Genomic DNA, 72,089 nt, shown 5'->3' on the forward strand with positions numbered 1-72,089 from the left:
CTGTTTTATGGCTGCAAGATCTAAGTTCTGATAGCAACAGGGATAGAGCATTAATGCATTTGAACAAAAAACAACAAATGGCCAAAGGTCTTGATTAGTACCTATTCATATGGAGACAATACATCGTCAAGGCAAAGCAGATTAAAGCAAAACTCCTCTACATAAATCAGATGTGTGGGCATACATACAGCTCAGAACTGCGACTCGAGGTTACTGAGTTGGAAACATGACTGACATCATCACATAAACAATGTTTATCTGAAAGGACAAGCTGTATATCAAAGTCTTTGAATAGGAGTGGCGATCACCTCCAGACGCAAGGTTAATGAGTTTGGTGACAATGAGAGAATAGATGATGAAAGAATTCACTTATTCTGTCATCTGCATGTTTTACTTGCAATCTCAATTTATGATACTTGACAGATCTTGTTTGAAAGATCTGAATCTGAGAAAAGACATTAAAAGGAAAACAAGAGAAAAGATGGTATTTGCAACATATCTATATTCAGATAAAGGTGCATGTAACTTTTTACTTTGGTCATATGTGGTGTGCAATAAATCTTTTATGTCTTCATCAGATTTTACAGGTGTTTTTTTTTACATTTTTTAGTTTCTTAATTATATTAATATGTACAGTAAACGTATTCACGATCCAGAGGACCAGAACTATTTCTGAAAGTTGCAAAGAAAATGCGGTAAAACTTTACTTAAAGGGGTGTCACATAGGACTGACATGACACCTTCATAATTATGACATGACACGTGCCATGAACATGATGGAGATTTTATGCACGTTAATTACAACATTCATTAAGTGTCATTCTTTCATTATGTCATTTTTAATGCAAAGATTACATTGTTTGAGATGTCTTTGTTATTTACATTAACCAATACATCATAACTTGCAATGACAACTTGAGACTATCAAGACAACATAACTGACAACTTTTTACCATTATACAAATTTAATTTGTCATTAAAATGTAATTAAGTGTTCATACTCTGTCATATAGTTTTATAACACTGTTATGAATATTTTTCTTGACCTCAACTACAGTGGTACAAATATAATTTGTCATTCAAATGTTATTAAGTGTTAATACTTATAACAACATCATGAATATTCAGTTCATAATGTTTTTTCAACAGTAACTAAACCCTAAACCAACTTTTTTCAGTTAATGATCTGTAAAAATGGGGGTTTATTAGTGCTGTTCATTGATTTGAGTTACTTTTTTGACATATGGGTATAAAGTGTTTCAATGCTACAATGTATGGTGTAGAAACGTTTGAGGTCTACCCTCTTAAGGTTAACGGTGGCTCCTGCAGTTGAATTTTTCTATTGGATGTTGCGGTACGATCCTACGTAAGGAGGTTCAAGCTCACCACGCCCTTGTTACAATCTCACCCATAGACTGTAGGGTTTTCTCCAACAACGGTTTCTCAATGTCAACGATACTTCATTGGCAGGACTGGTCCTTACAATTCACTTCCTTCAGAGGCTAGGCGAGGTAAATGGAACAGGCTAGCAAGTGCACTTCATTGTGTCATTACGTCAGTGAAAAGTTGTGCTTTCAGCGCTGCATGAATAAGATTGTGGGTGATTTCAGAGCACGAATGCTACACATATGCATCCTTTCCTGTATATGGGATATTTCTCGAACGAAGGACTCAGTCCTTAGTTAAAACTCCGAGGATCCTTGACATTGGAACTGTCCTTTGACGATGTCGATGACGTAGCATCCTTGAAATTTTGGCTTCCAAGGATCCCTCCCTGACATTGAGAAACACCTTGTAAAAAAAGATGGACGAGGTCCATTCGCTCTTTTTCATTGGTGAAAGTGAAGCCACCAGTGCCCCGATACGACGCTGACATCTTGGGTATTGAGTCTGCGCAGTAACGATTTCGGGACCAGTCCTGCACAGTAGTGAGCAGGAAGTAAAGCCGTGAAATCAAGGCCCCGCCCTCGCTCTCGCAGAATGCGCATATTACAGCTGTCAATCATGACATCACACCACCGTTTTTATAGCATTAAATAAATAACTAAAAACAAACTTATTTTAAAAACAAACACTTGAATTTACACCAGCCTGATAAAAACTACAGCAAATGACAGAAACCAGCTTCAGAAAAAAGATAATTGAAGTGTAATTAAATTGTTTAGTTGGTCTCAAGTCCCATTGAATAACATGGGGGAGGCGGGGTTTATGACCTATACTGGGACCAGTCACTAGGGGGCGATCGAGACGTTTCGGCCTTAATTTTCAAGGCTTGTGCGGCACACTTGATCTCACCACACACTTTGTACGAGCTTAGTTCATCCCCTCTATCTCTGTTGGGGTCTGCCCACTTTTCTTGCATTTTTAAAATATTGCCAGTGAGTGGAGTCAGGCTATGACCAAGGGTTTATTTACTCTTTAAGTTTCCATGTGTTTAACAAATTAAATCAAGCATTAAATAATAATAATTATAATAATAATAATAATTAAAATTGATAAAATTATATTTAATTTCAATTTGAGACCGATTCACATAAAATTACATGAAAACAGTACAATAATAGGTTAAACTATGCAGACTTAGGTCCATTTCGCTGCAAAGTTAATTAAATTAAATTAAATTAATTAAATGTTTGTTGCTGTGTCAGAAAATTTCAGAACCCTCTGTGTGAGGAAAAACAAGTTCTGTTAGTTGTCAGTTTTATATTGTGCACATATAAAGTTAAGTATAATATTTGGTAATGCTTTAGATTACAGCTCGGAAAGTACTGCGTAAGTATAGCGAATTTACAGTGTATGTTTCTGTAATTATACTTATGAAGTACGTACGTGTAATTATAAGGGAACAATTTATAATATTTGGGGAACAAAGGGGTAACAACCAGGAAAAATACAAATAATATATGCAGTAAGTATTTTATAACTAAGGGCTAACTATTTTAATATTACATGGTATGTATGACTTATATGCTAAAAATGTGGTAAATTACAAATTATTTATACAGTAAGTAATTCATAACTTCGGACTAACGATTCAAATATTAGGCCTACGTGATATGGTGTATGCTTACATGCAAAACAATCTTATGTTTGAGAGTAATTTAGCGAGAACACACACATTCACTGAATTGGCTCGATCACACTCCTCTCCACATATAGATGGTGATCGCACTGGCGTCATACCATGGCTGCTTTCACATGGATTCTGCAAAAAAGTCTTCATTCAATCATAGTCATACACCACACATATATATATATATATATATATATATATATATATATATATATATATATATATATATATATATATATATATATACATACATATATATTTTGGAATAATATAGGTAGGCTATTAAAACATATTTAGGCATAGGCTAAGAATTTTTTTAACCACGGGGGTACGTCTTTTATCATTTCATGATGCATGATGATGGAGATTACTAAACAACAAAACTTGAAATTCAGTTAATGTGTTTAGGCTATTTATTATGATATATAAATTACTATTTATTTACAGTCTAAGTCAAAAAAATTTACCCCCTTGTTTCACGTAGTTACAGAGTAAGTAGCATCTGCGGGCTGTAAATTAAAGTGGCACTTGTTACCCCCTTGTTTCACTTAGTTACAGAGTAAATACAACATCTGCGGGCTGTAAATTAAAGTGGCACTTGTTACCCCCTTGTTTCCCTTAGTTACATAGTAAATACAACATCTGCGGGCTGCAAATTAAAGTGGCACTTGTTACCCCTTTGTTCCCAAAATATTATAAATTGTTCCCTTAAAATTACACGTATGTACTTTATAAGTACACTATAATTACAGAAATGTATGCTGTAAATTCGCTGTACTTACACAGTACTTTACTGCATATATTATTTGTATTTTTCCTGGTTGTTACCCCTTTATTCCCCAAATATTATAAATTGTTCCCTTATAAAATTACACTTACATACTTCATAATTAAACTATAATTACAGAAACATACGCTGTAAATTCGCTGTACTTACCCAGTACTTTCCGGGCTGTAATCTAAAGCGTTACCTAATATTTTAAAGTGTCTGTTGCATTTTGTTAAGGTATTTAAAATACTTTGACAGCATTCACACTTAAGTTCCTTAATTGACACCTAAATGAAAGTTTAATGTAATGTTAACTCATAAAGCTAGGTAGCTTCTTAAGTTTGATAATTATTCTGCTATGCCAAGTTATGATGTATTGGTTAATGTCAAGTTGTTATAACAAAGACAATTCAAACAATGTCATCTTTGCATTAAAAATGACAGTATTGAACAAATGACACTTAATGACAGTTATCATAAATGTGCATAAATCTTTTTCATGTTCATGAAGTGTGTCATGTAGGTCTTATGAACACCCCTTCAAGTAAAGTGTTACTGAAAGTGCAAACTGCACAATAAAGAAATTGCTCTGTAGTGCTTTCTTTGTATGGGTGACCATGTCGCCTTTGCGCCTATTTCTAAACGAGAGGGCCGGTTCACTGGGACAACAGGGCTTATAGAGTGCAGCCAAACCCACAGCATCAGGGAAAGCAGCAGGAGTCACAATGGGACCCAGCATGGAGACTTTATTTATTTAGGCCACTCTTCCTCCATCTGGAGCTCCAGCTAAAGGTGTTACAGACACAGCATATCTGCCTAGCACAACAACACCAATCTCACCGGTGAGCAAAAGCACACCCTAAACAAAAGCTCGGCATGAAAGAAGATATAATAATACATTTTTAAGGTGTTCTGCTGATAATAGGTTATGTACGAAAACTTACGAAGATCATATTATAAAATTGGTGACATTTTCCTTTTGTCTTGTAATAGAGCAGACATATTCATGAAGCTATTATTCAGGAGTGTTATTCTTCAGACAATTTCCATTAATCTACAAAAATATTACTAAACGTTGCTAAACGTTACCATTAAAGGAACAACTCAAAACGCAAAATGAAAATCCAGTCATTATTTTCTCACCCTTCACATATTATTTCATATTACACCCTTATTATGCTGTTTTTTTTTAAACACAAAAAGATACAGTTTTGAAAAACTATTGCACAGCTCTTGGTATACAATAACACATGGGCGTCGGAACCATTATACGTGGGTGGGACAGGACCCACCCACTTTTTAAGACCAATGATAATGGACCCACCCACTTTTTCTCTAATTTAGCGCATTTGTCTGTTCACTTATCAAAGCGCTGTTAGTCCAAATCCATTCCACTGGAGCAGGGATCCCTAACCTTTGCTTTTTTTACACCGCGGACCCGTTTCAGCTTTTAAACATAATTGCGGGGGTGAGTGGACGCTGAGTTGCTGTTCGAACATAGTGCTGAAAAACCTCCTTTGCCAAATGTTTTAAACAGAAGTAAATGTCAAACAACCATGCATTAGGAAAATTAATAACTGCTTTATTTATAGTATATTTTCTATAGACGTGTAAAACCATATTAAAGCGGATTATTTTACTTTCATTGTTTCACGAGTTTGCCTGCCCATTTAGTCTTAATAATTAACGGTAAACGAACTTAGCTTGGTGTTCTTAAAGGCAGCTCGAACCTTAGGTCGGACTCGAGCCCCAAGTTCAAGACACAGAAGAAAAAAGGAGGAGATGATGAGGAGAGATGCCAGAAGAATTGCGTCTGTCGCGGAGGCACAGAGATCCCGTTTTGCTTTTAATGATAATTAACACAGCACTAAATGGGGTTCCTTTCAAACGTTAAAAGTGTAGGCTACTCGTTAAAATATTACTACTGCTGTAAAATAGTTATTTTGATTATGGCACGATCGCTGGATAATTTTCAAGTTTTTTTTACAGAAGCCAATTACTTTTCATTTGCGATATGAACGTCTTCACGTATTGTTATTATTTGCGAGGTACATTTGCAAATAATTCATAAAGTCATACCTCTGTTTAATCGATTATGACAGCATTGTTTCCCGACGGATACCATAAAATAAAGTGATCTCATTTCCAGAATCTCATATTTATATGAGATTGGGTATAACAAATAAAAAAGGTATACAAAAGTTGTATCAGTTTACCTTCATTCGTTTTTCTTACCTTTTATTTCCTCAAAATAAAAAATAAACATTGTAGCCTACTGTCAGCAGAGTAGAGAAAAAAAAATGACACAGAGAAAGATAAATGAAACATGACATCTGTCTTTATTTGCAAAATATTTAAAGGGCTATTCCCAGAATTTCGACCGCAATAGGCTACTGTCTTTAATTTAATAAACGCAAATGTTCAGGCTAATTAAAAGGAAACATGAAAATGTCATCCATTGCAGTAAATGTATTTTTCGGGGGGGGACCCACCCACTTTTCATTTGCTTCCGACGCCCATGCAATAACATGGGGATATCGAGCTTCCAAGAAGTCCATAAAACACTATGCTATTTTCTAAAGTCTTCTGAAGCCATACGTGTGTGAAAATGTGTTTTGTGTGTGAATTGAACAGTTATTCGAATTACAACATACATGACTGAAATGACTCGTGGTTGGGAAAATAATGATCTGAGTGGATGATTTTTTTTTGTTCATACACTGCTGATTTTCCAGGTATATTACGTTAACAGAAGCAATATTTCCAGGTACGCTTTGTACGCCGTTGCCGTGCCAAACAGATTATGATTATTCTTGGAACAAATTGTTTGTTTGTATTGTGTTTTTCTCTTCTCTCCAAGCAGCTTTTATAGAACTGGTGCAAGAACTGGAAGAGTTTTTCAAAACAAAATCATCATACTGAGGGATTCAGAGGCACACAAAACACAACAACCTGCCATGACCTCCTCCAGCATTAACCTGGTTTTCCCAAAAGGCTTCCATTCCATGCACAAACTAGGCCTATACTTGCTTTGTTTCAGCTCACCGCACTACTCATTATGTTCTATTATACTAATTGTCATTACAGAGATGACACGTAAATCCCTCTGCTTGGGTGCAAAACACCCGCTATTGCTTGTGGCCAAACTCATAAAGATGTGGCATTTGCAGAATGGATTTGCGTAAATACCTTTATTGTGGATCTTGTTTAGATATCACAGATTTGGCTTTAAACTTCAGACTTTTGAAGCATCAGTGTTATAAGCCATCACTCAAATCATGCACTGAAAAGGTCAACATTTTATTTTTTTAAGTATTTTTTTGCCTTTATTTGATAGTACAGGGTGGAGAGAGGGGTACAGGATCGTCAAAGGACCTTGGGCTAGAATTCAGACTCGGATCGCCGAAAGTGCATCTGGAACATACACTGTAAAAATAACATGCTGGATTTACTTTAAAAAATAGTGCATCATTTTTGCATCCACTTTTTTAAGTAAGTTTTACTTGAAATTTTAAACAATTGCATAAATTGCATAAACAACTTTTTTTGAAAATATACTCTTTTTTAGCTCCCCTAGAGATAAACATTTGATTTTTACCGTTTTGGACTCCATTCATCTGATCTCCAGGTCTGGCACTACCACTTTTAACATAGCTTAGCATAAGCCATTGAATCTGATTAGTCCATTAGCAAAAAAAATAACCAAAGAGTTTTGATATTTTTCCTATTTAAAACTTTTCTGTAATAACATTGTATACTAAGACGGATGGAAAATTAAAAGTTGCAATTTTCTAGACAGATATGGCTAGGAACTATACTCTCATTCTGGCATAATAATCAAGGACTTTGCTGCTGTAACATGGCAGCAGAAGGCGTAGTGATATTACGCACTGCCCGAAAGTAGTCCCCTTCCATTGAAATTTACTAAGAGAACTATTTTCGGCTGCTGTGTTATATCATTGCGCCTCCTGCAGCCATGTTACAGCAGCAAAGTCCTTGGTTATTACGCCAGAATGAGAGTATAGTTCCTAAAGTAGCCAAATCTGCCTAGAAAATCGCAACTTTTAACTTTACGTCGGTCTTATTACACAATGTAACTACAGAAGAGTCAAGTTTTAAATAGGAAAAATATCGAAACTCTTTAGTTATTTTTTAGCACGATGCTAATGGTCTGATCAGATTCAATGTATAATGCTAAGCTATGCTTAAAGATGTTGCGCCAGACCCGGAGATCGGCTGAATGGATTCCAAAACTGTAAAAATCTAATGTTTAACTCTAGGGGTGCTGGAAAATGAGCATATTTTCAAAAAAGTGGAGTGTCCCTTTAAAATTCCATATAATACTTACTTAAAAAAATTGATGCACTATATTTATACGTAAATCCACCCTTTATTTTTTTCAGTGTACTGTATGTCAGATCACTGCCTACTACACCATTGGCTCCGACGGTCTGCATCTTTTTTAACGTGTTAGCAATTGCAGAGGCCGAAAAAATATAAAATCCTGAACATCCAAATGACTGCTGCAATAAAACATAAATGGAGACGTTTATTTAAATTGTGACCACGTCCATACTGCCTGCTCAGTTGTACACCTTGTAAAGCGTCTGAATAATCATGAATTAATTTCTTCAGCATTAATATTCATAGAGTTCATCCTTTAGTTAAGAGTTGAGAGGTAGTTGATGAGGTCATTGCAGTGCGTGTGTGTGCAAGTGTGACGTCCCCGCCTGTCAGGTGCAGTCATTCTATGTAATTAGATCTCAGGTAGACTTGGAGACAGACGCATAACTCCAAGGAAAAGCCTGATGACATGCCAGAAATAGCACCCTTCACTTATGACAAAGGAGGTTGAATAGACATCCACTGTCCATGCGCTCCTACCATTCACTCTTTAATATTTCACATCTCTTTCTTCACTCTAAAATATGTTGGGTTATTTTTCAACCCAGCTTTGGGTCAAGAAGGAACAGTCATAGAAAGAAAACTGTTATATTTGACCCAGCATTTTGAGTTGAAACAACCCAGCATAAGTGAAATTTCAATGACCTATTTTTTCACATGCTTGCAGAGAATGGTTTACCAAAACTAAGTTACTGGGTTGATCTTTTTCGTATTTTCTACATTGGTTGAAGCACTGTGGACCCAATCATAGCACTTAAACATGAAAAAGTCAGATTTTCATGATATGTCCCCTTTAAAGTTGGAAATATTTGCACAACCGAGCTCTTGAAAGTAAATAAGCTTCGGGATAAAGCATGTAGATTGGCCAAAAAAAATCTTTCGATCCAAATAATCAATCTTTTTCAATCTCATGGGAAATATTTCTGACCTTATGTAAGATTTAACCAATGCTGGGTGAAAATTGGACAGAACAAACAGGTGGGTTAAAATTGACCCACATAGTAAAAAACATGTGTTGGTTCAACTTAAAAAAGTAAGTGCTTGTGCTGCCTTAAGATTTTACAGAGCCCCTAAGGTGACATGGAGCAAAAATTAAATAAAGTTTAGTTTCATGTATCGCGTGCGCATGTGAAACTATCGCGTTCAGTTTCGCGTGTGCACGTGAAATTTTCGCAAGCACACGTGAAACTATCGCGTGCGCATGTGAAAGCGAAACTAAACTTTACAAAAAAATCTGCACATGAAGGTTTCGGTGAGCACATAAAACTAAACTTTTGATTTTTTTTACTCCAATTAGGGGCTCGGTAATATTTTAAGTAAGGGATAATGTAGAGGCAGCCGGTAGTTATTGGGAAATAAGCCCCGACAGTGTGATCAGGACCCGACGCGAAGCGGACGGCTACTTGCCACAGAAGAAAAAAAACTGGACATGAATATGAATTTGAAACATTTTATTGCCATATTTGTTTTAAATTAACATTTTTATCCTTCCGCGAAACTTTGCACAGATGCATAAAATGATCGTAATACCTTATTAAGATCCTCTGCTTCATACTTGTCTGTCTCCATTTTTTTCTCTTTAACCAGTCGAAGTTTTAATGCCCATTCTGTATTTTTTTTTGAGTAGGCTTCGTAGCTGTCATGCTCTATTTTGTCAAGTTCAGTCTCAGTAAGCTCTCTGTGTCTTGTCGTGGTTGTCGAGTGTTTGTCACAAGATGGCGCCAAACAGACAGTAATCTTTATTGATCGTTATTGGCGCGGAGCGATTTTACTCGTGCAAGTAGTACCGGCTATGCGTTATTATTTTGGAGCGGTTATTATTTGAAAAGAACGAACCTGCAAATGTCTCAACTGACCAATCAGAATCAAGCATTCCAGAGAGCCGTGTAATAAGTTAATTTAACCTTTTTAAGTTAAATAAAATGTTTAAGTTGAATTAGCTTACAATTTTATGGCAGCACAAACACTTTTGAACCAACAACTTTTTTACAGTGCAATGCTGGGTTGTTTTAACCCAACTGCTGTGTTATTATAACTCATGGTTGCATAAAAACAACCCAACATTGAGTCATTTTTAACACAGCATTGGATAATTTTCTACTCAGCATGTGTTCTGTCCAATATTTACCCAGCATGGGTTAAAAATAACCCAGCCATATTTAGAGTGAGGCCTCAATGCAAACAAAGCTGCATATCTCCAGAAGGGTCCTTATGAAACATATCACCGTATGAGCCATTAACCATGTACTCGTAGTGATTAGGTCTTCTTCAGAAAAGTGTATTTAACCTATTTGTAAGAGGCTGAGGGGAAATGTCCATTTTCGTACTGCCTCTCCAGTGCCCCTTGCAAGTTCTTAAGGGTGCATGAGAATGGAAATCAGAATCTTGAAATCTAATTACTGCGTTCGTCTTGTATCTTATTGTGTCGGATGTGTTTACACGCTCCTTTCAGCTTAACAATGTACCATCTGTATTATTAGCACTGAAATCGCGCTCTTGGAATGAATCCACATCCATCTGTTGTACTCGCACTGGAACACAAATGACTGCAAATGTAAAAATGTTTCTGTGTCAGGTGCCAGGCATAAAGTAACATGATGCATTTTAGAGAAATGTGTCGCTTACGAGCCCGCTTCTGCAGTTCATGTTGACATTGCATGTGTTTGGTAATGGCCACAGCATGGTTGCTTTGCACAATATGCTTAAATTATGCAGGTCTGTTTCTGTATCACACAAAACAAAGTTTGTAAGGGCACAGATAAAAGAAAGGGAAGCATGTCATTATACTTCTTCGTTATGTTTGTTTGTGTGTCTGCGTATGGATCAAGCTTGTATTGAGATGGATATTATAATACAGATGACTCATTCTTTTGTGATATTGTGATTGCTGTATGCACAGTGTTGCGTAGTTGTGTTTGTACCATACACACATGGTTTTTCTTCTAACAATATGTTTCTTTCTCTATGGGTACACACTTAAAGGAGAATGTGTGATATCATGTTGGTGCTGCTGCCTTTGTTTGCCTTTTCTCACCTATACCCTATTAAAAGCAAAAGTCTGGGTGGAGCATATCAACAGGTTCAGTCCATTTATTATAGTAGCCAGAAAAATTTTAAAATCAGCCATAAACTATAGATGCCTCAAAGCTGCAAAATACTCTTATTTAAAATGAATGACAATGGTCATTAAAAATGCATGCAATTACGTTCCAAACAGACAGACATTTATTGCATGAGAAAGACAAAACGGGCGACATCTATATAAGATGGTGTTGAGTTATTTGACCTGATCGGATGAAAATCGGACACGAGTAGAGCTGAATGCGTCAAACCCCTGTCAGCGCTCTCATGCTGCTATCTCTGATAGCAGACCTGCTTATTCCTGCTGGGCATGTCGGCAGGTGAGAATACAGCCAAATCGAATGGTGGTCCTGAGCCTTGTGAATTAACAAAGAGAAAACCGTGCTTATATAGGCAACATTTCTGCTTCTATAAAATAGTCCTTTAGATATCTAGGTCGGACGGATTCATAAGCAGGTAAAAAGCTTTTGAAAACAAACATCCACGCTAGCACCGAACTCTCTTTGTAAGCATATCAGGGGGTCTTTTAGAATCACTAAAGCCTAGACGCATTCATCGTTACACACACATACGCAAATGCACCTCTGACACAGAACAAAACGTAGTCTAAAAGGAGCGTGGGCACCAGGAGAAGTGAACAGGCTTCTTTATGGAGTTTGGGTCTAATGGCTCATATTGTGTGGCCTACACAGCACCTCGCAGCACAGGGCAACAATTACTGACTTTTATTTGACTCTCAGATGAACAAGCTATACCTGTCAGATCTTTCCACCCCTCCACTGATAAGTTGCCTCCTATGCTTCTATCCACAACATGCCTTTTATCTCCTCAATGTGAAGCATTATGCTTCAGATTCGTATTATCTAACAATGGCACTATTCGACTGCATTTCGGGGATTAAACTACGATTTCAAAAAGTTTGAAAAGCACCTTGAAAATGGCTTCATCTTACCTGTTCTACAGGAGCCTATTTACAGTATGTGTTCATACCTTACAAGGGCTAAGACTGTCGAGAAGATGCAAATGAGCTCTCTGACATCATCAAAGCTATGTACAGACTGTCTGCTGCAACATCAAACATGTGAAACCGAAAAAATCCAACACTACTCACTTTCTCGCTCTTATCAGCAGCAGAAGTGCGTTTTAGTCAGCGAGCACTTGCGCTGCCTAAGACGTCATAGCAACAGCTAAGGGTGCAAACGAAAGGCAGTGTGATGCTCTCTAACAAGCTGTCACACACACACACACACACACACACACACACACACACACACACACACACACACACACACACACACACACACACACACACACACACATGTGCAACACACACACATGCACAAACACATTAAACAACATCATCTTCCCTTTACCAAGAAAATATATAACCATAGATAGCACCTGTTCTTAAAGCATTTAAAAACGATGAGTTTGTGACCTTATTGAAGTGGAATTTGAAGAAAAGAAATCTGACTGTAATATTTACAGTTAGGTCTACAGCTTTGGGCATTATGCAGACTGCTTTACAATAAGTTTTTTTAACATTAAAGGGGACAGAGAATGAAAAAACATTTTTACCTTGTCTTTGTTGAATAATGGTAGTCTACCCGCATTCACAAACATACAAAAAGTGCAAAACATGCTAAACATCTCAGTCTCATAGAAATTCCTCTTTTAGAAATGTCAGCCAGAAAACAACCCAATCTGAAAAACTGATGCTTATGACATCACAGGCATCTCCCTGCCCCTCCACTTTAAAATAATTGGCTACATTTTTTGAGTGGCAGCAAAGTCAGCCAATCAGTAATGAGATTGCAAGTTAAGCCAGTAGGGGGAGCCAAATAGGTGCAAAACCACTTGTTAAAAATCCCCCACCCTAATAGAGCTATCTGAGAGAGGTTTTTAGGAAGCTTCTAAGGCATTACAAACCCAAACAAAATATTTTTTGTCTACATGTCACATCACAGAAGAAGGATAAATACCCCTTTCAATCATTCTATGTCACCTTTAAAACCTTGCATGCATAAGCTGACATGAACTAACAATAAGCAATACTTCTATAAAGAATGAATTAATATTAGTTTGTGTTAGCATTTACTAATACATTTTCAATTTTAAAAGTGGAAACTGTTCACATAAGTAAATGCACAATGAACTAACATTAACATTAAGACTAATAAATGATGATAAATGAAGTTTGTTTATGTTAGCTAATGTATTTACTAATGTTAACAAATACAATCTTATTGTAAAGTGTTACTGTTTTTTACATTTTAAGACGTAAGTCAACAATAATTTATTCAGCAAGCAAAACTGTGAGAAGAAAATGAGGTAAAGTGAAATAAAGTGGTATGATCCTAACATTCTAGTCCTCATGCAACCCTGTATCACAAAATTATGTACCTGTAGTCACGTAAATTTGTAAGTCTTTTCCATGACACTGGCACGTTTTTCTGCCTTTTTACGTGAACGTGTCATGTATTTCTGTTTACGTGTCATTTTCACGTATTTGTTACTCAACTGTTTTGTCCTATTTTCAAACCATTTATGCTTCGGTTAAGGGTTAGATTGGGTGTTTGCGTTAGTATGTCACTTTTAGCATTGGTTTATAAATTTTTTCATGATTAATTTTTTTTTTTTTTATGATTGTTAAACCATCGTCGCCTGGCATTAGGGTTAGATTTAGGTTTGGGGAAGGATGCATTTTATGTAAATCTAACCCTTAACCGAAACGACAATGGTAAGACAATAGGACAAAACAGTAAGAAATACGTGAAAATGACATGTAAACAGAAATAAAAAAGTTGTTTTATGGCACTTATATTACTGTAGTTTGTTATGAACACCTTTGTTGATATAATGTATAGCTTGAATGCACTGTGAGACACTTTGGATTTAAGTTTTGTTAATGTAAATCTTTTGGAGTTTTCACCTTATGTGAGCATACATCATTTTAAACATGTTTTCACAAACTTTTACTACGATTCGTACCATTATTAGTAGTACTGTTTGTTTTTTTATGTGTAAACTTTTTAATGAAAAAGAAACTATTCTTAACAAATGTAATGAGTACAAACTGATAACGTAATAAATAAGCTGTTTCTCCAGTATTTAAAATCTCAGATCATTTATAATAACAGATTAAAGTCACATAATATTAGTGTTTTAGTTTGACACAAAAGAGGAACTTGTCCTCAGGTTGTAGCATCATATTGTACGTTTCCAATCAAAAGACATTGATGTTTTTCAATGGCCGGAAATGTCTTATAATCTTCACCCCTCAGGTGTCCGGCTTCATTAGTTAGGAAATTGACGTGAATCTGAAAATGCAACTGAAAGACATCAAAGCACCCACTCTGCAAAATAAGCAGCAAACTCCTCATTAGATATTCACAAATCTCCTAGGATACGGCCCACCGCACAATAACCACCAAGCAAGATTGTTGCCTGTACAGTAAACGCATGGAACAGTGGCCATTGGTCTGCTAGCTTTAGGAAAGAATTAATAGGTGATAAGATCATTTGAAGAGCATCCTTCTGTAATTCAAGTGCATGTGGAAATATTTCATGTATGTCTTGGTAGTAACCAATGGGTCAATGACAGAAAACAATATTTAAAAAATTATTTTTAAAATAGATGTAATGCATATTTTGAGTCAGGGATAATGTGTTTTGAAAAGTTGTATTAATTAAATAACATTTCAATGCATTTAAATGCATTTTTTTACAGTATTTTTGATAGAATGTCAGATGGTACAAGCAATCATTTGGCAGATCCCTGTATTGTGTTGATTGTTTGTTTGCTACAAAGTGGCATTTAAAATTAAATGGTTTGAAAGTATAAAACAACTTTAACATAAAAGTAACACAAAATTATGTGCTAATTATTTTTTTATTATAGGACATTTATTGCAGTGGCACCTTTACATTGAACAGGCTTCTGCTTGGATGCTGGTATAAAGTTAAACAATATAATTTTAATTACAATCAATAGAAGTTTAACAAAATAGCATTTTCCTAGTTTTATATTGGTTCCTAGTTTTATACCACCTGATACAAAAAGTGTACCAGTCTACCTATTACATTAAATTGCTATTTTTCAGTATTTTAGAGGAATCGAAAATCTTTTCATTATGCCATAAGGATCACTTTGGGTCCTCTGGAGTCTGGATGATGTTATATCATGTTTACTGTTTATACTTGTCTTAATATGTCTTAATAAAAGGTACCACCCTGCATTTGAAAACATCCAAATTGTTGGACAGAATCAATTTTCAATTATCCTATCCCAACAACTACTGATACTTGTAAAATGTGATACGTAGGAAAGGTTTTGAACATTAAACAATGCCAAAGTATTTCCATTTTAAATTTTTAGAATTTAGATACCATTTTTAGTAGTTGTCTTAAACTGTTAATTTGTACGGACAGTTGCCCCCGTCTGCCGTTTGAGATACTAAATTACAGTTTTTCGCTTTGGAACATTTCTCCAATTAATTTTTCTAAACACTTTATGTTTATGCACAACATAAAAGCAAATTCTCTTTGTTTTGGACAAATCATACAATCATGCAGTTGATAATATACAAGTGTCTGCTGTTTGCTACATTTTCAATTGCTTTTGTAATTTTCATCAAAATACATTATACTGGTTTCTGTCTTACACCTTAAAACATTCAGAAATTAGTTAATCGAATAAGTCATGAAATGGTTGATTGTTTTATCATAATCTGATTTTCCTTTTTTTATAGACTTTTGTAAATGTGAACTGAATTGATATTGCTGAAGGGAATGAATAAGTGTTAGATGACTGTATAAGACATTATGAGTGATTATTTGCTAAATTGTGAGGAAAGATGTCGTAATGTGGATGAGAATCTGCCTGACTGGCATCAGGATGTCCATCAGGAGAAAATTTTGAATTGAGATTTGAATTTTTTTACATTATACAGTGAATCTTACTAGTTTTGTTATTTTCTATTTGTTCTGTAAAATATGATTTATTTAATACCACAATGTGTGTAATGTTTTTACAGAAAAAAGTTAAGGTGTAAATATTCAAATTCTATCCACTGTTGAATCAATATTTCACATACACAAATGAGTTTCACACTGTTGAAATTGAAAAAGTGCAGCCATGTGCATTTACAATCATCATTTTCAAAACTGTAGCCATAAAGACACCTATAATTGTTAACTCTTGTTATATTGCCAAAATGACTAAACATTTTGACTGTCTTGTTCACAAACAATGACACAAGGACCATTTACTGAGGATTTTGAACAAGTTACACATGCACTTTTGCAGGACATCCATGATGTTGTGCAGTTTGTCCAAATTGTTCTGAGAAATGCACTTATTATTTTGCAAATGTTAAGAATGATTTGAGAAATATTAGGAAAACTAATATTTATTATAAAAAAAATACAGAAAATGTGTTTAAACTATATAGGTTTTTATAAAGTGACACATTACATAAGAAATGTATCAAGTCGTTTTTAAAGTAAACAATGCATCTGGAACCAAAAATCTGCATGTCATGTCATTAACCCAGATACATTAGCATGATCTCAGTAAATCGTCTACATGTGGGAGAAGGGACATGAGAGAAGGGCGAGAGAAGGCGACACAGCGCTGTTGTGAGGTTTGTGCCAGTTCATTGCTGTCACAGCCCACACATTCGGCTGATACAATCGTTGAGACACCAAATGCCATGAGAATGTCAGGCTCGCTTTTTAAAGAGACGCTAAGCTCAGAAGCACGCAATCAAAAGCAACAACCAATATTCTGCACAACAGCAAGAAGGAAAAGAACGGCATGCTTCAAGCGCAAGCATGTTTATTTGATTATTTTGATCTGAAGATGAGTAGAAATTAGTCACGGTGAGTGAGCCAGGGGTAAAGATGATTAAAAACTGTTCTATACAACAAAGGCACAGCCTTCACTTGACAGGAAACAATGTGTACAACAGAAAAAGTCAAGTCACATTTATTTGTGTAGCGCTTTTTTACAATGTTTCATTGCTTCAGAGCAGCTTTAGCCTACAACAAAGATATATATATAAATGTATATATATATTTGCTATATATAGATAGATATATATCATTTTATTGTTGTTGATAGATTATAATCTTATGAAATTAGATACTTTTTCAATGACTATCAAACAGTATACTATTATGCTAAAAAACAAGCATCATATTAAAATAGACATGCCTTTTATTCTTAGAAATGACCCATTTCTTTATGGAAATTACCCTTAAAAGGAAAAAATAAGAGCAGGAGATTGGCATAAGAAATGTGCAATAATACCACAAACAGCTGTAAAAGAATAGAGAAATTTTATAGCAACCTTTATAGCACCCCAGCCCCACACATCTAAAAAATTGAAACAGCCGGACCATTACAATAAATATAGGTTATAATATAATTTATATTAACAGAATATACAAAACGCTAAGCTAAGCTGATGTCAGTAGTCTCCCAGTTATTTTTTAGTGTCTTATTAATAGTCTTGTATTACGCACACTAAGTAGAAGTGCATAACTAATATACTGTATGTTAAGGGTCCCACAAAGAATTTAGCTCTTAAACTGTTATCTACTGCAATTATAGAGGTATGTAGATTTTAAATATAAATCAAAGGAATATTTTCTACCGCTGTATTTGATGTAAAAATAATCTAAAACAAACACTTTGGCAAAACCAATTAAAGAACAAAGGATGTGCAAAGTATCATCACATATTCATGGGGACACCAAGCACAACTGATGTTAGACTAAAATATATTGTACGTTGCTGATTCATAGATCAAACATTCTCTGGATAACGTATCACTGAATACCTTATTTAATCTTTGCGATATTTGTCTTTTTCTCTATTCACGCTAGATTTACATGTTGCCACTGGAGACCAAAATGATCTTTGATTTCCATAATTATATCTGTGGGTCCCTTTGATCATGTTCCACCCATTGCCATTGTTCACATCACTGTGGTGAAATCAAAAGCGACAGAATAGGCCAACATCTGCTATCTACACTATTCTACCAGAATGATGTCTGGAAAAAAAGGATCAATCCAGGATCATTTTGCTATTAAAAATCTGGTAATTCATTCATTAGATAAATGCTTTTCGGTTCTCATATAGGATCAACCATCATATCTGCATAACAATGCAGGTGCGTTTGTATACATTGTCAGAAAATGGTCCATATAGCTGTCTTTGGGACAGTACTCTTTATTAAAAGTACACCTTTGCACCTAAAGAGTTGACATACTGGTACCAAAAAGTTGCATATTAGTACCGCAAATGTACATGTTGGACATGGTATTTTACAAACCAACTGATAAGAGCATGTTAAGTGCACAAACCTTTAGTGCATTTCTTTACTTTACAATAAACTGTGAAGCACGACAATCAAGTTGCTGCTTTAAAATCAAGATCTATTTTAGGCACCAGACATGCTTTTTCTCCACTCCTCTAGTTGCTCTCTGCCATTGAGTGGTCGCCAATCAATGTTTGTTTCTTTCATTTTTGTTCGGCTCCATATATATAGGCTCCATGTTTTCTTAATCGCTAAGATTTTTGCCACTCAGGAATATGTGCAAGGAACTGAAAATTGGCAGAGACTAATTGGGCTTAGCCTCAGAAAGGTCATCCAGTGAGCAGACACTCCAGCTGAAACCAGAATCATGGAATGATTAATTACCTGCAGTGACAAAACATTTCAACAGTGACAGAGGGACAGAAATGTTGAATCTGAAGAATCAGACAAGTACACAGAAACTAATGAAACCTAGATCTAGATCGGCAGGGTGTGTACCTAAAGTCAGTCAGTCATTTATTGTTTTTTACATAAAATCATCCTACATAATGTTTAGACAACCTGATATCTTTAATATTGACTGAATTAGATTGTGAGACTTCAGCCTGAATTTCACAGACAGCGTCACATATTATCAGATGAGATGATGTAGATTTTGGTAAACACGTTTTTTTTTTAAATGTTAAAAAATACATCTTCTAGGCCTTATCTTGCAGGCCATAATGTCTAAAAATCTTACAAAAATAAAAGGATAAAAACCTTGAATGTATATCATGTTCCACACATATATACATTTAAAAAGCATTGTTACACACTTTGAGGGCTATTGTAAAACTTCAAGGTGTCTGAGACAAATCCAGATTTAGAAACTGCAATGCTTTTTCCCGAGAAGCAAAATCACACCATGTTAAGGAACAAGTGAAAGTGAGAAAGAGTTGGAAAGAGAGAGAGAGAGACTGAGGAGAGAGAGAGAAAGAGAAAAGAAAGAGAGAGAGAGAGAGAGAGAGAGAGAGCGGTTATATTTAGATAGAGGCAGTGCATCAGGTGCAATGTAAGATTTCTGAAAATGGAAACAGCTCCCAGGGGTGAGTTGAATCCCGAGTTAAATCTCGGGCGCCTTCATTATTTATTCTGTATCTACAATGTTGCGCTGGGAAAAATCAGAGAATGAGTGCTGGCATCTCTGTAGTTCCCAGATTAACAAAATATAATACACCCCCAAAGATTTTACATTTTTTGTGTCATGCTCATTTGCAAGAAATGACATGTCAGTGGACTGCCATTGCGTTGCACTGAAAGCATGTTTAATAGCGATTGAAAGAGTAACAGAACAACAGTGGGGATTCTGTTGCACTTTTCCTCCACACCACCACCCACCATTAGTTTGGTTGCTTAACAACCCACATCACATGAGAGCTGCTATATGTAATATACATATATTTTTCCAGTTTTCTTCATCATTTAGTGCGACATCAAAAAGTGACCCCACATTAGACACAGAACCGTGGGTTACGCTCTACCTTTCCTCACTATGGAAACTTTTATTAGTATAAGTGAAGCATGTTCAGACTGTACGGCTGGAGAGCTTTCAAATAACAGCATTAGCCACCAGAATGCACATAAACATGGCTCTGCAGTTCCATTTCTCTCAGACATGATTGTTGGGTAAATAATAATATTCTCCTGAGTGATCAGACGTGCCATCAACAGCTGATAAAAGTAGGGACAGTGTGGGAAAAGTAATTCGAGAACCGTTGTTTTGCTTCAGTGGAATATTTGGTTCATGACATTTAAAACTTGACTAATATTAAAGTCTGTAGAGTCAGATTATTTAGCATCAGATTATTACTTATACAGTAATTGTAATATGTATTTTTATATATATTTTATTATTTATTCATATTCTGGGTTCATGTACGCAATAGAACCTCAAATTCTATTGGTCTCAGTCAGAATATGATTCTGTGCTGTCTCATAGCAACCTAAAAATAGATGTGTCCCTATTATGTTATATGGCTGAAATGGCTGGAACAAGTTATGGATGTTTAATTGCAGTGTTAACTTCATTCTAAACAGTGGCATGCATAGATAGATAGATAGATAGATAGATAGATAGATAGATAGATAGATAGATAGATAGATAGATAGATAGATAGATAGATAGATAGATAGATAGATAGATAGTCCACATGCAATTTACAGCTATTAAGAGGAAAATTAGAAAATAAGAAAGAAATTAAGTGGAAACTAAATCAAAAATACATTTAATGTGCATCAAATCCACCACATTAATACTCATTTAATATAACTTTAAATATAACATTATTTAATCTCTTTTCTGTTTATCAGTTTACTTTTCAAAAACAATATTTTTAAAATGATACTTTAAACTAAACCTGCACTTATCTGTCCATCAAAAACTATGTTTACAATCTAGAAAAAAATTGTTTGTTTGTGCTCATCATGACAACATATGACAGGTTCACACCAGACCAGATTTATTTTTGTAGACTTCTGACGTCAATCAGATTCACGTTTCATTCACGAAGTGAAAAATAGGGGGGAAGTAATTTATAACCTCAACGTCTTAGAGTGATTCTTGGTTGCGCAAATAGGACTATTGCGATTGGACTGGTCTCTTGCGTTTCACTAACAAAATCGCTGGAGCGTCGTTGCGCCCGCACGGTAGACCTGAACCTAAAATAGGACAGTTGTGTTGGGTCTGAACTGAATAACCACGCGCACTGTGCTGAAAAACCATGGCTCTCAATAGCTTATAGGGTATACAGGAGAGCGTTACCGCGGACTTATTCTACAATGATAAACATGTGCGTCAACCAGGTAAGAACATTTCATAACTTAACCCATTTGGGTGCCTGGATTTACATTTGACAACGAAACAACTGAGTTATTTGTTACAAATGTATTTAGGCATTAATAATGCTGCGTTAATGTTTACCAATAATTATAGCCTATTAGCAACGTTTGCAACGAAATTGTTTTGGTGACCATACACAGAAGACTTTAGATAAACAGAAGATGCAAGTAGATAAGGACAACTAAGTTTTGATTTACATAGTATTAAATGTAACTGATGTTGAATTATTACTTTAACGTGAAATCCACATCTTCAGCATAGTGAGGAATATGTACAGAGATGATTTTTCCCAGGCTATCAGGACCATGGACAGTGCATCTTCGCGCGCCGCGCAAAACGCAAGCGAATGCAAACATGTGGATTAAAACTATGTAATAGATTTTTTAAAACAATAAGTTAAAGAGGCAATATGCTATTAAACCTTTTCATTCAGCCAGCCTACATATTCGTATCGCACTGGAGCCATTAACCCCTATTAAAATCGGTCAAAATAAATGAATCTTTATCAAACGTCTACCAAGTTGTTACAAGTAGACAACTGATCTAAATATATTGTGTTGGTCGAAAACTAGAACAAGAAAACGAGGGCGACATTTCAGTCGTAAATATTGCGTGCACAAAAGAGACACTTTATATATCATACAATGCGTTATTAATATAACCTCTTTTAATCAAAAACGTACTACCGGCTAACTGTTATCATCACCCTTACACTGATTTAAATGTATAGGCAGATTAAACGCTGATTTTCTCCAGAAGGATTTCTATCAATACCCATTCTTCTATTCTCATACAAGGATATATTAGACATTTGGAAACGCCACACGTGAGCTTAACATTTCTGTCACATTCAAACAAACCGAAGCGCGTGAATTAAGTTTCATTCGCACCTGATCCACCTGTCAGTTCAGTGTCTCGTCTCATAACTCAATCCTGCGCTTTTAGGCTGCCACCTGGTGGCTCTTCAAAATGACAGTCTAGCTATTTGCCACGTGAGAGCATCATTGTTGACCAAAGGACAAAATTCCAATCAACCAATCACATTTGATTTAAATGTGACGTTTAGGCTTGCATCCAGAATTATACAGGTAGGTGCTTCTACACCATTGTTACAGTATTCAGTATTATTTCCCACTGATTTTATGGATAAGTTTTATATTTACATTTTGGCATTTAGTAGACGCTTTACAAGGACAAGGAAAAACAAGTTTTAGTTAAAGCTTAACTATTTAGAGTTTTTTTTTTACAGAAATGTTGTTTCAGGAACATACCTGTAGTGTCATATTGAGTCATATAAAGCAATTAATTGAGGGTTTTTAAACCTAACTAGGCTATCACTTTTCCATATCTACAACATTTTTGTTTGTTTATAAAATGGAAATGCCCCTGCATGATTACTTTAGCATCTGTATTTATTACCTTGCAGGACTGAGACTGGTTTAAGGTCAGTCTGGGTGATGGCTAACATGCTGGAAATCAGGACGGATGGAAACTCTCTGCTAAAGGCTGTGTGGCTTCGGCGATTGCGCCTTACGAGGCTTTTGCTGGAGGGTGGAGCTTACATCAACGAAAGCAATGACCGCGGAGAGACGCCACTCATGGTGGCATGCATGTCCAAACACTCTGACCCGCAGAGTGTCAGCAAGGCTAAGTTGGTCAAGTATCTACTGGACAACAAAGCTGACCCTAATATTCAAGACAAAGCTGGAAGGACGGCCCTCATGCATGCTTGCAGCCAGAGGGCTGGGCATGAAGTGGTGTCTCTTCTACTTTCCAATGGAGCTGATCCAAGCCTGGAAGATCGTCATGGATCCTCTGCTCTAGTCTACGCTGTCAATGGTGATGATAAAGAATCACTAAAAGTTCTCCTTGATGCTTGCAAAGCTAAAGGCAAGGAGGTCATTATCATTACCACGGACAAATCCCCATCTGGAACCAAAACCACTAAACAGTACCTGAATGTTCCTCCCTCGCCCGAGCTGGACGAGAGAAACTCCCCAGCGCCGTGTGCCTCACCTTCGGAGATAGATCTCCATGCGTCACCGTCTCCCAGCAAAGAGGAAGAGAAAGATACTGTATTTAATTTTCAAACAAAGTTCAAGTCGACCTCAAACACAGCAGCAAAACTTTCCAATGGACTTACCTCCCCCAGTAAGAAGCCAGTTAACCCCAAAAGGGCTCGACTACCCCAGCTGAAGCGATTACAGTCGGAGCCCTGGGGTCTGATCGCCCCGTCTGTGTTGGCAGCAGCGAATGAAGAGAACAAGAGAGCAAACTCTGATGAAAACGTTGTTGCGGGTGTCAACGGCTTGAGTCTGTCCAAAAGAGGCTTTTTGTACAGGCATAATAGCGTAGATGGAAAAGATATCCTGTTTCCAATGATGGGAGATCAGGCAACGAAAATCTCTCCCACTTCAACATCATCCAAAGCTTCATACGAGAGATCTCTAGCACAGCACCAGCCTCTGGGACGACGTAGCACTCTCCCCTCGGAGCAGGAGGTCTCCGGAGCAAACTTTGGACCAGCTAGCCTTAGAGATACAGTGCACCGGAGAAGACTGGGTAATGAGCACTATGACTCAGACTCCCAGCTATACACAGATTCCAGCTTGCTAGACTCTCCTAAGGCACCTATGGAGAGAAGAAAGCTCAATACATCCCCTCTTGCAATGCTTACAGGTTCGCGAGAGTCCTTGGACAGCAATCCTAGTACCTCCTCCCCTGGCACAGGAAGATGCAGAGCACCTGGTCTGTTGGAGCGGCGTGGCTCCGGAACGCTCTTGCTGGACTACATATCTCACACGCGTCCGGGTCACCTGCCTCCACTGAATGTCAACCCTAACCCTCCTATTCCTGATATAGGAGCCAGCAGCAAGCCCTCGTCCCCACTTGCAGCAGGAATCCGATCGATAGCTCCAGTAGCACCAAACTCACCAAAGAGAGGCAACCTCAGGACGAAGAAAAAGCTTGTAAGAAGGCACTCTATGCAAGTGGAACAGATGAAGCAGCTTTCAAGTTTCGAAGAGCTCAACCACCAATCATGAAACTCAATCTATGAAGATGTAGCAAATTTAAGTTTTTAGATTATGTTGATGCATAGACAGGTGAAAACAAGTACCCAATAATATTTAAAGGTAGTTAGCACTGAATGTAGCCATTTAGGGCAAAGGGATATTCTCTCAATTAATGTGGTACCTTGGAAAAACAGCAATGCCTACACACTTTAAAAATGAATTTTTGCACTTACATTTTTTTTTTTTTTAAGTTTAATCAATTTAAAAATACTTTATTGACTAGTGATGATGAGTTTTTATATCATTTTATTTATTGTTTGGTTACAGCAAGAAAAGAATATTAAGTGAAAATAAATTGTAAATTCAAGTTAATTAAACTTATAAATTTAAGTGCAACAAGGATTTTTTTTACTGTGTAACATAGATAGAAATGCGATTTACAACACAGTCGCAAAAACCCAACAAAAGGATGTGCAATTTTCCGTTCCACAACAAACGCAGGGTTTGTCATGTTAAAGAGCAGGTGAGAGAGCGTGCTTTTATTCTCTTGTGTACAAAGATTGAATTTGACAGCTCCTGTACAGCTAGTTCCAGGAGCAGATCTTCTGTTGCAAACAAATACAGAGATAGAACTAACTGTAATGTCTTCAAAGTCTAGACATCTCTCTATGAGATTCATTAAGGCGGACAGGAGAGTGAATGTAAAACCAGACTGTCAAAGTGGAGCACAGAGGTCAGCAGATCATAGCCATTAAAAGAGTAAATTCCATTGGCTCCTGATTAAAAAACCTGGCGGTCTGCAGGCACAAGAAGTGTTGCTGGCACAGATTAATAACATTTAAAAGCTAACATCTATTTGTGTAATGTTAATAATGGCTGTGTGCTAATGATAGAAAAATCTGTCTCTAGTAACTTATTACATCCTTTATTGGTTGCAATAACACATGCAACGTTGCAAATGTAATTATGACTTACTCTTTAATGCAAAGATGATTCAGTACTCCTCATATAGAGTCTTTAGTTAACCTTGCTAGGGTGGTTGTCTTCAGAGATTTAAATTGTCAGTTATTTCCACGATGAGTTTAAGAGATTGAATGTTTGTAGCTAATTATAAATATATAGATAGTATATGTATAGTGCCTTTGCAGGATAATAAAGGGTGTTCTGCATCACAGATTACATTAATATATACTACTACAGTGCACAGCATTTGAATTACAATATTAGAACCGGTTTGCAAGTGAAAAATCACATGTACAATTAGGTAAAAATTGTGATAAAAGCATCCTTAAAAAAGGTTAAAGTCTGTAGCGGAACATGCCTTGTAATAAACCAATGACTATTGTACAGAATAATGTGAAAGTAGGTTTATCCCTTTGTCAGCCAATGTTATGTGGTAGAACAAATGTACACGTGCAAATGCAAAGTGCTTCAGATTCATTGCTGCTATAATGTTAATAGCCACTTGACTGAATAAGGCTGTCAAATAATAAATGTTCTGTAGTAGTAGAGTTAGCTGGCTAACTCCTCACTAATTTCCCTTGGATTAAGACGTTAACAAAAGCAATCAGCAGATGGATTTAGGCTTTTGGTTTGTAATTATAAAATACACATGGAATGTGTCAAAACTAATATTAAGTAATTACTTTATAATTTATTATTGCAGGAATTGCTATTCATTTAAGAGTGGCAAAGCACCAACACATATTTATTAATGAACCCCAGCTGAATCAGATATTGTATCACAACTGTCTTATATTAAAACTGTGAGACATACTATAGGTTGTGCTCATGTTTACATTGTTTATTGCATAGTATTTTTGTATGTAGTATATTGTATATTTTGAATAAATGTCTGTAAAATTATAGTGTTTTTAATCTTTCAGTTGACTATGATGAATATGCATGTTGTGGTGAAATCAGTACTTATTATCTACCAGGTTCAGTGTGAGCAGAGCCACCAATGCAGCATCCAAGTCCCATATCTGTGTTATTTTCTTCCCCAGAGCAGCCACTGGTTTGGGTTTAGCAGTCACTGTGGACATAAAAGTAGAGATAGGTATAAGTTGAATTTATTATACATTTCAAAGGAGTAACAACACAAATATCTCCTGAGGTTAGAACCTGACCTGTATAGGCCAGTGTATTACATTAACAGATTACAGAGGATCCTCTTATAAAGGTGTAGTTAAAATTGATGATTTCAAGATGAAAACTGCCCACGGTAATGATAGTGCCTAAGAATAGAAGTAAAATTAAAACCTGTGGGATGGTGATGAATCTAAAAACCAAAGCATTTTTTTCCAGCAGAGGGTAGGATCATGTTAGATATATGAATCAGACTTATTTGAAAGAGTTTTATGTGTTGTGCCTTAGACTGCAATAATTAAAGACAAGTAAATGTCTTAAAGAATTATTAATGAACATTATTCTGTTAAAAATTACACAATTGTTACAGATTTAACAAAGTACATAAAACATTTTAAAAAGATTAATGTCAATGTAACTTGTAGTCACACTTATCAATTTAAAGTAGACTAATAGGTGAGATGTAATCAACTAGAAACCACTTCGGTTGTCAGCATTTGACATTGTTATACTTCAATACTGTTGTTCACAAATCAGCTTTTGAAAGCTGTTATGGATAAATTATTGAATTCAATACCAACAAACAATTGTATACAGCCCAAAATGCTTAATAGGGAAAGTTAATTGATGTTAAGAATATCATTGCTGGTTCTTGTGTTAAAAGTATTCAGAGAAACAGTATTTATATACAAAATGAGAGTTTAAATGATTTATTGCTGACCCCTGGTGGACACAATAATACTCAACGATGAAGATAACATCCTATATTTGTGGATTAATACATACATTTTGGATATAATATATAATAATAATATACAAAATTGTATGATGGATATTATAATAGAATTAATATATTATAATATATACATACATTTTGATCTAATGGGACTTACATAAGTCATTTTATAGGAGTCTTAAACCTTTGAAACTTTTTAGTCAAGTGTTATTTTTGGCCAGCTATGTGGGTTGGTATATTGGTATGTTAAGCAAACACAAGGTTAAACATGTGTTACTTCAATAAATGCAATTAAAACTTCCATTAATGCAATTAAGGTGCAATACCACTTCAACGTCATTCTATCTTTATGATATTTTAAGCATTATTACAATTATTACTGCTATTACATTTTTAATTTGATATGCACTATATTATTTCAGCCCTAAATTGCATTTAAAACTGATAAATGTATTACTAAGATCAGTAGGCTACTTCATGATCAGTACACAAAATAAAAGAATGACTATTATTGCTGTCTGTGTTATTGTTGTCTATGAATGACTATTAACTATACCCTGACATCCTTTTATTCTTACACTAAACTGTATCAAAGTACATGACAAAATATTTCAATAGTAACCTTGTTTATAACTGTATGTGTACACTACAGTAGTTGAATGCTGGTGAATGTGCTGTAAAATGTATAGGACTTTTTTTGCTTTGACTAGTGCTGAGTGACTACAGTAAGCAAATCTGCACTGTAAAGTAAACAGCTTGCTTTGAATTACACACATTTCAAACCTGTGACTGATAACAGAGGTCATATTGACATACAGTGTGGTGGAGCAATGTTTACATGTTGAATTTCACACGGGCATCATGGCTTAGACTTAAATGACGACAATGCAATCATAAAACAGAAGATTTTTTTAAGGCTTTGCTCTTTAAAGATTTTGGATATAAATAATTTTAAACAGCCATTTATCCTTCTATATTGTATTTGGGGGGTTAATCAGTTGTCAAACTTTTAAGAAAAATACGTAATTTTACTGTGCATATTTTCTGTTTTTATTGTATGATTTCCAGTGTAACATTTCAATTACCTAAAACACAATTGTATGCTGTGACCTGTGAGACACAACATTAAGTGGTCATAAAATGTGTATTAGTGTTTTTCAGCATCAACATATACTGTATTTCTTTTAGAAATCATTTTTGATGGATAGAAGCCAAATGCATGGCCTCGACATGATCTCCACCCAACCTTCAAATGGCCCAGACACTTCACCTATTTGGCACCTTGACGTGACATGCAGCACATCTGCGCATGTCCAGCATGTTGGCACCTCCCATTTCTTCTCCAAGTATGGAAACCCACCCCGGTTAAAATTAGCGGGGCTGCACAGCAACCAGGCAACGGAATGTTAAGAGGTTATTTGCCTGCCCTGCGTCACTTAGACAGTGTGGTTAATGGTTAATGTCCTTGACTGATTTGTACATACAACTATTATTAACAACAAAAAAAAACATTTTACATGTAAGAATAATTATATTTCAAGTACATGGGACAGAAGCACTACACTGAAAGTTCGGTGAAGGGTTAACTGAAAACGAAAGAAAACGTGCAACGCTGACACATGTAGCTCCGCCCCCACACTAGTTGTGACGTCTGCATTGAGAAGGAGGCGGAGAATGTTGAGCTTATTGCTGTTTGCACCGATTCATTCGATCCTTCCTTCGATCGGAGAGAAGTCGGGAGCAACCTCGAGTAAATTTGGCGACAAAAAAACATGGCTGGCTACTTGAAAGTCCTCAGCTCTCTCTCTAGGTCCGCCGCCACTCTATCAAAAAACCCCGCCGTTCTTGCTCCAGCTTCTTGCCAGAGTTTGCAACAAAGGAACTGTGAGTTTTACACATCAGTTTTTTTTCCTTTGACCTGTCAATAAAGCCTCACCGGCACTGTACCGTTGAATGCTGAGGCGATAGACCTTTATCTTTTAAATGCCACATACCTCAAGCTTGGTGTAAAAGACGCCGGTTGCGGACTATCCTGTCTTTTTAAAAAGCCGGCTCGCACATTCCGCTCTTGTTTCATTTTTGTCTCAGCAGTTTTGTTGTCTCTTCGCGCTTTTCGGTTGTGCTAGCATAACGTTATTTTCTCGATGACGTCCCACATGAAGCGGGAGCCGCACGGCCGCGGTGGCAGAGATGGGGGTTTGCGGGCTCGCGCTTTCTTTGTTCCCCTGCAGAAAACGATTTAAAACGCAGACAAGACACGATATTTATCTCGTTCAATACATTGTGTTTAATACAATGCATATGAAACGCAAAAGCTTCCTTTATCACACCATTGGTAGTTGAACGCTATGTATATGTTGCAAGGAAGAGCGCCGAGTGTATTTTTAGCGTGTGAATTGCACAAATGGACGATGAGCTCCACCGAGACCGCTAAATGATGACTTGTGCAGCGTTTTGCGATTTAAACGCTTGTTATTTGATGTAACGAGTCTAACCTAATGACAAAATGATTTGGTAAACGGTTATCATATGTGTTCAGGCGTGGTTTTATTTGTGTTTTGATTTTGCAGCGTTGTAAATATTTCAAGGTCAGCCGGCCCGGCCAGGACGCACTGATATGTGATAAGTGCAGATCATAACAGAATTATCATTTTAATTGCAAATGCCAATTATTTATTTTGCCATAGGTATTTAGTTAGGATACCCAACTACGAAACAAGAGCAATAGCGCATCTTTTCACCTTAGCATTTTGATATGTGGCCTATTTGATATGGAGGCTGGTCATAAAGGTGGTATAAACGTTTTGTTAATGAAGAAGCAAATGACAGCACTAACATTATGTCTTGCATGATAAAGTTTGGTCATGTCATAAACCATGTTGCTTAGACTGACTTTGTAACCACACATAGGACAGCTGAAGGGCAGAACTTTTGACTTCACCCACAGCTGTGAATGAATTATTGTTAGGCCCAGTTAGGTTGTCCTCTACTGTTTTGCTGTCACGGTAGCTTATTTAAATGAAGGCGGTTTACCTGGCTTACAACAAAGACCATTATGTCCTCCAGGTCACCTTTACACTAAAGTGGTTGATCCTAAGGAGCACCAGTGCTTGTACAGTAATGAAGTAATGATACAATATCAGTATAACCTCTTATGGCATGTCACATTTTAACTTTTGTAATGCCAATCATTTTTGGGATTAAACTTCACACAGTGTCAGTAAATGGTTATTTTGTATTGTTCAAACTCTTAAGCATATCCCATGCACCCTAAATTACTGTTACCTTTAATTTCAGCTTAATTTACATAACCTAACCCACATACATGTATGGAAGGTTTTTTTGGTCTTTTTTAAATTAATTAATTAAATTATAAAATAATTAATTAAATTATAAAATAATTAATTAAATTATAAAATAAAAATAAAATTGCAAAATATGTCCCAAATTTGAAAATTAAATGCTAAAATAAAAATTAAAACATTATTTCATTTTCATTTTTAACGTGATGAAGCATCATTCCGGCCAAATTAAAAAATAAAATTAAATTGATGATTTGACATTTCATTTTCAATATAATCTTGAGTCAAGACTGACAATATTAAAATGAAAAGGCAAGCTTGAAAAGGAATCTGTAAATAAATTTTTTTAAAGGCTTTTTTTTCATGCCCAAGCAATAATAGGGACAAAATTAAAATGTAAAGTTCAGTTTTAATTTTATTTTCTGTTTAAATTATTTGTTTTCATTTTCTTTTTCATTTTCATTTTCATTTTCAACTTGTATGCAAATTCAATGTTAATCAATGGGTGGCGTTTACTTGCTTAAAAAAGGGGGATTGGCTGAAGCAGCGTTGCCAACTAAGCGACTGTGTTGCTAAAATAGCGACTTTATTGCTACATCTAGCGACTTTTAGGCCCATTTAGACAAACTTAGCGAATGTTTGGATGAATGTTAGCTTCACATCTGTACAGATAGGCTACTGTGTCGCTTGTACTGGCCCACGAGTGCCGGGTGGCGCTGTCCCGGTGAAATGTGCGTCTGGTGTCTCTGTGCATGAAGCTGGGCAGTGTAGGAGCTGACGCGTGGATGGGATTCGCGTACATTGTTTACATTTCAAAGGAGGAACAAACAATAAAAAGTGGCTGGTCCGCTGTTATATATGTGCGTATTTTCACACATCTGGTCCGGTGAGGCGTCAGTTTAACGAGCTGATACACCGACCAGTCACTTACTTTTAAATGAACATTATCTGTTTATTTAGCCTATGTGTTGTCTGTACAAGTATCAGAACTTGCGTCCTCTGTGAAATGCGAGTCTCTCGGAGTCTTCTGTGTACACTGCACTGGACACAACATACAGTTCTTCTGACCATAGCTGAAGCGTGGAAGACGAGCTACGCACATAAGGCCTGTGACGATATCACAGTAATACTGCATCACTGCTGTAATAAGATGCCAGCTGCGGTGATGTCACGGCCGCAACCTTATAAAGCGCGTCATGCCCAAGTGCTCTGATTTCTTGAACTGTACCAACTCACTCCCTGGTTTTAAACCCCTGCGCGAATAACAACATCTCTGCAAGGAAATGTCAGAGCCATGCCCACGAAAATTCATGTGCAAGGAGTCCGAGCCACTCGCATATTAAGCTTTCTCATTCAAGGAGAAGCAGGCACTGTGCTGGTGATGATAATGATAGCATAATAATAATTTAAAACTATAATGGGCAAACATGACAACTATCGTTATGAAGGCAGGAGCGCGTATACTGACAGCACAACTCGTTATTTGGTTGAATGCTGTGCTTATATCTGGAGCTACTGTAAGCGAATTTCTGAAAGCAATGATTGGAGTATCCATAAGTTTTGCGCAGTTATTTACGTAATGATGCAATTGTCGATTTCGTTTTGTATCCACTTTGAGAAAATCTAATTAAACATACTACCAATAATAACATTAAATAATATTTATTTTCGATATCTTTTGAGTTTAATATCAATTATGGAACAGTTTTTGTCATTGTTTGTAACCCATTGTTTGTACAATAAATTATTAAGAGTTTCAACATGTTTGGAGAAGTGTGTTTCTATTCACGGAGAGTTTACCGAAAATGAATGTCTAAAGAAATAGGAATCAGGTTTTGCACAACTCATCAGAAACAATCTTAAACTCTGCATGTTCTTTCTGCAGGTTTTCAGGTTGTTATTCTATGAAATGTATTGTATAAAATGGGTTATAAACGATGACATAAAAGGTCTATAAATCATAGTATATTCAAAAGATATAAAAAAACAAAAGTTAACATATAGAAATACATATTATTTCACATTGTTATTGCTAATATAATTTGTTGTTTTACTAATATGGGGTGGGTTGTTGTGCTAACAGTCTAACCGCGTGATTCTGTTGCTTCTTCACCACGGTAAAATAAAATCCCGTACGGTCACAGCCCTACTCACAAATCAGCGTTACAAATGAGGACCACTTACAAATATGCCAGAAAGGCTGAAGGTCTGCTCTGCCAGTGTGCCCGCTGCAAAAGTAAGTGACTGGTCACTGGATGTCCATTTTCATGAAATGCATACAAATAACACGCAGTGTGATTATAGTGCTTTATACGCCAATTTTGCGAGCATATGATACTCAAGTCCATCACGGATTTTGGCATAATTATGTATTGCACGATAATCACACTGTGCTATGTGTATGCATTTGATGAGAATGGCTGACGCCTCACCGGATCAAATGTGTGAAAATACGCACATAACAGCGGACCAGCCACTTTTTATTGTTTGTTCCTCCTTTCAAATGTAAACAATGAACGCGAATCTCATCCACGCGTCATCAGCTCCTACACTGCCCAGCTTCATGCATCGAGACACCAGACGCACATTTCACCGGGACAGCACCACCCGGCACTCGTGGGCCAGTACAAGCGCACAGTAGCCTATCTGTACAGATGTGAAGCTAAGATTCAGCCAAACATTCGCTAAGTTTGTCTAAATGGGCCTAGATGTAGCAATAAAGTCGCTATTTCAGCAACACAGTCGCTGAGTTAGCAACGCAGCGTTAGCCAATCCCCTTATTTGAGCAAGTAAATAAACGCCACCCACTGATTAACATTAAATTTGCATACAAGTTGAAAATGAAAATGAAAACGAAAAAGAAAATGAAAACAAATAATTTAAAGAGAACATAAAATTAAAACTGAACTTTACATTTTAATTTTGTCCCTATTATTGCTTGGGTATGAATAAAAACCCTTTTAAAAATGTATTTACAGATTCCTTTTCAAGCTTGACTTTTTATTTTAATATTGTCAGTCTTGACTCAAGATTATATTGAAAATGAAATGTCAAATCATCAATTTAATTTTCTTTTTTAAATTGGCCGGAATGATGCTTCCTCACGTTAAAAATGAAAATGAAATAATTTAATATAATGTTTTAATTTTTATTTTAGCATTTAATTTTCAAATTTGGGACATATTTTGCGATTTTATTTTTTATTTTATAATTTAATTAATTATTTTATAATTTAATTAATTATTTTATAATTTAATTAATTAATTTAAAAAAGACCAAAAAAACCTTCCATATTACATGTACCTTGTCATTAAAGTCACAAGGTTTGCCAAGATATTTTATGGGATGTGATGAAAGCTTAGAATATGCTTTATAAAAACTTCTGTGTGCTTTTTATTGTTAACCTATACCGTAAAATGTTTTATCTTAGTTTTATATGCCTGTTCTGTAGTTTAAAATGACTAATACTGGGTAAAATAATCTGTTTAAATAAGCATTTGTACCACTGTTGTAAAAACCCAGATGGTTGTTAGCCTCTATTTTATTTTTGGTATAGTGCAGCATGTTGGTGAAATGTATAACTCAGGAGACTTCTTCTCTGGGTCACCCTTCAACTCTTTTCATTGGTTGTCAGTAAAGAAGATGGTTAAAGATTGAAATTAAACTTTGATGCTCCTACCTTAAAATTAGATTATAAGATAATGAGTCTTTACCCTGGATTTCACAGGCAGTCACAAATGATCTTTAAAGATTTAGCTTTAACCACTGACCTTCACGTATGGAGCACAAGTGGACACTTCTGTTTACGAATGTCCTTGACAACTGAAAATCAGAGGGTCGCATGAGAATGATTGCTTGTTATTTGATATGCTGACCACACGCTCCGTGTACACATGGGGTGACTTGGCCTTTTCCTCTGGAGTTATAAAGTAATAGTTCATCCAGAAATGAAAATAGTATGAACTCATGCTTTGGAAATGAGGTGCATTCTTAAAACCGTACATAAAAAGCTGTCATTTTCAGCAGCAATTTCATTTATTATTCAAAATCAATGATGGTTACACACACTACCACAAGCTACTACTGACTTATTACGTGACCTATAAAGAGTAAAATGATCAAGTTCTTGGAAAATCTGAAGTTTGATGGGCATGTTAGTTCATGCCTTTATACTGTACTTGGCATGAATATGCCCTTAATTAAAGGATTAATTCCCTCTGCAGATTATGGGATGGACTTCACTGTTGTTAGTAACAGGGTATTGAAGCATGCTTACATAATCTACCACCTCCCCCTTTAGCCTGCTGTCCCCAGCGCTTATGACTACTGAGAGCATTCCTTTCCCCGGGAATCCTTATGTTTATGTCATTTGTATTCATGATCCCAGCTAAGTTTTGTGCGAAAGGCCCTTACCCAGCATTCGGCTTTGTTGACACAGCTGCTAAGATTTTATGTGGGGGTCAGGTGATGCCTTGGATGTTACCGAAAAACAGGCAGTTAAATACTATGCATTCAAATCAATATGAGGCATTTTACTTTGTATACATTAAAAAAGTTTCTTGAGGACTTGTATCATTACTTTATTACTGTACAAGCACTGGTGCTCCTTAGCATCAACCACTTTAGTGTAAAGGTGACCTGGAGGACATAATGGCCTTTGTTGTAGATCTGCAAACATTCATATTTTAATTTAAACATTTAAATTGAAATGTTCACATCATGTCAAGGTCAGTTTTATGTATTTGCATAGACTTTGGTCAATGTACTACACTTTTTAAGGTTGTTATATCAGCTTTATTGACGGCATTTTGTCTTTTATAAAGTATTTAATTGTTCTGACTGCAGTCTTTCCGACATTGCAGACTATAGATGGAGCGGTTCTCTAAAAAGAGGAACTTGGCAAGTGCAACAGAAAGTCACCTGATTCTCCTCAGTGGCTCCCCCTCCTTTTTATATTTTGTCCCTGCTAAGAAAATGGGGTGATTTTGCACTATTTGCTGGAGTTCAGTTAATTTGCTTAAAAAAGTTGCCTCATGAAATGCCACAAATCAATCCATATAACAGGAAGTACAGAAACTCAAGCTTCAGCAGTATGGCTTCGGTGTACATTTCTGGCAGAGATTCAGTTGCAAAGAACGAGGGTCATATCAGACCATACAGTAGATGGTTTTGTCTCATCCCATATCCTGCTGGTGAAAAATATATAACCTAAACTCGATATACTGGCGCCCGGCTTTCCTTGTAGTAAATAGTATCTTGGTGTCTCATAAGTTAGTTAAATGATATTCGAAGAAGCAATTTCTTACTCTGGGTCCAAACCTGAATGGCTTGTGCAATGATTAATTTATACGCAGTTAGTTAACCAGTTATTTTTGTGTTTTGATTGACAGATGCCGATAAGCGCATCAAGGTGGCACAGCCGGTGGTGGAGATGGACGGTGATGAAATGACCAGGATCATCTGGGAGTTTATCAAAGAAAAGGTGCTTAAACAGTGTGTTAGAGAACAAGGGGAAAGCAAATAATCTCTGGTCTATTTTTAAGTCTGACACACACTCACCAAGAGGCAACTGAATGCAGGAGGACGGGGTGTAGAGGGGATAAACAGACTCCGGAAATCTAGACAGACAAAGACAGAATGAAAATTGGGTTAGACAAGAGTAGAGTGACAGGGTCTCTTGGGAATATTAAATAGACAAGGAGAGACTGGCATGTTATGCAGATCTCCTAATAGAGCAAACAAATAAGCTTACAGGAAGAACGTTTACATCACGTAGGGGGTGAGGCAAAGTCCGAGGTCACTCTCATTGACTGGCCCGATAAACAACAGATGCTTGTGGTGACGTTTCGTGAGCTAAATCAGAATGGACTCATTTGTAGCCAACAAAATGATGCAATAATCTAGTGATTATTATAACAGTAACACCATTTAAATCCTTACTGAACCTAAATACAGTCATTTACAGACCAGCTATGCTGTTAAGATCGTCTAAGTTGAGTTTTTTGTTTTTTTTAATGACACTCAAAACTTTTCTGCACAGCTCATTCTGAACAATGTGGATGTGGAGCTGAAGTACTTTGACCTGGGTCTTCCTTACCGTGACCAGACAAATGACCAAGTCACAATTGACTCTGCATTAGCTACCCAGAAATACCATGTTGCTGTGAAATGCGCCACCATTACACCTGACGAAGCTAGGGTCGAAGGTAAGACATCTCTGCAAACACCGCTTTTTAAGATGCAATACACATATAATGGAAAAGTTCACTCAAAAGTGAAAATTATGCCATCCTAGGTGTATATGTATTTTTTAGCAAACACAGTTGGAGTTTTATTAAATAATTTCCTGACTCCAAAAATGTGCATCCATCCATAACAAATGAATCCACACATTTATTGAACGTCTTCTGAGGTGAAGCGATGGTTTTTTCCTAACGTTTAATTACAGTATTGTATGGATTAGTTTTGAAAGAATTTATGCACTTTTTGAAGATTTAAAAATGGGGCATTAGCCAATGCCCCACTGTGGGGAAAATAGGGTTTTTATTATTGTTAATATGCCTATGTGGTGTTGATTTAAGACAAGCCATGTGCAAATTCATCATTCAACACCATTGCTAAGTATTTTCTCCATAATATTGTCTCATAAATGACAGTGTGTCTGATTTACAGAAATTGTAGTTCTCTATTGTGTCTGTTTAAAAACAACCAGTAGTCTTGTCAACAAACATTAAAGTATTTTATTGAACTTCCTAGTGCAGCCATTAAAATGTTACAAATCAAGTTGTTCTACTTAAGAAACCATATTTTAAAGAGTTTTGAAGTTACAAGCTAGAGCCATTAATTATGTGTGTATGATTTATATGTTTAACATTTACAATTGTCAGAATTCAAATTGAAGAAAATGTGGAAGAGTCCCAACGGCACTATCAGGAACATCCTGGGTGGCACTGTCTTCCGTGAGCCAATCATATGCAAAAACATTCCCAGACTTGTTCCTGGCTGGACACAGCCCATCACCATTGGCAGACATGCTTTTGGTGACCAGGTCTGCTTTTCATTGTTTTCATTGATCGGTTTTCAAGAGGAATTTTCTGTTTTTTAATTCATGCTGATCGCAGTCATCTTATTTTACAGTACAAAGCAACAGACTTCGTTGTGAACCAACCAGGCAAATTCACGATGGTCTTCACTCCAACTGATGGAAGCAAAAGCAAGGAGTGGGAGGTGTTTGATTTCCCTGGTGGCGGCTGTGGAATGGGCATGTACAACACCGATGAGGTCAGTGGATACTTACATTTGATGCATTAATGCACTTTAGGCTCTGGATGAGAATACTTGCTTTTCAAGTGTACTTGTTACTTTGAATATTACATTTTAGGCTTGCCATGGTTATGAAAACCCTGGAAATGTCAAATTATTGTTAAAAGAAATCTCTATTGTAAATTGATATAGTCTAAATAAATGTTTTTGAGTTAAGCTCAGAACTAAACAATTTCATCAGCTAGAAATTACTCATTGTAAATGCATTAAAGTTATTTTTATAAAACAAAAAGTTAAAAAGCTCTGGAAATGCTCTGAAATTCATAATCCAAGCAATATACTGTTAAAATATAATTAAAATACATCACCAGCCCAATCAGAATATTCATTTCCACAAAGAAATAGGCAAACAGATGTGAGGGTTATAATTTAAAATGGATCTTTTTGTTAATGAAATTATTCTCTGGTGATCTATCTTAAAGGTTTAAAATAAAACCTTAATTTAGAGACATTTTTAGATTTTTTGATTATAGGTGACCTCCACCTGCTGTTGTACCCTGGTGACCCAGTGTTTGCAGTCATAAGAATAGCGTATTTAAAATAAACAGTGCAAGTGCCTTTCTCCGGGCCTCTCAAGAGATACTGTGCTGGTGGTGGGCTATTTTCCTTTCAGAGATTGACTGAATGAAGTGTCTGTTCATTTTAGGCTGCCAATTGACGATGCAGAATTTCATTTTTTACACCATTTCCACTTCACATTTGAAGTGAGTGATTTTTCGGTCACCTTTTAGAACTAAACAGCCAGTTTTTGAATCACAGCTCAATTCCCCATTGTGAAAGTGGAACATGTATTTTTCCTGTTTATTTGACAGTGTGTCTGTCTTTGTTCAATAGTCCATCACTGGCTTCGCTCACAGCTGCTTCCAGTACGCTATCCAGAAGAAATGGCCTCTCTACATGAGCACCAAGAATACCATCCTGAAAGCTTATGATGGCAGATTCAAGGATATTTTCCAGGAAATTTTCGAGAAGTGAGTATTATCATTGTCTTTGTGATGCTTATTATAAGATTGATTATGTTTCAGTGTGCATGTATATTGCTGTGTAATTGTGAAACTGTTGCTTGCTATGTATTTCTTAAAATGAAGGTTCAATACAGTATACTAAACTGTTACTATATTTTTCACGGATAGAAACTACAAGCCAGAGTTCGACAAGCTGAAGATCTGGTATGAGCACAGGCTTATTGATGACATGGTAGCTCAGGTCCTGAAATCATCGGGTGCCTTTGTCTGGGCCTGCAAGAACTACGATGGAGATGTGCAGTCTGACATCCTTGCTCAGGGTAAAAATACCTATTTTTTTTTATTTCGATCAAAGTAGACACCATATGCATTCAATAACTAAATGTTATATCGTTTGGGATAAACCGTTCTTATGTCAAGTACTATAGCTGTACAATAATGTACATGAATATAGTAATGTACAGTTTACGGTTATGATTGGAATTCTGTTTTTTAATTGATTTTAAAACCTGTAATTATGGCACATCCCATGTACCCGAATAAAGGATGTTAAATTATATCTGTAGGTTTCGGTTCCCTGGGCCTGATGACATCAGTGTTGGTGTGTCCCGATGGAAAGACCATTGAAGCTGAGGCTGCTCACGGCACAGTAACCAGGCATTACCGCGAGCACCAGAAGGTGTGCATGTTAATATATTTGGTCTTGATACAAACAGGAGACTTTTTAATATAATCAACCAAAAAGTAAACATTTCAAAAAGTACAAATAAGAAGTTCAGATGTAAAAGCTGCTTAAAGCCACCTCAATCAAAATTAGACTATGATATTAACTTAATGCTCTTGACACATTATGTGTCGAGACACATTATGTGTCGGTTATCAGATACATTTGCTTCAAAATCCGCTTTATGGCCTCAGGCCATTCAGAAAAACTGGTTGGTTGGCAGAATCCATTAATAGTCTGAACAAAAATGCTCATTTACAAGAAAACATGCCAGATGCACTTTGAGGGTTTTGCATTTGACCTCATCATTAGCAATGTTTGTAACTAAACCGTTTTTGAGCACCTTTGACCTATGTAGTATTTTTTCCTACTATGGAAGTCAGTGGTGCTCTTGCTTTCTGCTTGATTTTAAATATCCTCCTTAGTGAAATATATGCGTATTTGAAACAACTTAAGGGTGTGTAAAATATTACTATTTTTATTTTTGGGTGAACTGTCCCTTTAAGTATGGTACTGTATATTTGGACAGTGTCGCCATCTTGTGTTGATACAAAAAATGACAGCTTTTCTTATAAAACGTATCATGTTGTCACTTATAAGATAATCTTATGTAATTGAGATGCTCAGATTCGGCCTCAAACCATTCAGAAACAGCTTGATTAAAAAAACGCTTATTTACAAGACAACATATCAGACACATGCTGAGGGTTTTGCATCTGAGTTCAATTATTTTATTTTTTTTGAGGTGCATCTCAAATTGTATTAATAATGATTTCTTTTTATACAGGGAAGGCCAACTAGCACTAACCCCATTGCCAGCATCTTCGCTTGGACCAGGGGTCTGGAGCACCGTGGCAAACTCGATGGAAATCCAGATTTGATTAGGTAAGCTACTTCATTACAGACTTTGTACCTTTGCTGTCATCTGTACGGCAGTATTTTCATAGGATCAGGGGAGTTTTTTTCTAGATTAAAGTAACATTTCTGTCATACTGGTTGTGTTCATAGTATAATTTGTTATTCATTATCCCATATTGCTTTGCAGGTTCTCTCAGACTCTTGAAAGGGTGTGTGTGGAGACTGTGGAGAGCGGAGTGATGACCAAGGATCTGGCAGGCTGCATTCACGGTCTCCCCAAGTAAGACAGCTAATTATTTCGAAAATAAAAAACAATGATTCAGGCATAACGTCTTTGACCTCCATTAAGGGATTAGTCGTAAAGATAAATCTGCTGACGTGCACTGTTATGTTTTCTTTATCTAATGTTTTTGATGTCATTAACCTTTGTCTTGCTGTGACCACAGCTGCAAGCTGAACGAGCATTACGTCAACACCACAGACTTCTTGGATGCCATTAAAAACAATCTGGACAAAGCTCTGGGCAAATGAAGGACAACTGGCATGGACGCCACCATGAGTGTGTCTTTTTGTACCTCATTTTTAACTTAAAAAAGGTCATGACTACAAATGTTATGAGTTCTAAAAACATAGTGATGTTCATAGCTGTGCTGTTAGCTAATCCTGCTAATGGGGTCCTCCATCTCTCCCCACCTTCAGGGTTCTATTTTTGTAAGATGAAGTACTGTATGTCCGAAACTGTACAATACCACAGGAAGAAAAGAACATTCGAGGGCCATTTGAGAAACCCTCTAATAAATCTCTTTTGTCACCCGAATACCTGGTCATGTGCTTGTTTATCAAAGAAAAAAATCCACCATTTTAAAGGTAAATAAATGTATTCATTTATATGTCCATAGCACAACATTCAACATTTATCAGCATTATATTCACATCTGTGTGCAGCAAAAAATCAAAGCTTATACAAAACTAAACTCCTGCCTATCTCAGCCCAAAATGCAAGGACAAAACCACTCAGAAACAGCAAATTCACCCAATCTTCTGTGTTACACATTAACATTTTGCATTGTCTAGCTAGTCGGTACTGTCAGCGTGAAGCTAAGCAGAGAGAGAAAAATAGAGAATACACAGTGAATTTCCCCAATCATTCTCTGCTGGGGCTCGAGCCCTGTCACATGTCGGCAGAGTGTCGTTCATCACTTCTGAGCTCTCTGCTGGAATGATGGATGAGACGCTCTCTTGCACACATAAGGGCAGTTAATATTTTTGGCCAGTGTCTTTTCGCACATTCTCTTCAAAATTCAGCTAGTACTAGTGACTTTGGGAAAGATACAGTAGATGTTACAAAGGTTTTATGTCGGTGGGATTAAAATGGATGTCACACCAAGAGAAACCGAGGTACCCACATTGTGAAATTTAAATGGATTTTACACACAAAGTTAACAAGTATAGTCGAACAAGAACATGGTTAAAAGCTGTAAAACGCAGACTACAAATTAATGTGATGTCTGAAATAACCAGATGATATTTTAATGAAATGTATAACACGGTTGGTGATGTATGGCTCTGAAATAGTGAATTTTTAATGGGAAATATCTTGAGTTTGTATTATTAAATTAAAGATGAAAACGAAATATTATTTAGAGATTTTAGCATTTTAAAGAATAACCAAACAATGCACTTAGGAAAATAATGCAGTTATGCCCCCCCAAAAAACACGCTGCAGTAATTTTTCACATCTGCCCACCTGGAACACTGGGTCTTAGATGTATTTACATTTGTGAATACCATTGAACAATAAATACGATTTGTAAAAAAATAAAAAAGTGATGTCATGGACTGGCCCATGTTCAACATAAAAAATAAAAGTAACCCCAGGCACTGAAAAAAAAACTCACTGTGAGTTACTACCAACACATACATCGAAAACCACAACTTGCAGAGGAGGAACATAGTCACAGTGTGTTTTAAAAATAAATGTTGTAATGATGTTAAAATGTAATGAGAACTACTGTATTTGCACTTTGTCAGCTTTGGTTAAACCCTATACAATGGTTTCTAACTGGCTGCACAGTAAAATCACCAACAAGATCAATGTCCTAAAACGGCAAAGGTCACGTCATCATGTATAAAGCAGTGGATTGTCTGTATGGATTAAGTGCCTATATCATTTCACCTTTGCACTGGTTCAGAAATGATATTCATCTGCACTCTGTGACGGCAGTAAAAGAACATCTGTCTCAAAATGAACAGTACCCATCACTGTCCTATATTCTTCACAATGAGCCTTAATGTCAAATTACACCTGTTAAAGTCAAGCTTTAGTCCATCACTTTTGTTTCAGAGCCAAGATGGCTTCCAGTGCACGTCCACATGATGGCTATTTCCCCATGACTCATGAACCAGAAATGACTATTAGGGTTTTTTCTTTAAACCACAGTCGGCCCGTTAAGTCGTATTGTAGCGAGCAGCAACCTTTGTGTAGTTGTAGTAACCCATTTTGGCGAGTTTGGCCATGTCTTGTGTCGTTGTGCTGTTGTTGCTGGCTAGATTTTCCCTTTCGCTGTAATCGAAGCTCTCCTCTTCATAATCTTCGTGACCCTCTGTGTCAGGAAGAGCTTCTGAGGAACAAAATGGAGGAATGAAGATGAGTCGACCAGACCATTGACATTGATTTTTAGACACGGGACAGTTTCCTGTTTTACAAACATACCATACAAAAAACAATACTGGTGTGCATATGAGACAAAACAATGGCACTGATATATGTTAAGAAATTACAGTGCAATATGTTTTTAAAATAAGGCAGCTCAAACTTGCATTTTAGTCTGGGACCAGGATAAGCCCTGTTCGGGAAACAGCCCCAATATGTTTTTTCTCAATTAGTATGGCTAAAAGCTGAGCAGTAGAGCATTGCATTCACCATGTAGTCATAATGGTTTCAAACCCAAGGTACATATACTGATTAAAGGGACACTCCACTTTTCTCCACGCTCAAAAATAAAAAGAGTTGCAATATTTTTCCTATTTAAAACTTGACTCTTCTGTAGTTACATTGTGTACTAAGACCGCCGGAAATTAAAAGTTGCGATTAGGCCCATATGGATAGGAACTATACTCCAGTGTTATAATCACTACACGACTAATGATATTATGATATTATGCAGTGCCCGAAAATTGTCCTCTGCTATTGAAAGTTAGCAAGGGGGCTATTTTTTGGGTGCTTTACGATGTTACTACAGAAGTCAAGTTTAAATAGGAAAAATATCTAAACTCTGGTCATTTTTGAGCGCGATGCTAATGCTCTAATCAGATTCAATGGATTATGCTAAGCTATGCTAAAAGTGGTACCGCCAGACCCGGAGATCAGCTGAATTGATTACAAAACTGTAAAAATCAAATGTTTAATCTCAAGGAGCTGGAAAATGAGCATATTTTCAAAAAAAGTGGAGTGTCCCTTTAAAAAAAAATGTATACCTTGTAATGCACTATGGGGCGGTTTCACGGACAGGGCTTATCCAAGTCCCAGGATAAAAAAAAAGCCTTGCATTAACATATCAATGCCATTGTTTTATCCCAAAATGCACACTAGTATTGTTTTTTGTAAGGTATATTTGTAAAAACTACTTAAATATACTAATATAACTAAAGTCTAGTCCTGGATTAATCTAAACCCTATCTGGGAAACTGCCCCATTAAGTCACTTTTGAAAAAAGCGTCTGCCTAATGCATAAAAGTAAACATATCAGAGCTCTCAATATAGTAAAATGATTCAAAAGGAATAAAGCAAGTTTGTTACAGTATTGATAGATTTTGTTTAAAAGAAAATCTTTGTTTTAATGATCACCATAATTATAATATTTTATCTAATAAACCAGACCTAAACCAAAGAACATTACTGGTTTGGTCTCCAAGCATTACTGACCGCTGTAGATGTCTTATAATCTGATCACTGATCGTATTGGGCTCCAGACTGCCACCAAAATTTGAGAATGTGCCACTGAATTTTACATCCAGTCGCCCATGTGCAACCAGTAAATTTGACTTTTTTTGTGATGTGACACTGAATTTGAAACAGCACATTGTACTTTCTGCATCTAGCATTAAAGTATTTATTAGTATAACTTTGGAAATTAGTAGAAATGTGAACATTTTGCTAGAATGTTGATTTACGGCGTGTGCCCCTAAATTTTCTGGTTGCGCCCCTAAAATTTTCAGTTGGGGCCACTGTGCTCCTAGTGAAAAAAGTTAGTCTGGAGCCCTGTATTCTGACTTAAAGTTTACGATCCCTAATGTTTTAGTTTTCTCTAGAAGTCCATGTGGTGGCACATATGTGAAAAATTGGAGGAAAAATCACAATGTGTCTTCGCATTTTTGTGCCAGGTTCAGTTTCCCTGACAGACGGATGCTCACTCATAACTGTCATAAACATAGAAGGAAAATAAAAATGCAATGCCAAATAATCCCATAACAACAGGGTCAAAATATTCGCAATTCACTTGCAAATATGTAACAAAAAGTTAATGTAGGACCATGCCTCTAGGCTACACCTGACCTGTCCTTTTATACCGGGATGAAATGCACAAACTATTGAACCAATTTTCCACAACACAAAGAATTTAAATAGTTAAGTGTGATTCTGTTAGCATCTCACCTTGTCCTTCAGATGATGTGTCCAGGATCCCATGTTTCACCTTCATGTGCCGACTGAGGTTGCCCTTCAAATTGAACTTGCTGGTGCAGTAAGGACACTTGAAGGGTTTGCTGCCGGCGTGAAGGTGCATGTGTCCCAGCAGGTTATACATTCTGTTGAAGGACTTCCCGCACACCTACGAAAATTGTAATTATTATGTTTATTGCGCATCCATATTAAAGCCAACACCAAGAAGACTTTTACTAAAATGACTCTCACCCACCTTGCACTTAAACGGTTTGACGGGCAGGTGTACGATCATGTGGGTTTTGAGCGTCTGTTTCTGGACGAAGGTTTTGAAGCAGACGTGGCACTGGAAGGGCCGCACGCTGGTGTGGATCAGCATGTGCCGCTTCAGGTTGGCGGATAGGGTGAATTCACGGGAACACACGTCGCATTTGTATTCCTTCATACCCTGAGAGACAGAGAGAGAGATAATGGCAATATATTTAAAGACGATTCTATTTGGGCCATCAGTTACGAAAATGACAGAAAATAACTTTTGTAATTAGCGGTAGACTTTTGTATGCTTTTCTGTAAGCGGGAGGAAAATGATTTATCACTGGCATCAGCTGAATGAGAAAAAGTGGTTAGTTGTCATAAGCGCAGCTGAATCCATCAGTAGGGTGCCTGTCTTGCCTGCTCACTAGAATTCATAATACAGAGCAAGAAATTCACAAACGCACTTACTCACTGTTGTTGTCGCAATGCTGCAGGGTGAATAGAGATGCATATATATATTGCAATAAGCTCAACTGGGATAAAAAACATTCCCAATAGATTATTTTGCTTGAACAGTTTAATGTACACTTTCAGTGTATCAAGGGATTATTGCCGTCCTTAAATACATGGGAACAATTTTTGATCCATTTCAAAATGTGCCACATAGAACTTTATATCTCCTTTACCGTAATTCACTCGAATCATCTACTGCTTCATTTGATAAAACATTCTAAATTAATTAAATCACATTTAAATTACAATCACGGTTACAGTTTTGAAGTCCACCTGAAAAACCTAAAAAGTGTAGTGCTATACACTCTAAATCAGTGCTCTCCAACATGGCACCAGGTTGCCCACACGGAGTCTGTGAGTTGCCCGCCAAAGCACATTCTATTAATAGTCTTAATTATAATATTTATTTGTTGCATATTTTTTATATTCATATTTATGTTAACATTTTAAACAATGATAAATCATATCAACAAGTGAAATAAAATTGAATCAAGAAATAAAACAAAATTGTTAGTAGATAAATATCAAAATGTAGCCGTCCATTTTGGTAGCCCTAGCTCACAAAAAGGTTGGAGACCCCTGCTCTAAATAATAATTTCCACATTGTTTGCGTCATGCTATTTAACACATTATATGTAATTTTGTGTTGATCTTGTGGTAAAATAAATACAAAAACGAGTGTTTAAAAATAACACAAAATGTGTTGTTCCAATAATTAAAACACAGAGCTGTGTCTAGTTAAATACAACACATTAAGTGCATTGTCCCTAAATAAATAACACAGATTGTGCTGTTTTTAACACAAAGTGTAAAAAAATAATTGCCCTTTAAAAGTTAATTTCTTGAAAGAATGATGCCTATGACTTTTATGATGTATTTGGGTGATTCTCACGAAATCCAGATTTAGAAGGTGTCCAGCATCAGAATTTTTAAAAAGCCCTTGAAACCATTTTTTTTTTTTTTTTGCACATATAAGATTAAGGTCTGAACTTACTATAACCATTATTTTTAAAGGATTTAAAAAATATTTCCTATAGAATTATTTAAATTTTTTAGATTATCATTACCAAATATTATCATTACCGCAACATGATATTACATTAAATATATGCATTTACAAACTCATGTTTCAGTAATGAGAACTAAAAAGTCGTCTAGGTACTATGACAAACAAAGTTTCTACTTTTATCTGGAGAGAAAAAATAAGAACTGCTTACCTGGTAGCCATCTTGAGTGTCACAGTCAATTATGTCCCTTCCAACTAATTTTTTTTTAAAATGTTAGATCCTTGAGGGCTTAAACAATGATTAAAAATTGTTGCGGAGGATGAGAAAATTGGTCTTGGACCAGTGGCGGCGTTTCACGAAAACCTAGAGTATGGCAAAAATTATTCGTACAAGAAGGCCATTCAAATAACGAATCTATGAAACCGCATTATATCCATATGTGTACATACTCCACCAACCTGTATAAAATCATACTATGATTGCACGGATGTACACTTACTAACAACAATACGGAAGCAATACAAATGAAAAACAAAAATAGAAATCATGGTTGTTTAAAATGCTTTTCAAATGTTAACATTCTTAACTAAGTTCAACTCCAGCAACATATAAACTAAAACAAGATAATATCAAAACATACTGTAACATCCCTTCACAAATCTTGTCATGACAGCCGCCAATAAACACTTATAAAAACACAATAAAGACTAATGATGTGATAGAGCACACGTAGTTAACCCAGCCAGCTAAACAACTAAGACTAAAACACTACATAAAACTTTTAGTAAAACAGGGCTAAATGCAAAAACAAGTCTTACCTTTTGTCGTCGTGCAGTTTTTATTCCACAAGTAGCCATATTCAAAAACGCGCGCAAATAATTAATACAATTCACTTCGACTGCGCTACAATTTCCCAGTGTAAGAGAACATTTTTATTTATCCACAGAGAACAAAAATTACTTCTGGAATAATGTATGCAATATGCATTGCGCGAGTGTGGGGGAGAACCACGAGTCTGTTTGAATGTTAAAACAAAAAAAGGAGTTTACTTGCGAAAATAAAGATTATAACAACAGCGGTCATCATGAAACCTCCTGCACAATTCAAGCTGCGCTGCAAGAACGACAGGTTGATGACATCAAAGTACCGCGAGGGTGAGGCGAGAAATCATCGGAAGAGTTTGCTTTCAAACCGCTCTCGCGGCACGTTGACGTCATCCACATGTCGGTTCCTGTATTATAGCATGAAGTCGAGCACACGCGTAAATTATCCATATTAGTGATGTACCAATGTTCAGATATGTTCTACTGAAAATATTTACAATTATTTTTAAGGAGCTTCATTATAGCCTGTTGATTTCTGGTGTTTTGTCTGAATGCTAGGGTATGGCAACTGCCATACCCTGCCATACGCAAACGCCGCCCCTGTCTTGGACCCATTTATATTCCTTATTATTGTCTCTACATTTACCAATGATCACCAAACACCACATGTTTCTTTACTGTAAATGTTTATAGTATAACATGCACTGAAACTTTTTATTTTTTAGATTTTTTAATTATAAATATTTCCATGTCAAAGAACCCAAATCCAGTCATGGACACATTGCGGTAATGAAAATTTTCCTCTTAAATGTGGAAAAAACAACAAAATTGGTTTGTATGATGTCATTTAAAATCATGTGCAAAATAGTACATGAAGAGATGTTTGTAACTGTATGCTTCTTATTTTGATACTCTTACTTTGCATTTACTTTTTTATCCAAATGTTTCATGACACCTCATGAGTCTATTTTCGTGAGAATCACCCATTTACTTCCTTTGATTGAAAAATATGATTGTAACAGGGTTGTATTATAACCTAGTGATAAGCTGATTTTGAACAAAAGTGAAACCCGTTTTTGGAATGACCCGGGTGTTTTCATACAAGAATGAAAATCTTTATCCATTAATAATGAACAGATAACTGGAATCTGTGTAAACGTACACTGAAGTTTAAAAAATGACTAACTGCCCATGTAGTTTTTGGTTATACCCTTCTGACCTGTAACAGATTCTGTTGACAGACACTGCAGTCATGGTGAGATGAATCATAGTCATGGAGAGTGAGAAATGAAAGGAGGAAGGATTAGCTTGTAAGACACACTTCACTGCACAAAGCACACACAAAACAGACGCACTCTCTACCTATGCAAGAAAAAGAGAGGTGGGCGGGTCAACGGCAGATTAGGAGGATTGGATTGCTGGGGGAGTTGGGAGGGCCTGATTTGTTTACACTGAAAGTTGTTATGGAAAATCTTAGATTAGTATTTAACAAAAATGTGAATTTAAAAAAATTATGTATTTTTCCACTAGGGAAATTAATTTAAACACACTAATTTTTATGCAAGTGATACTTATAAAAAGCTAAAAAAATAACCATAATGCATTTTCGAGTTCATTCCATAGAATAGGTAAGAGATAGCAAATGTGGGTGTAGTCTGGACCTGATCAATGGGATGTAATCTATAACACAATGACTACAGGACAATTACGAACCTTGTGTTCGAGGGCCTGCGGTGTCAGTACCTTGTGTGTTAGCATGTGCTGCTTCAGGTGGTGGATCTGCACGAACTCCATGCCACACTCGGAGCAGACGTATGGCCTGACGTTCTGGTGCTTCATCAGGTGGTTCTGAAGTTGGCTACGGTAGGCGAAGGACTTGTGGCATTCGCTGCACTGGAAGGTGGTCGGGCCCTGATGGCTGACCTGGTGCCGTTTGAGGTGTGCATGAGTGGGAAACTCCAAACCGCACTGCGTACAGACGTGACAGTGACCGTTCTCGTGCTTGGTCTCGTGGGTTCGCAGTTCGCTGGGGTAGGCGAAGCCCCGGCCGCAGAAGCGGCAACTGTAGGGCTTGACGTCGCTGTGTTGCAGCATGTGCCGCTTGAGATGGCTGGTCTGCGTAAAGGCCTTTTTGCAGACTGTGCACTTGTGTGGCCGCGTGCCCTGGTGCGTCAGCAGATGCGTCTGCAGGTGGCTGGGCTGCTTGAAGAGCTTTCCACAGTGCACACACTCGTGGGGTTTGATGCCGTTGTGGCCGAGGATGTGCGTGACCAGGTTGTATTTAGAGGTGTAGGACTTCTCGCACATGCGGCACTTCCAGCGCTTTAGGCCTTCTCCCACATCCACACAGTACGACTCGTCGATCTGCACGTTGATATCCAGCCGATCGATTTGCATTCGTCTACCCAAAGAGTTCTCGCCATCCGCCCATGCCATGGGCTGGCTCCCCTCTTCATAATCCCCAGCCAGGTTCATCTCAGCAGCATCGTATCCGATAACACTGGACTCGTAGTAGCGTCTCATTACTGGTGTCACATCTTCTTCTGATGTTTTTAGATTTAGCGCTCGTTCTTCCACATCGTCATGTTCCTCCTCTTTTCCTCGCTCTTCCTCAGAGGACACCGCCGGTGCCTTTGCAGGCCCAACAGCACTTGGCTGGGCCTTAGTGTTAGCTTCAGAGTTGGCGTCAACATTTTGGCTGCTTGATTCCCTTGAGGAATCCGGGTAGCCTTTGTTGCAGTTCTCCTCTTTCATCGCCACTCTGTTAGGTGCTAGGTCCAATACCTCTGGCTCGTCTGTTTGCTGTGAATTTGAGAGATAACAGGTGCTTGAAAACTCAGGTCTCTCTCCTTTCACCTGATTTAGTGTGTCCAGAGACCCCACTGTGGACTCTTCTAGTTCTCCTTCGTTCAGCGGCCTCTTGGTTCTCCCACGGGGACCCGGGCGCCTACGTTCTGCCCCGCGAAGTCCTTCTGACCTCCTGTGCTCCCCGTGAGAGTCGGACAAATAGTCTCCGTTGGCTCCAATTAGCTGATCTGCATATTCATACTCCATGGCTTCCCCAGGGGGAGGGGGGCCATCACGCCCTTCTCCCGAGTAGAAACCGTTCGGGGCGATGGTGGCTCCAAAGATTTCATTCTGAGATATGAGACCAAGCACAGCAGCCTGGGCCAAAGACAGGACCACCACGGGGTCGGTCTGTGTGCCGGCATTCACTGCATGCTCCATCACTTTAGAATAGCAGCGGACCAGAGGAACCTCCTGCTCTTCCTGTAAATAGAGGGAACAACAGGTCAGAGCAATACTTTGTGAAATCTAAATCAGTGAAGAAGTCTGCCACTGCAGTCAATACAATACAGTCTTGGCAACAAAGTCTGGCTAAGGGTGTCATGGCAACAGTGTCACTACAGTAGAACTAGCAAGTGTGTCAGTGCAACAGCATCATAGCAACAACACAGCATCAAGCTTGAGTGTCAAAACAACCAAGGAAGTGCCATTTAGATGGACTGAGCATTTACTTTAAAACTATGATCGGGGCTGCCCATCCAAATTCTGTAGACATTTCATTCCCTCTAAATTGTGAACAAGCTAATAAAAAAACACTCATAATAACCTTCATAGGAGCTTCTAATTTTAATAGCAGTTAGTGAAAGACAGACGACACTACCAGAGACTCAGACAACGCCTTGTCTTGAGAATGAATTAGATAAAGGAGATAAGACAGATCTTTTCAAGCGCCATGCTTCCTTCCTTCAGTCTTTAAAAGAACAAAACGCACAAAGAGTGTCTGGATCCGAGCGGGAAGTCTACATCCGACTATCCACAGTTTTTCCTGCAAGGTCAAGCTCAAGCGTCCACTGCTGCTGACTGTGAAACACAAGTCAGTGAAGTTTTAGCAGTACCAGCATGATAGTGAGCAGCGAAAGTATGTTCAGACTTCAGGGATCGACTAAATCCAATGTGATCACCCAAATAAGTGATCCATCCTCTACTTAAGGCAAACTTAGTTGAACTTCTAGCTCTGGTCACTATGCCACACGTCTCCGGTTCACCTCCGTTCGAACCAATGGCGATAGAGATTTGCCAAAACAGCAAGCCATGTTTAGCACAGTAGGAAATGGTTAACTTATGACTTGTGCAAAAAAGCCACCAAATATACATTTCAGCAGAACTAAAACTAATAAGCAAACCTAAGGCTGTGAGAGAGAAAACTGACAGCTGTAAAACAGAGGAAGAGAGACAGACAAGCAGAGACTGAGAAAGTGTTGGGAGGGCGAGAGAGGGAAAGAAATGAGAAGGGAAACCTGGATGGCCTGATAACCATGTCATTTATAATTACTGCTTTTAAAGCAGTCAGATGGAGTCAGGGAGAAACAGACTGAAAAAGACTGAGCGGGAGAGAGAAAATGAGTGAGGGTGCGAGGGACATTGAAGGAAGGAAAAGAGGAAAAGGAGGGAGGGGAGTGAGGAAAGAAATATAAAGAGAGATAAAGAGAAAGAGTGGAGGAAAAGAAGAGGGAGGGGAGCAGGGGATGAGAGACACTGAAAAACAAGAGAGAGAGAGAGAGAGAGAGAGAGAGAGAGAGAGAGAGAGAGAGAAGAAAAGAGATAAATAGAGAAGGAGGGGTTGTGGGGACTGAGAGACTGAAACTAGAAGACAGAAAGAGACTGAAAAGAAATAGAGAGAGAGAGAGAGAGAGAGAGAGAGAGAGAGAGAGAGATAAAAAGAGAGAGAGAGAGAGAGAGAGAGAGAGAGAGGAAAGGGAGGGAGAAAAATAAAGAGGGTGAGAAATGAAAAACAGAAAGACAGAGTAAAGGGAGGGAGGGAACAGGAAAGAGGAGTATAAAAAAGAGAGATGACATAAAAGACAGAAAGACAAATGAAAGAGCCAGTCAGGCAAGATAGCAGCCGTGGCTCTGTGTGGTGAAGGTAAAAATAGATTTAAAAACAAACCGATAGTTGAAAGATAAAAAAGAATAGCATTGAATGAATGTGTGTGTGTGTGTGTGTGTGTGTGTGTGTGTGTGTGTGTGTGTGTGTGTGTGTGTGTGTGTGTGTGTGTGTGTGTGTGTGTGTGAGAGAGAGAGAGAGACACCAATTTGTAAGGCTTAAATTGAGATAAAGTAAGAGTACAGTTAAAGTATAAATTACAATCGTGCGCCATTCTGTGTGAGAAAAAAGTTAATTTCCCCGATTCACAAACTTTAAAATAACAATTAACAAACAGTACAACCGAAACATCCGCACAAACATGTGACTCGCGCTTTGGCCGATGTGTATGTTTGGGTTGAGCACTCACCACATTACTCCTGGTGTGATGTTTCAGATGTTTCAGGGATCTCATCCTTCAAGAGAAGTGAGAGGAGCAAAAAACACCAGCTCCTATTTATAACTGAGAGAGGGGAGGGGGCGGAGCCAAGCTCATCCTCCTCCTACTGTTGCTGTTATCAGAACTGACTGTGCCTGCCTCTCTCTCACACATCCACACACACACACACACAAACCTATTTCTTCCATTCTCTTTCTTTTTCTTTCTTTCTTTCTGTGTCTCTCCCCTCCCTTCCTCGCACTCCCCCATCTCTCTTTCTTTCTCTTTCGCTCTCGCAAACACACACACACAAACACGCGTTTCATCTCTCGTTCTCACGCACACACTCCATACGCCGTGACCCTTCAACAAACATATTGCTTTAAAAAGCACACGCTAACAAAAGCTCATGCGTACAACATTCACTTCCTTTAACTCTACACAAACATGTTGCGTGTGAACACACACACACAAATGCACACATAAAGTAATCACCGGCACACTGAGTGGATGTGGAGGTGTGTCTGCCGTTGTCAGACAGACATTGAGTGAGATATGCCGAAATGTTCTCATAACGCCGCGGACTTCTACAAGTCTGTTTATTTGTGCATCTGAAATAATTAAGCAGCAAGACACCGTACAATGTCTGAGAGGCAGCACACACATACACAAAAAAAATGAGTGACAAAGAAAGAGAAGCAGTTTGGAAAGAGAAAAAGGGAGGGAGTGAGACAGACACACGGGGGGAGAGAGAGAATAAGAGGAAGAGGGAGGGGGAGTAAGACAGAGAGGTATAGAGAAGGAGAAAAGAGGAGGAGGAGGAGGGGGGGGGGAACGGGAGAGAAATAGAAAGAGAGAGAGAAGAGAGAAGAGAAAAAGGTGGGGGAGGGCAAGAGAAGAAAAGAATGCAGCAAAAAGGAGGAAGAGAAACTGGGGGAGGTAGAGTGAGAGAGAGAGAGAGCATAAGAAAAGATGAGGTCAAAGAAAAAGAGACAGAAAGAATGAAAGAGAGAGAGAGAGAGCGAACAGAGAGGGGGTGGGGATTGAAAGACAGATAGAAAGACGGGAATGCAGTGAAAGAGAGAGTTTGAGCAGAGTAAGGGAGAGAGATAGAAACAGAAAAAAAGGGATGGTGTGGTGTGAAAATAAAAAAGAAGAGTCCATCAGCAAGAGAAAAGAGGGGAGCGAGGAGTGGAGGGGTGGGGGGTGCAAGCAAAGGGAAAAAGAGAGAGGAAAGATATTAACTATTGAAGTTCCAGTTTTCCTCAGAGTCTCCTTTAGGAGCTGCCGTGATAGGCTACCTGCCGGGTTGCTGGGTGTGTGCTGAGGTGCTCTGCTTGATCCTAATTATGGAAAAGGTATTGGATTAGTCTGACACTTCCTGGGAGCTTATTAACGGTGGGATATAGGCTGGCCGTCCCACAAAAAGACCCTCTATTACGGAGAGGAGCACACCTTGAGTGAAGGACTGTGCTGTATAGCATCAGCGTGTGAGAAACCTGGAGGACATTTTTCATCACTGAGCAGGAAAGGGCAATCCATGAAAGAGAGAGAGAGAGAAAATCAAGCATTATAGGAGAGTGTTTGGTGTGTGTGTGAGAGAGAGAGAAAGAGAGGATAGAGAGTCTGTATATGTGTGTGTCAGAGAGAGAGAGATTGTGAGAGGGAGGGAGGAAAAAGAGAGAGAGAGATAGGGAAGCAGACAGAGATAAAGAGAGATTGAGAGAGGGTGTGAGTGAGTGAGTGAGTGAGTGAGTGAGTGAGGGAGAGATAGCAGGAAGTTGAGAGAGAGAATAGAATGAGTGCATAGCAAGAAACAAAGAGATAAGAAAGCAGAAAAGACAAAGAATCCACATGGAAAAAGAAACGGCCGGGGACACGTACATAAAACAACACACAGAGCTGTCCGCCTGTGGGGAAAATAAAGAGAGAAAGATAAAAAAAAGTTTGGGGAGAGAAAGAATACACTGGCTATAATACTCATGCAGGCCCATGTTCCTTTTTTTTTTAAAATAGCTCGAAACCTGTCCTCTTCCTATTTCGCCAAGAAGTATTAGACTTGTGCAAACCGGCCCTAACATACACACACAAAGGGAAGAATACATGAATTATGAACGTCTCCCACTGTCTTACCTTCTGCTATTGTGTGCACATTTCTCTCTCTACAGGTTGTGTAGATGTAGAGTTGTGTGTGGTTTGAGAATCCATCTAGTACAGGATTTAACAGACAGGTACACTCTCAAACTCTCAAATGCATTCTTGTGTATGTGTGCGGCGCAAACATTGGGTCTCTTACCCGAGTGGATCTAGTATAGTATGGATATAATCTGGGTATTTCTCCACTGAAACAAAAGCAATAGGAGAAAGTGATTGAAAGACATCTGTTCATGTGGGATTTTGTGGCAGCTTGTGTGTGATACTAGAGGAAGCGGGCATTAACCTGTTGGGTTAGTGGAAGGGACTTCATTCTCACTTCTGTGCAAAACTGAAAAGCTTTCAGCACTAGCATGACCCGAGCATAGAAGATAGACATATATGCTGTGACCAAAGCAATTCACTCTTTCACTATGACATTTGTGTTCCCTATATGAGGAAAAAGTGAATGAAAATGAGTGATTTCCGACACTGAAGCAAAAAAGTTGTGTCACATTTTGTTGATTTATAAAAGGTAGAAAATAATCGTCAACAAGAACCAACACAACACAACAAGTGTATAATATTAACATAAGTTTGTAGTGTTTACTATCACTCATTTGTCTCGCATTGTATCAAAAAAGTGAGTGAGTGTTCATCAAATGTACTCCCAATCCCAAAATCAGAGTGCATTTTGGCTAAAAAGTAGTGAACGAATGTAGGGAACAGTGTTGTAGTCAAGTCCGGGACAGAGTCCAGGAAAGCTGGATGTGGACTCGGTCTAGACTCTAGACACTAAATCTTTGGTCTTGGTCTTGACTCTGACTCGAGTTGGACTCGACTGCAACACTGGTAGGGAACGAAGTTGTTCACTGGGGTTTCGGACAACACTACAAAATGGTGGACGCCCAATACAAGCTTAGTGCACAATATAGACGGTTTCAGCAGTAACAACATAAACAAGCAGCTTCTCTTGGAAAACACGTAAGTTCCGGTAAACTCCGCTAAAAATAAATATCAACAAAGTAATTTTAAAGTAATTTATTTATATAACAAGCAAAATAAACAACACATAGATTACCTAGGAAACCAAAACAATTGTTATTTTTGATGAGGTATTTGTTCAAGAGTTAGCAACTATTCAGACCAGTGGTTCTCAAACTTTTTCCGCGTGCAGCCCCCCTTGTTTACGATGCATTCCTTCGCGGCCCCCCCAAAGAAAATTTATGACAAAAAACAACTGTTCTAAAATTTAACATTTTAATTCAACAAAACATATTAAGTTATACAAATTATTGCTGTTGGTAAGAAACCTTATTTTTTTTAGGTTTAATTATACAGAATTCATGATAAATTAATGTATTTTATAAAATATCATAAAATTGGGGCCCCTCTGGCACCATCTCGCGGCCCCCCTGGGGGCCCCGGACCCCAGTTTGAGAACCACTGATTCAGACCATTAAACAAACAGAAACCGGAAGTAAAGTTCCGACCAGACTCATAATCGCGTCACCGCATGTGCACCCGATGAAACCGTCTATAGGCGATAGAAAGTGGTTTCGGACACAGAAAAAGATTATATAGCACACTGCAGGTGATATTTCAGGATACTTGAATCATTTCAACGTTATATGACACTGCCTCACTCCATTTAGACATAAGGGATACAAAGGGATGTAACATAATAAACACAGTGGTTAACTTTATCTCAACAAAAAGAAAGATGTACTCCATACAACTCTTAGCCTAAAGGTGCTTTAAAAGACCACATATACAATGTCCATATTACTTATGGCTGAAACTGAGGAACAGAGACATCAGATGTGTTGTAATTTTAATGTTTTGTAGGGCAAGGTTGAAGAGAGGTTGTTTTGAAGTTGACCAAATAGTAGAATTTAATCCTCACAGAAAACCTTGAATAAAAAAAAGTTTCTATAATGACTAACAAAAGTTTTCACTAGACAGTATGTTAAATTTTAACTGAATTGAACTACATTTGGTGCTCTGATATCTAAAAATTAAGTTCTGGTCCATTTACCTGACTGGTCAAGTGCTGTTACGAATGTAATGATACTAGGGATCTAGCATCTTGCAGGATGCACTGACACGTTGCACGTCTAAATAACACGTGAGCCAAAAACAGACAACCCGGCGTTAAAACACTAAATACCTCAATTAGTCTGTGATCTAAATTGCAAAAACATTCAGATTAATGAATTTTAATGTATATTTGAAGTGAAAAGCAATGAGCAGTAGCCTTAACCCTGCGGTGGCGCATTAAAAACAAACATTCAAATAGCATTTTTTCAATTCTAATTATTATTGCAGATCGAATATTTGACCATTTGTGCACATCCCTAGATGATACTTTGTTAAACATCACTGAAACGCTTTATTGTTTGTATCAATGCACGTATCTGAGTTTATTACATAGAATTCCACTTTTGTGGTTTGCAACATTGTAACCAAACACAGTAACTGTGCAGTAGGCTACGTTCGATACAAACATAAGTGGTTAAATGAGACCATGACATGGATTGTTGAGTGAGGGTTGATGGTCTTGCCTGTTTTGCATTATCAACATACTTTCTATCAGGTGATGAACTTAAATGTCGCACCAAGTTTGTTGTGGCAAATGCAGAGCTCTCAGGTTTTATTTAAAAGTTTGGAGTGAGATAACATCTGTTAGGGGAGAGGCTAGCCTGGCTCCGCCCTCCTACGTGCTTCCGCTTAATTTTCATTTCGCTTCAGCAGTACGTCTGGGATGGCTCTATAGAGTTTCGTTTTCTCCTGCAAAAATCTGCAGGACCAATCAGCGAACAGATGGGGGTGGCTAAGAACGATGACGTTGAGGTCGTGCTTCAGTTTGAGTTGTAGTTCAGTAATGGCAGCGGAGAAAGACGTGAGAAAAGCTATTCGGTCCGTTGTTGCAAAACTGCCGAATATACAGAAGTTAAAGCCGGAGCAAGAACCAGGTTTGCTAAGTTTTGTTTGTCTGATTATTCTGACTTGTTGTTTCCGGACGGTTCCGGTGCATGATATACGTCACAACCACACGTTAGCGATTGGCTTTGGCAGATCCTGAGTGACTCTGTGCAGATCCAATAGTTTTAAACTTCAACAATGGACCCTCCTTAACGGAAGTAACGCTTTGCAATAGAGCGTGGCCAGACTCTCTGTACAAATGAAATGAATGTACGAGAGTCTGGTTGGACCAGGCTAGGGAGAGGCCCCTCTGCCCCACCAAATTCTTAAGTTTTTGCTAGCAGTTCAATGTTACCTCATAACTGACCAGCACAAATATAAATTATAACAATTGGTAAGTCTGATAAAAGACAGATAAATTTATAATATAATTTATTTTATTTATTAAATTGCTCTACATATAAAAAATACAAATGTATCAAAATTAAAATGAAATCTGTATTATATACAGTAGGATTGCAGCAATCGCCATCAGCGTGTATTTTAAGCTGTGTTTAAGAGAGAGATAAGGTTACATGTTCAGTACTACATGGCAATAATCATGAAATACATCTCTGGTCCTTTCATTAATTTCAGGAAGCCTCTACGTTAGTTTCAGGTAAGCTAAAGCTTCGGATTGCAAAGCAGTTGGATAGTTTCTTAATAAATCAAGCATAATTTAACACGTTTTTGGCTATATTCAAGAAACCTGCGTTATTTACCGCATTTATCAGATATTGCTCTTCTAACTTTCACTCTGTGCGTGCACGCACCGCGCATCCAAGTGATTGACATCAGAGGAGCGCGAGAAAAACTCGAGACAGCTAAACTCGACAGATAACTTCCCTGCGCATCGTCCATATATTGTATATAGCAGGAAAAGTTATCAGTCTCTTAGAAATAGAAAAGGTGTGAGTGTGTAAACTGACTGAAATGCGTGTATCTCACAGTGAATGCGTGAGACTTGAGAGCCCTGCGAATGTACTGTTGTTTCTCTGCGATTAACTTGTCCTTTACAGACATTGCAGCTTGCAATCATAATGTCCTGTGCACAGATTTTGAAATGCTTTTACCCAAAACACATGTTTGCGAATGATAAAAATGTAGTCTGTGCACGCGGGTGCACTACCAGAAAAATCGGCCGAAAAAATACAAAAAAACGTCCGGTTGCCGATCGCGCAAAAAACGTCCGGTTTCTATCTCTGGCCGGTCAACTGGTGCATCCCTAGTATTAGTACACATGTTAACGATATGCAAAAGGTACAAACCCCAAAGTTAACGATGACACGAGTTATCGTTTCCAATGTAAATCTCTTTTCTTGCACTACAACAAACACACAGATTGTAGGCAACAGTTTACTTCCTGGAATTGGTGATGTAGACAAGACCGACATTATCATAATTCCTCCCGCTTCAGACTCAACCTGTAAGTTAACTCCTGTTAGCATTGTATTGTGACAGAATCTTTCACACATTTCCTGCTGACATCAGAGGTATTCAGGCCAATCACAACGTACAGATTAGCTGGCCAATCAGGGACACAGCACTTTTCAATTCGATGAGTTTTAGGAAGAGTGTGAAATCTGGAGCTACAAAAATGAACGGTATGTGGAAAATAATGTATTTTTTAACCATAATCCACCCGAACACATTGTTTAATACCAAATACACAAAAGAACGTTGTTTTAAGCAATTAAATAGATGCCCTTTAACCTTCAAGGATGATCCAGTTGTTGAGAAATTAATGCAATATTGGGTACAATGGTGTCATATCTACACAAAGTCACAAACATCAACTTTTCAAAAGCCACATGTGTGAACACACATACAGACAGATCATAACTCTGCGCTGCTGTAATTGTGCCTCCAATGGTGCTGCTTTGAGATTGAGACCCATTAGTGTTGCTCTTGTGAAGCGCTGAAGCCCGGCGTACAGCATGGATCCCAGCCCCCTCTTCCAGAACACACACAGCAACACTGCCACTTATTAACCACTAAAACTCAGTGGACATAACCTTTGACCCAAAAGCTGACATTACTGCCAGCAGTTAGTTCCTTTCTAAATTAACTTCTAAATCATTTGTCCACAATCATTTGTATTATGAGGACTAAGGGAGGCAGTTTCTCCAAGCTCAAATACAGTGTCAACTCCTTATTCACCCCAAACCGCCGCTGTTCAAATTTAGTGGACTAACACAACAAGACCAAAAAAGCTTCCTGCACACATGGCCCTAATGTTTCTAAGTACAGTGTATGTTTTTTGTTGGGGAAAATATTACAGTAAATCACAAACACAGAAGATGCAGGATCTCTGGATCACAAATCCTTATTTTGGTACTAGTACACAAATGATGGATCGAATATTGTGAAAGAAATGATACTGCAGTGAACCAAGACTAAAAACGAATGAATAGTAAAATAGAAGACAGGAAAGAGAAGAGAAGTGCATTCAGCAAGGAGGATATAAAAGGAACGGAGAGTGAGTGAGTGAGTGAGAGAGAGAGAGAGAAAGAAAAAGATAGGAAAGAAAGGAGAGTGCATAAGAGAGTGGGGGAAGCAGATGAGAGAGTCAGAGAGAAGAAGAGCAAGAGAAGGAGAAAGAGGAGAGAGATCAAGAGAGAAAAGGGGGCTGGGTGGGTGGGTGAGCGAGAGAGAGAGAGAGAGAGAGAGAGAGAGAGAAACAGAAAGGGTGAGAGAGAAAAAGACAGGAGAAAAACAGAAGGGGGAAGGGAGAGAGACAGAAAGAAAAAGAGACACACAAGAGACTCCAAAACCACAGAATAAAAACCCAATGTCTGGCTCTGACTCCACGAAGAAAGACAAATATGAATGTAAATAGGAGGCTATATTGTATGCATTTGAATGAGGCAGAAGTCCACACCCTGCAAACTCAAGTTCATTATGTCAACTTATGCAGCCAGTGTGGCCTAGAAGCATACAGGAGCGCCACTCCTATCGCCTGCAATGAGGTTGGGAGGTCAAAGCCTCGACTTACTCCCTTCGCTGCCTTTCAGAGAACAGTTGCCTCCTGCCTCCTTGTGCTGTTTCATCTCATAATCCTGCTAATGGCGGTTAAACGGACTGATGGCAGGATCCTGGCCACTGAGGGTTGGTGGAAGAGTACAGCTAGTTTCACATTTAATTTTGACAACCTAACACAACATCAGTGTGGTACCGTACTGTATACACCCACCTGTGTGCACCCGTAATATAACTTCAGCTCGGGTCGTGGTACGGGCCGTACGCACAAATGAAAAGGCCTGATGCCCGACCATACGTACAAGTCTCATTTACAGGCACCCATAAATAGTCTGGAAGAAGCGGCCGTCTTTTCTTATAGTCTTGCTCTTTTGTATTTCTCCCTCACCTCACGGTAACAAATTTCAACCTGAATTACTTTTTCTTTCTCCCAAGTTTCATTCTTTTAAATCAAAACCCCTTTGTCTCTCTCTTCTTTTGTACCTTCTTCTTGTTTCCATGGTTACCCCTCTCTCTGCGCTGTACACTATCTATCTCTCCCTCCGTTTGCCTTCTCTGTCTCTCTCACTCTGTTCTTATCTTTCTCATTTTGCTTTCATCTCTGCCTCCCTTCCTCCTGCTTTATCCAACACCCTCCTCGCTCAGGCTTTTATCTCTTTTCACTTTCATCTGTCTTTCACCTTTCTCTCCCCTTCAAGCCTGCCATTCCATCATGCTGTTTTTTTTCAGTTTCTTACTTACGGTGAGAGACTAAAGTTTCATCTGTTGGCCTCTCAATTCTGCATTTTTAATCATTATCATTTCATCCAGTGCCGTTCTGCCTCTTACCGACAGACACAATTTCTCATTTACATCTGTGCTAGACAGAGTGGTCAGTTCTTAAGTGAACGCTCATCCCTTGGCTGTTCCTCTGTTCTTCAAGCATTTGAAGAAAGTCTGGCGTGAAAAAAATCGAATGAAAAATATGATTTTAATAATTGTGATTCACTCATTACTGTGTTCTCGCTGAATAGTAAGGTTAACAGTAAGGTTATAGTAACATTATCATGGTACCCATGTCTTGTGATTTGTTTTTAATTAATAATTGGATGATTAAAAAATATATATCTTCTATGCTTTCACATGTCTGGGTTTTCTTTTAATTTTTTTTCATAATTTTTTAATTTTAAAATTTTTGTTGTTTCAACTTAAGTTAGTGATCATGCTGCCCTAACAATAAAGTTTAAAAAAAATATCAGTTAACTATTAAGAAAGGTCTCTATAAAGTCAATCTTGAAAATGGTTTCTAAACACATTAAAAATGTTAGAAATGTATTGCTGAAACACGCCACAAAGATGATAAACTTAAATACTGAATTGCAGAGTTAGATTGGCTGAATCAAAAACCGCATATTTCCATATAGTTGGCAAAAGCAGTAGGCGAACGAATAGTATCGAAACCACAGTATATGTAAAAGGGTAGGCAATAATTACCCGGATTTTGGACTATTTCTCGCGAGATTCAGAGGCATGTGTACTAGGCTTGGGCGGTAATACGGTAATATGGTATACCGCGGGATCTAAAAATAGCAAAGGTATCAATTTCTATACCGCCATACCGGCCTTTAAAAAAAAACAATGAACTTATATAGCAGACAAGGATTAAATATTAAATTAGGGATGGCGAAAACTAAACATTTTCTTCAACGACCACCGAGCCATTAACTGATTAGTTTAAAACAAGTTACGCTGTTTGAAATAACAGCCATTTCGAGCCGCGCCTGCAATTTCGCAACTCTGTCGCATCTCTCTGCTGCTCTGCCTCCGGCTCATGCGAAACATGATTCCCGCAAACGTGTCGCCGAGGAGCTTGTATGCTGCTTGTATGTAATCAGAGGACAAATGACTCCTTAGTTTCAATGGTTTTGGTAAGGTGATCGCGTGGAAAATAAAGGCGTTTGTCTTATTAGAAGCTCATTTGAAACACTGCCACGGCTTATTTAAGAAAATGACAGCTCCGGAGAGACGGCGCTTAAGTTTGAGGTAGTGCTAAAAATAATAAAGAAAGATGATGATCATCATCACCTTATCAGTTAGCACTAAAATGTAGATGTAATGTAATTCCAAATCTAAACCCATCTTATGCGGAATGTTGCCTAATAGACTGCAAAACGATAAAACAGGCACCTTCAGAATGCATTAAAGACGCACCGCCAAGGCAGGTCTAACTGCCTTCTAATAACGACTAGAACAACTCTTTTGTATAATTATTATTACTTTTTTATTTTTCAAAAAGACAAGTGTTAACTTCTGTTAAGTGCAACATGGACGATGCAATGCTTTGCTGATGCAAGCCGCGAGAAAGCCCTTGTCTGTTTTAGAAAAATGCAGCAAAGATATTAAATGCTGATGTATGAGTTTAATTTATTTATGATGAGGTCCGTGCGTTCTAGTTAACAATGCAATGCAAGCGAACGCGCCGTGTCGGCGCCTCCATGTCATGGTTATTATATTGTCTACTATATTTGCTTTTAATTTATTAAATACGTGCAATTGGTTGATAAAACATTTATTAAAATTAAGACACAATTTATACAAAACGAAATTCACTTTAAAGAAAGGCTTTCTACAAAGCAAAACCTAATTAAGTGGTAAAAATGTCTAATGATTTACAAAAAAAAAACTTAATCTGCACTTTACTGTTAAAAGACGTGAATGTTAATAATTCTGAATACAACCAGGAAAGACTTTCGTTTTAAATATTTTATTGCTGGATTTTACAAAAAATATTTTTATTTTATTTGCTGGAATATGCAGAAATTAAAGTTAACAGAAAGAGGACTTTATTTCATTAAAATATGGTGGAATGTGCAGAAAATAGGTTTAAATGTTCAGCAATTTTCTTCAAGTCTGAGACTGTTGCTTTGATTAAATTTTAGCTTGATGCAACGCGAGTGCACGAAACGCCGTGACCTTGCGCCAGAACCCAAATGCCGTGACCTTGCGCCAAATGTTGTTTTTCACAGGCAAGTTGTGAAAAATTGAGTGTGAGGGATTTGTTCACTTCACACAAAAATATCCTGGAAATTGGAATGAGATGGCTAACTGTAGTCGCGTTTAGTCCACTGTCTATAATAGCCTAATTTAGAGATCACTTTTTTAACCGACAACTGGTTAATTCTGTTTGAGCTTAGTATTTAACTTTTTTCATAAACTGCTAGTTGTTGCTAATAAAAGTTGTTAATATTGTTGTGCAGGTTATTTTGTTATTGTTTCAGTATTAGTGTTTGGTATTCAGTTTCTAAAGGGTTTAGGCACAAGCCAACATTATAGTGAAGCCGTCTGATTACGTCATAATTTTTTAATTATTATATACGGTAATACCGTATACCGGGGTAAAATAGGGAGGCGGTTTGATGGTATCAAAATTTGGATACCGCCCAAGCCTAATGTGTACTTAAGTAGCGTCCGAAACCGCCTACTTACCTACAATATAGTAGGGGAAACAGTACGTGAACAGAGTAGTATGTCTGAATCCTCAGTATTCATAAAATCAGTAGGTGAGAAATCCCCTGATGCCCTACTGAGTCCGGACAGATTCTGAAGAAAGCATCGATGGACACAAATCTATCCTAGCTTTTGTCACGGGAAAGCAAAGCAATCGTCATTTTGACCGGAGACCAGCCAATCGGGTGATTTCGATACACAGAGCTGTTCCTCAGCACCCTGACTTCACACAGACCCACAATATAGAAAAATATATTTGAATAAAGTTTTGTTTCATATGGTATTCACTTCTATATGTTTTTATTTATTGTGGTTTTATTCATTGATTTTTTTATTTATGTTTCCTGTTGTTTTAAGTAAATAAAAGAGCATCATTGCTTCACTAAAAATGTATATATATTCACATGGCCTGCATTTGTCTAGTTTGTATTCAATCACAGCTGTCATCTGACAATACATTTTAAATTACAGTCTGCTTATTTTACTCATTTTTGTCCACTAAAAATAATGTGTAATATAATATTGTGCATTACTTTTGGGGTGGCCTAGCAATGTTATTCTGGTGTATGATATCTTAGAGAGATCTTAATTATTCATTATTTATCTGAATATAAAACTTCTCCAAAAGGCGAGATCTTGGAGCAGCTGCCCGACCTCTCCTTTGTCCAGACATTTCAACCAACACTGGCAGAGACCGTAGAAAGTAGAGTTGTCAAGTTACTGATGCAATCAGGTGTTAGTGCACTTGTCCCTCATACAAACGCATAAGTATTCATGCCTGTTATTAGGTTTATTCGAGTTCATACACCGCTGGAAGAACCAACGAGTGGATGACATCAAAATTCCAGAAATCATACGGATAAGTCTGATTTCGAGTCGCTCTCGCGGTATTGTGATGTCATTCTCTTGTCGGTTCTTGTGGTTCCGCATGAACTTGAACAAGTCTACTACATCATAGGTCATAGATTACGTCAACATGGCGGATGTGTACTAACGCAAATGTACATACTGTTCCACTCCAGTTTTAGACACGCATTCGCGAACTTCCCTAAACACTTCCCCTCGGGGGAATCCCTGTCGCCATTTTGAAGTGCGTTCCCCTTTTATCAAGTGGACGAGGGAAGTTTGTATGGACAGACCCTCGCTCCCTCGATTTTGACCGAGGGAGCGAGTCTACTTCATATGTACACTTCAGGCAGCTCCATATCCCACAATGCATCACGATTGTGACGTCACTTCAGCAACTCGCGCTTTGCACATGGAGGGGGCGGTCTCCACTTTCCATGTGATCAAGGGCTTAGGGCGATCCATTTGAACCTACTTCAAGTGTTTCAGCAGTAGTGGGCACTTGTACAATGTAAGCAATGACGTACATCCGAGTGAACGAGACTGAGGGAAGTTAGCGAGGAAAGGTCATAAAAACGAACTGGAACGCAGGGCTAGTGCTCGTTGATTAGGTACTCTGTAAGTATGCGATTTCGGACACAGGCTGTTTCTCAATTCCAAGAATGCAAAGAACGGACTTGCGTTCTCGTGAAGATTGGTCTTGCCAGGCGACCTTGGAAGAACGAACTCAGAAGGTCATGAGAACACAGAACGCACCTGTGAGAATTGAGATGTGTGCGATCTTCCTGTTGGTCACCTGACCTCCGCAGATTTCAGCGCGCAAGTCTGCACTCGATGCATCCTCGATATCAAGAACACATCCGGGGTTTTTCATGCGTCCTCTGTCCTTGCGTTATTGAGAATTGGAATTGAACTTCGCCGGTTAATGATGACGTAGAGCAAGGACGCAAGATCGCTGAAGAACATATATTGAGAAACAGCCACAGCTATTGTGAAACAATTTTTGAAGTCAGTATTTTTAAGGCGGGTCTAAAACGGAGGCTCGATGATTCACTGAAGCCACCCAGCATGGCCCCACCCCTAACACAATTGCAAGCATCCATTCAGGTTGTTGCGGTATTTGAAAGTCAAGTGTGATGGCAGCTGCCTGTTTTTACAAGTGTTTGTTACCTTATTTTATTTAGTTGGTGTTTTTTTTAATCATTCCAATTTGTCTGGGGGTAATAGCACATTTTTCTGTGGTGTGACAAACACATTTAATATCTGACTTTAAAGGGACATTAGGTTGAAATAACTCAAAATTTAAAGGCAGCCCAAACACTTCCAAAGTTGAAGCAACAATTCTTTTTTACAGAGTACTCGAAAATATTATAACTGTCAAAAGTTTAAAACAATAAATCAAAAGGAATCTCATCAGTTGTGTTGCAAATGCCATAATTTATTTGAAGAAATCCAGCATATGAGCTTCCCCTTAGGTCTCAAAGCAGCACTTAAACCTTACTGATGGGATGTTTGGTGGTACAAAATGCAAAAAGCTAAGAAAAATCTGGCCCATGGTTCCATATGAAAACGTGTTACATGTCATAATATTGTGTGTCAGCTCAGTGTGATGAAGAAGATGTCCCTGTGAGACATTAAACACCTACTATGAGAAGATAACAATCTTCACAACCACTGCAGCAGTGTAACACAATACACCAATGTTTGTGCGACATCAAACTACTTGACAAAAAGAACCAGCGAGACACAAAACTGTTGTACTTTCTGTAGGATCATTCAAGATGTTATATAGGGTGTTTCATTCTGGCAAAAACTTGCACTTTCCGTAAGTCGACACACAAAATGTGCGAAAAGTCCCCTGCACTGATACTGACTGCAGGAAGTGTTGAGCCTGAGATCTGACTGAAACTAACCTCCCCAGCTCCTTCCCTTTTCCCTTTCCCTTTAAGTACCACAACTATTCAGAAAACAGAATAAAGAAAACCTGAAAAGAGGAAGAGAAGAAATAAAGGTCCCAAAGAGCTAAAGAAAAGCGAGTGAAAAAACAATGAAAAGAGAAACAGGAATGAAAAGCAACCAGAAAGAAAGAAAGAGAAGAAAGAGACAGTGAGGGAGGGGAATCTATAGAAAAAGAAGCAGAGCAAAGGCTAGAGAGAGAGAGAGATAGTGAGAGAGCGAGAGAGAGAGCAAGATAGAGCGAGCGAGAGAGAGACCTCTTTCAAAATGATGGATTTAATTGCGCAAAAGTAAAAGCATAAGACATTTTCAACCAGCCTACAGTACTGATGAGAGCAGATATGAACCTTTTCATCTGTTTAAAATGCACTGAGGTGTAAAGTCCATCTCAACCACACAGCTTGTCACAAGATTTCATCATACTCTGGACAGATAAGTTTGTGGTATGTAGCAAGGAGGAAGCTCTAATTTTAACGACACAAATTCAAATTCATGCCCTTTATGAGGGCCTTCAAGTCTAATTGAATCAAAATGATGGTTGAATCATTTACCTCATGAGCAAGGTCTGCAACTTACCTACTGAACATGCACTCCATTAACACAAAATCAGTTTAAACAGTTTTCAACTGTAACATAACAAGCCAACCCATTATACATCATCACACCGATTTAAGCGAGCTTCTGCTGCCATCCTGAAGAGCTGAGAAATACAATATACAGGGTTCCCACACTTTAGTTAACTTCAAATTCAAGGACCTTTCAAGGAATTTCCAGGTCCAATACCCTTAAATAAAAGGACTAAATGTGGGGACACATTTCAAGTGAGAACAAGGTAACATTGTGTTACCTTTTAAGATACATTGTTACAGTTCCCTTTTGAGGGAACTTGCACTGCATCACTTCGGTGAAACTTTGGGGACGCCTCCAGGGGTCTGAATGTGTATATCAAATTCAACCAATGGTGAGGCTTAACGACAAAGACAGGGTGAAGCGGGAGCCAGGAAGTATATCGCTATCTGAAATATTGCCAAAGACGGCGTTACAGGGATGCATGAAGTATGGCAAGGGAGACGTTCTCAGGGAACGAGAGATATGTACGTAACCCAAAACGTTTTCATGTGTCCAACACAACTATGCAAAAAAGCATTTTGGTATGAATCAACATTCACATACAGAAGATATAAGCATTTAATGTGAACAACATTTTAGCAAGTGGGCTTAAAAAGTCTAGATTTTTATGATATTATCCTATACTACACAAGAAATAATATGGTAATAATAATTAAAAAAAAATCAGGAAATTTCTTGAATAAAATAGATTCAAGCACTTTTAATGACCTGTATCTATGTATATTTTCAAAAACTTCCCAGGGCCTTGATTTTTTCCCCAAATTCACAAACTTTCAAGGATTTAAAGGACCCGTGGGAACCCATGATTCAGAGGTCATTGTTTGCCAATGTGTGGTAAGGTCATATGTTTGTCACAATTTGACAACATAAAGCTTGTAAATAAAGCTTGTCAACCACATGGTTCCTTTCTTTCTGCTGGCAGACATGACATCACAATCAACAATCTGATACAGCATATCAAGATGCTATCTGTAGTTGATAAAACAATGACTTTTTATCTAAACTCTGACTATACTGCAAGAAACAAGCAATAATAATAACAGATACAGCAAGATAAAATGAGGTAAAGGGGTATGGCAGTGTGCACAGCGCGCAAAGCAATAAAGTGCCGCAGGAATGACGTATTTTCGTAGGCTAACCCAGAAGTTAGCGAGACACTGACTCGCTCGTAAAAAAGCCCATTCACTTTAAGATGTACACAAATTTGTAGAAAAAACAATCCAAAAGTCCATGGGAAAATTTAATGTGCTTTTTCGAGAGAACCAGTGTCCCACTAACTTGAGGTTACACAGAAAAATATGCAATTAATATTTAATATCACTGGATAACATTTATTGTATTTATCTGCTATTTCTTTAAACAGTAGCTAGGTGTCACTAGGAAGCAATGCTGAATGAAGCTTCGGGTAATGAACCTTTGGATAAAGAAATGGGCTGCAAAGTATCAGTGATTTAGGAAGCCTCATTTTGCCATAACTACTAATTTCCGGATTGGCCTATAAACATACGTCATGCCTGTGGCTCTCAATACCTGACGAATACAACAGATCAAAGTTATTTCTGTACTATCATTTATAAAACGGTTAGTTCCAGGTCTTGATTGTGTGGGTGATTCTCACGAAACCATTGAAACACCACGGCACTAATGATTTTAGATATAAAATGTGTAATACAGTAATATTAAAAAGCCTCAGAATTAACACAATACTGTGTTCTACCTTGCACAATGTGTGATTTCAACATAAGAATTTATAATTTGTCAATTTTATCTCATTTTCTGCTGAAATTCTCATTACCGCAATGCGTCCGGCTGTGTTTGAACATGCGTTATGCTGTAATTTAAACATATTAAAACAAAAATATTTAGAAAAAAAATAAATGGATGTTTTGCTAGACTACTATAGATGACAGAAAAATAATTTACTGAATATTCATGTATAATGATAATGAAGAAAAATTAGGAAATTGATATGTCCATGCCTGATGTTCTCATCCTCCGCAACACTTTTTGAGAACAGTTTAAGCACACATACAGAATTTTAATAAAGTTTGATTTTGAGTGAGCAAGCACATGGACCAGTTACTTCAAGATGGCTACCAGGTACGATCATCTCTTTATATCTTTCCAGTTAAATTTGAAATATTCTCTTGTCAGAATGCTTACACGACATTTTGATTATCATTACCGAAACAGGTAGTTTTCTACATTTTGAAAATTGTTTGATTTACAGTTTTTTATGAAAATGTTCTTTATTAAAGTCTAATTATATGCACTGAATAAAAAATGAGCAAAGCCTACGTGGCATCTCTATTTTTAGCAAAACATACTGGGGTACCTCATCCTCCGCAACACCATTCTCATATACCGCAACCATTTAATAGCAGTTGCGGTAAAGAGAACTTCTGTTTCGGAAATGAGAATTTAAGCATATTGTTTATTACATTTAAATATCTCTTATGAATTTAAGATAAATTTAAAATGTTATAACTGTTGATATTTTGCTTTATGATGCTTCATTGTAGACAGTCAGCAAGTGAGAAAAAAGCTTGGCCAGGTTGACAAAGTTCAGGGAGAAACTTAACAGCAACCCAGAATGGCTCGAGGAGTACAGAAGGAAGGAGAGAGAGAGGTTAGGTTTGGAGATTTACTAGCAGGTGTAATTAGCAAAAAACACACTACAGTGTTAGGAAATGTACATGACACACACACAACACAACGCAACAAGTCTATACTATATGATGATGTGTACATACATTTTTTTTTCCCATGTTGTGAGACATGCTAATTTAATGTTATGCTTTCTTTCCACTTTCAGGTATCAAAAACAACCTAGCGATGGCACGCCATGCATCTAGGCGCTGCAACATCAGTTGGATCACAAGATCCACAAAGTTGGATCCCATGCGTGCCAGCATCTCAGCTACCTGCGACCGCACAACGCGCGCTCTCTGCAGCATCAGATTGCTGCCTGGGGGCGAGGGACAAAGGGAGACTAAAGGCGGCACCTCCTTTCTGCCCATTGCGGGAGTCACAGACACCAGAGAGGATGGCCTAAAAGCGCCCGGCGCTGTGACAGAAAGCGGGTTGCTGCGCAATTCATTAGGACTGTGCGTTAACCAGGGCTTAAAAACGAAAAAAATTATCAATCGTTTCACTCCGAGCAGAATCGATATTTTAACGTTTCCGTTTTTGCGTTCCTCATTGAACATTTACGTTCCGAAAACGGTTTACTTAGAAAAAATACCGGTTAATAACGTTATTTTAATTCAGGCTATACTTTAACAAATGCATGCATACAGACTAATTTTCACACAAAAATAATAACATAACACATGATATAACTAAACTTCAACATTTCATTAATTGTTAAAACCACAAAAGAAATACCTGCATTCATTTTAAGTATAAACAGCTGAAAAAAACGACCCGTTTTTTAACCATGTCTTTTACTGGTTGAAACCGCAGCATACTCTGCTGGATGTTTATGTTAAATGTGCCTCTGTAAGTTACCTCAGTGATTCCCGGCTACTGTACTTCTCCCCCACATCCTTCAATATTGCAGACAGACTTGTTAAGACTAACGAATAATAACGAAAAGGAATTTCTTGGTGGCGACCCATCTAAAAAGTAATTGACAGTGGTATAAGTCCCCTGGCTTTTTTAAGTTACAGTTTGCATCTTCATATTTCCAAGCAAGTTTTAACTTAAACATACCTCTGAACATTTGATGGGTAGCTTTGTGGTTATTTAAGACAAATGCTATCGGGCCGGAGACTCGATGACTGCTGCGCGGGCATTTCACTCACGCTATGTGTCAAAGTCACTCACGCTTGATGCGTCAAAGTCACATGTTGTACTGTTCAAATCATGATTGGTCACTGATAAGTACAATATTAAAGAAAACGATAAAATAACGTTATTAACCGGTTAATGGTCATTTAAAATAAACGTTTCTGTTCAGAACGATTAAAATTGATTTCGTTT

The 72,089-nt window shown here is 37.7% G+C and overlaps 3 protein-coding genes across 5 annotated transcripts; 2 read left to right on the forward strand and 1 right to left on the reverse strand.

The window, feature by feature from the left end:
- The first annotated feature begins 21,184 nt into the window (after positions 1–21,184).
- ankrd34c (ankyrin repeat domain 34C) lies at positions 21,185–26,312 on the forward strand. 2 transcript variants are annotated; one of them, XM_073815739.1, is made up of 3 exons: positions 21,185–21,496; positions 22,479–22,621; positions 22,960–26,312. In XM_073815739.1, the coding sequence occupies exon 3, from the start codon at positions 22,991–22,993 to the stop codon at positions 24,575–24,577; it is 1,587 nt and encodes a 528-aa protein (XP_073671840.1). In that variant the 5' UTR covers positions 21,185–21,496; positions 22,479–22,621; positions 22,960–22,990; the 3' UTR covers positions 24,578–26,312. The 2 variants fall into 2 exon arrangements, with proteins under 2 accessions (XP_073671840.1, XP_065135185.2); XM_065279113.2 differs by lacking the exon at positions 22,479–22,621.
- A 2,758-nt stretch (positions 26,313–29,070) lies between these two features.
- Positions 29,071–41,360, forward strand: idh2 (isocitrate dehydrogenase (NADP(+)) 2). The gene is made up of 11 exons (XM_065279115.2): positions 29,071–29,255; positions 36,064–36,155; positions 36,714–36,879; positions 37,561–37,721; positions 37,811–37,954; positions 38,831–38,967; positions 39,130–39,281; positions 39,528–39,640; positions 40,473–40,570; positions 40,731–40,823; positions 40,990–41,360. The coding sequence occupies exons 1-11, from the start codon at positions 29,144–29,146 to the stop codon at positions 41,072–41,074; spliced, it is 1,353 nt and encodes a 450-aa protein (XP_065135187.2). The 5' UTR covers positions 29,071–29,143; the 3' UTR covers positions 41,075–41,360.
- znf710a (zinc finger protein 710a) lies at positions 41,110–53,627 on the reverse strand. Of its 2 annotated transcripts, none has more exons than XM_065283123.2 (5): positions 53,103–53,627; positions 49,516–51,072; positions 45,460–45,651; positions 45,198–45,372; positions 41,110–43,164 (listed from the first exon to the last, which is right to left on the reverse strand). In XM_065283123.2, the coding sequence occupies exons 1-5, from the start codon at positions 53,145–53,147 to the stop codon at positions 42,992–42,994; spliced, it is 2,142 nt and encodes a 713-aa protein (XP_065139195.1). In that variant the 5' UTR covers positions 53,148–53,627; the 3' UTR covers positions 41,110–42,991. The 2 variants fall into 2 exon arrangements, with proteins under 2 accessions (XP_065139195.1, XP_065139196.1); XM_065283124.2 differs by having other exon boundaries at positions 49,546–51,072; positions 53,103–53,625.
- Between the last annotated feature and the right edge of the window lie 18,462 nt (positions 53,628–72,089).

This window comes from Paramisgurnus dabryanus, chromosome 9, assembly GCF_030506205.2.
Source record: "Paramisgurnus dabryanus chromosome 9, PD_genome_1.1, whole genome shotgun sequence".
NCBI classification, from domain to species: Eukaryota; Metazoa; Chordata; class Actinopteri; order Cypriniformes; family Cobitidae; genus Paramisgurnus; species Paramisgurnus dabryanus.

Coding starts and splice junctions, on each gene's coding strand:
- ankrd34c (XM_073815739.1), top strand. CDS start 22,991: ATGGCTAACATGCTGGAAATCAGGACGGATGGAAACTCTCTGCTAAAG.
- idh2 (XM_065279115.2), top strand. CDS start 29,144: ATGGCTGGCTACTTGAAAGTCCTCAGCTCTCTCTCTAGGTCCGCCGCC. Junction 36,880..37,560: donor TGACGAAGCTAGGGTCGAAG/GTAAGACATCTC, acceptor TACAATTGTCAG/AATTCAAATTGAAGAAAATG. Junction 38,968..39,129: donor TTCCAGGAAATTTTCGAGAA/GTGAGTATTATC, acceptor TTTCACGGATAG/AAACTACAAGCCAGAGTTCG.
- znf710a (XM_065283123.2), bottom strand. CDS start 53,147: ATGAGATCCCTGAAACATCTGAAACATCACACCAGGAGTAATGTG. Junction 45,652..49,515: donor CGCAGGCCCTCGAACACAAG/GTTCGTAATTGT, acceptor TCTGTCTCTCAG/GGTATGAAGGAATACAAATG. Junction 45,373..45,459: donor TCAAACCGTTTAAGTGCAAG/GTGGGTGAGAGT, acceptor CAATTTTCGTAG/GTGTGCGGGAAGTCCTTCAA.